This window comes from Rhinoderma darwinii, chromosome 11, assembly GCF_050947455.1.
Source record: "Rhinoderma darwinii isolate aRhiDar2 chromosome 11, aRhiDar2.hap1, whole genome shotgun sequence".
NCBI classification, from domain to species: Eukaryota; Metazoa; Chordata; class Amphibia; order Anura; family Rhinodermatidae; genus Rhinoderma; species Rhinoderma darwinii.
Genome location: NC_134697.1, coordinates 29371359 through 29443447, shown reverse-complemented (window position 1 = coordinate 29443447; position 72089 = coordinate 29371359). Strand labels below are relative to the sequence as shown.

The 72089-nt window shown below is 42.6% G+C and overlaps 1 protein-coding gene and 1 long non-coding RNA gene across 2 annotated transcripts; both read left to right on the top strand.

Annotated features, from left to right (window-relative positions):
• The first annotated feature begins 41050 nt into the window (after nucleotides 1-41050).
• LOC142663645 (uncharacterized) lies at nucleotides 41051-42453 on the top strand. Its single transcript, XR_012851125.1, has 2 exons — nucleotides 41051-41333; nucleotides 42129-42453. It is a non-coding gene; the product is annotated as an uncharacterized LOC142663645 (long non-coding RNA).
• Nucleotides 42454-62256: 19803 nt separating this feature from the next.
• On the top strand, nucleotides 62257-68729 carry LOC142662935 (homeobox protein vex1-like). The gene is given in 5 exon segments (XM_075841229.1): nucleotides 62257-62321; nucleotides 62990-63075; nucleotides 63078-63362; nucleotides 65426-65685; nucleotides 68383-68729. Coding segments are annotated over 5 exon segments (1026 nt in total). The 3' UTR covers nucleotides 68713-68729.
• The last annotated feature ends 3360 nt before the right edge of the window (nucleotides 68730-72089 follow it).

Sequence of the window (72089 nt, the reverse complement as noted above, 5' to 3'; positions counted from 1 at the left end):
AACACCTGACACAACCTTTTTTCTTGATTTTACCAGAAACCACCAGTTACCATCCATAAATAAACAGATTACAACAGATTAGCAAATTCTCAGCATTAAGGTGTATGGTTGGCCTTGTTCCATTTTTGAGAGCCCACATAACATAAGACCTGACTGATCCTTTACCTTAGTTTCTGGGGAGGGTGCAGGGAAATGATTTTTCCTCTTCCCAGCACCCTGAATGTGACTCACAATGCTTCATGTGATTGCCAGGATCCTAGGTGAAACTTCCTGGTGTCGACAGGAAATCCTGCGACATCAAACAGGCTTCTTCCCCAACTAAGGACTGATCTATAGAACGCCGTACATACATAAATATATGTATATCAATGTAAAAATAAAAAACTTTATGACTGCAGGGATGTGGAAGCAAAACCAAAGAAATTCCTCTTTCTGCACTTCTTAGATTATTTAGGCCGCTGACCTGACGCTAGATACAGCCGCTCTGTATACAGGATACAAAGCAGCTGTAGCTCAAAAAGAAAAAATATTTTTTATAAAAAGTATTTAAAAAGTTGCACAAAACACACTGACTGTGCTTTAAAAGTGAACAGTAAAAGATGTCTGTGCAGTAAACCCTGCAGAGACTATTTGTGGCAGGAGAAGTCGTCATGGCGGTCTGGACCCAATGGAGAAGAAATAGCAAAGCGAACAACTTAGTAAAGACGTCACCTCTAAATCTCTGAATGTACTTGTGATCTACTCTGACGCTGACTGTGTTGGATCAGCCCTGTATTCACTTATATAGTTTGCCGTGTGATCAGGGGCGTAACTAGGAAAGACTGGGCCCCATAGCAAACTTTTGACTGGGGCCCCCCCTCCCCTGGGTGTCACACAACCCCCCCTTGTAGATAGTGCCTTTTTTACAGCCCCCCCTGTAGATAACGCCATACAGCCCCCCTGTAGATAGCGCCACACACAGCCCCCCTGTAGATAGCGCCATACAGCCCCCCCTGTAGATAACGCCATACAGCCCCCTTTGTAGATATCTACAGAGGGGGCTGTATGGCGTTATCTACATGGGGGACTGTATGGCGCTATCTACAGGGGGGACTGTATGGCGTTATCTACAGGGGGCTGTATGGCGTTATCTACAGAGGGGCTGTATGGTGTTATCTACAGAGGGGTCTGTATGGTGTTATCTACAGAGGGGTCTGTATGGTGTTATCTACAGGGGGGCTGTATGGCGTTATCTACAGAGGGGTCTGTATGGCGTTATCTACAGAGGGGTCTGTATGGTGTTATCTACAGAGGGGTCTGTATGGCGTTATCTACAGGGGGGCTGTATGGTGTTATCTACAGAGGGGTCTGTATGGTGTTATCTACAGGGGGCTGTATGGCGTTATCTACAGAGGGGTCTGTATGGCGTTATCTACAGAGGGGTCTGTATGGCGTTATCTACAGGGGGGCTGTATGGCGTTATCTACAGGGGGGATGTATGGCGTTATCTACAGGGGGGGCTGTATGGCGTTATCTACAGGGGGGACTGTATGGTGTTATCTACAGAGGGGGCTGTATGGCGTTATCTACAGAGGGGTCTGTATGGCGTTCTCTACAGGGGGGCTGTATGGCGTTATCTACAGGGGGCTGTATGGTGTTATCTACAGAGGGGTCTGTATGGCGTTATCTACAGGGGGGATGTATGGCGTTATCTACAGGGGGGGCTGTATGGCGTTATCTACAGGGGGGACTGTATGGTGTTATCTACAGAGGGGTCTGTATGGCGTTATCTACAGAGGGGGCTGTATGGCGCTATCTATAGGGGGCTGTATGGCGTTATCTACAGAGGGGTCTGTATGGCGTTCTCTACAGGGGGGCTGTATGGCGTTATCTACAGGGGTCTGTATGGCGTTATCTACAGAGGGGTCTGTATGGCGTTATCTACAGGGGGGCTGTATGGCGTTATCTGCAGAGGGGTCTGTATGGCATTATCTACAGGGGGGGCTGTATGGCGTTATCTACAGGGGGGACTGTATGGCGCTATCTACAGAGGGGGTTGTATGGTGCTAACGCCATACAGCCCCCACTGTAGAGAACACCATACAGCCTCCCCTGTAGGGAACGCCATACAGCCCCCACTGTAGAGAACGCCATACAGCCTCCCCTGTAGGGAACGCCATACAGCCCCCCCTGTAGGGAACGCCATACAGACCCCCTGTAGATAACGCCATACAGTCCCCCCTGTAGATAACGCCATACAGCCCCCTCTGTAGATAGCGCCATACAGCCCCCCCTGTAGATAGCGCCATACAGCCCCCCTGTAGATAGCGCCATACAGACCCCTCTGTAGATAGCGCCATACAGCCCCCCTGTAGATAGCGCCACACACAGCCCCCCTGTAGATATCTACAGAGGGGGCTGTATGGCGTTATCTACAGAGCGGGCTGTATGGCGCTAACTACAGAGGGGTCTGTATGGCGTTATCTACAGGGGGGCTGTATGGCGTTCCCTACAGGGGGGGCTGTATGGCGTTATCTACAGGGGGACTGTATAGCGTTATCTACAGGGGGGGCTGTATGGCGTTATCTACAGGGGGGACTGTATGGCGTTATCTACAGGGGGGACTGTATGGCCCCTGGCTGCTAACCACCTGCAATGGGAGGTCCTGGTGCCCCATCCCCATATTATAACTTGCGGTCCCTGTAGAGAGCACATCCCTTTGCATTCCCTCACTACCCATTAAAAGATGGACAAGAAAAACTGGGAAAGGGCCCTTTCTTAAGCGGCCGCATAACAAATGCACAGGGTGCCCCTATGGTATGTATGTCCTTGCTCAGTGATATGGAAATCTTTAGACTAATGCTGAGCATACACCTAAGATAGTGATCATCCATGGTATAATTTGTATGAATGTTCTCACCAGCTACAGAATAGACAAAATTGACCAATCAGGGAGTCATTGAAAAAAACAAACTGACTCCCAGAGGCTTGCGCACAATGACAAATGGTTGCCCAAATTTGTCCGATCATGCCATACATAAGCAGTTTCGTCCGGCCAAAGCGCCTTTTATCTTATGTGTATTACCAGCTTAAGGCAAAGGGTCATAGTCTCCAGCTCAATAGTGATCAATAAGGGTCTATGCTCACATACCCCACCACTTAGGCTAATTTCTGACTTATCCTAATATCTAAAGCCAGCCATCACTTTACAGGCTATGTATACCTTTTGAAATCATTTTTTATATATATATATAATCTCAAAATGTTTTGGGTGATTTTAAGCAACTTTGAAATAGTTTTTTATTTTATTTTTTAAACTTGCTTTTGTTTTATTGCTATTAGCTGGATACTGCGTGATCAGCTCTTAGCCGAGCCGTCGGTTCAGCTGAACTGACAGAATCCGCTTTATACAGGATACATGGACGCTGTATGTATGAATTCTTTTTTAATAAAAAAACAATTTGAAAGTTGCGTTAAATCAACTAAAACAGTATTTTAGTTTAAAAAAAAATTGAGTTCAAAAGTGTTCGTAGCCTTTAAGTTTAATCTCTGGAATAATATTTCTTTCGTTTGAAGCTATGTAGTTACATTACAATTGCAGTCAACATTTCTAATAGAATAAAACATTTCAACAGTCTGAAGGAAAATGTTACTTGAGATAGAGAAGACTTTCTGTTACATAGAACATAATCTTTCTCCCAAGAAAGTCACAAGAGACACGTATTTTAGAAATGTTCTCATGTTCTCAATAATAACTAGCAGACGTCAGCAGAGGCCTTGACAAGTGGCATTGACTCAGGAAACTCCAAACCTGAGTGTAAGCCAAAAACATTTCCAGAAATGCACTACAGGATCTTCAACACAGAACTAGTCACCAGTCACTACAGAGAAGTTCCACTGTCCTCTGCCCGGGACAGGAGAACTATGGCTTCTAGGACCGCAATGTGAGGGAATAGAAGTGACAACTCCTCCGGGCAACGCTTGTCACTTTATCCACGTTCCTGGAATAGTCTAACCAGGCAGAGACACAGGGTGGACACGTGCTGCAGTTAAAAAAAAAAACGTCTGGTTTTCATTCATAAGTTCCCATATGTATCTTAGGCTTCATTCACACAAACGTAGCCCACCTCGGACGTGAAAAACTGCCGTTTTCCAGGTCCGAGGTGGACCCGTGCGGGACACATTGTCCCAGATCCCCCACAGACTACAGTCTATTACCTTATATTACCTTACATTATCCTATTTTTCAACAGACTGTTCACACACTGTTGACACAACGGTCACGTGAACGGCCCCATTGAAATACATGGGTCTGTGTGACGGCCGTTGTTTTAACGGCGGTCACACGGACGAGATTCACGTTCGTGTGAATGAGCCCTAAGCCCCATAAGGACCAAGCTTTTAGAAAGAAACTTTAAGGGTTATCGTTAACCCCCTAAAGGAACCCGACTTCCTGAAGAAACGTTATTTTTTTGTTTCCCCGCTTTAAATTTTGTTGTAAATTACGCCATTCACCATGAACTCTAAATAATAACTTTATCGTACTGGCCGTTACGATTATAGGTGTTAATAAATAGTGTTTTTGGTTTTCTGACATTTTTTTCTGACCCTAAACGTTATTTATGTTTTGGTTTTTTTTTATTTGGGGACTTTTGGTTTAAACTGTTTTTTTTTTTTTTAGCAATAATTCATTAGTGTCCTTCTGTATTCAAACATAAGATTGCCTGTGAAAAAAATATAGCAAAAAACTAAGACGACGTACCTAAGATATGCCCAAACAGGCATTCCTACTGGACAGCCCCTGGTTGTCCATATAGAATAGTCAGACTCGGCGATTATGATGACATAGCGATAACAAAGGTAGTCCTCTATCTTTTGTAGTTTGTGGCGCACGAATCACGCAAAATGGCGGGCGTCGGTGAGCGTTGGACACCATTTTGCAGATCTGAAAAAAAGTCACCTAATCTTTGCGGGCTACTCCAATGCCTTGCAGGCAGCCTTCCTAAATGCCCTGCGGTTATCCCTCACTCTACCCATATTTGTTGCTGTCACTTTTACATTACGCGCTGGATTGGCGTTAAAGGAGCTTGAAAGGGCTTGGATTTAAGTTGGATACAGTCCTAGCAGACATCAAAATTTCAGACACAAATTTTCAGGACAATCGGGTCACTTTTGTTTTGCGACAATTTATTTGGACTGAATCGAACGGCCGATTTGACCGATAGAACCCGAAACGAATTTTTGGAGATTCTCTTGTCTCCTAATCAAAATGTCTGAGTAATATGAAATTATCCCTTGGTCTGGTATAGCCAGGTCAGTAGTATACTACTAAGGCAGTCACTAGTCCTTAAAACCCAACTATGTGACATCTCCTGAAAGTGCAAGATATCAAACTGTTACTGTACTACCGCTGTCCTAAAGATGTATTATAGTTTCAGCAAATAAAGCGTATACCATTGTATAATAAAACGTTTTCCAATATACTTTCTGCATCAATTAAACACAGTTTTCAAGATCTCTGCTTGTAGGCATTGAATGGGAACACCCTGGTCATGTGATGGACAGACAGGTGCAGGGTTTCATTACAAGAGAGATCTTATAACTGTACTGTAACGAGCCCTGCACCTGTGTGTCCATCACATGTTTAGGACGCAGAGATATTAAAAGCCATAAGGAATTGGTACAGAATTGTATATTTTGAGTGGAGTCATCGTGTAACAGTCATACTTTCACTTTAACTATATTCATAAACCTACTACATATAGGAATATGTTTAAACTTTGACATTTACATATACCCATAATCCTCCTGGTCTTCTGTCTGTATTCATTATAATTACTCAGGTGTAAATTTTATTCCTTACGAGAAAGTTTGTAAACATATAATCAATAAAATTGATAAAACGTGAGCGGCATGCCAACCCTCTCGCCCTGGGGCGTGCCTCTCACGTTTTTATCAATTTTATTGATTATATGTTTACAAGCTTTCTCATAAGGAATAAAATTTGGCGTGACGAGAACAGAGAACCGTGTCGAGGAGTGTTGCACTATTACTTTTTACATTGGAGACACAGGAACTTTCGTTTGTTGAAGGACATCGGAAAACCGGTTGTATCTACGTTGAACTGCAAGTGCCAGCAGAACCATCTACACACACTGGATCGTGGATTATCTATCGTATAGGGACTGGGAGAGAGTATTCATACTGACTACCGGTTGGACTGCCTTTCACAGTGCTGTGTGAGAGGTAAAAACTTTCTGTTTGTTTTGTATATTACCTGTGGTGTATACAGATTTTCACCCAATAATTGTACCTGCTCCAGCCTGAAAGATATATATCTATTGGATGTGACAGAGCCAGGGATCATTTCTATATTGTACTAAAATAATAAATTGGTTGTCATATCCTGGGACATATTACAAGTTTGTATACAAATGAGTAAGTAGACCTTATGATACATAGGGGTGTTATGTGCCGCGGAGATGCTTCACTTAAAGGGAAGGTGTCATTAATTTATTTTATTTTTTTATCATATTGCTTTTAGTATAATATTAAAATAAATTTTATTTATTTGTGTCCGAGTGTTGTACTTTTTAATTTTTTCTTACTTTTACTTCTCTATGGGGGCTGCCATTTTTTTTTCATCTCTGTATGTGTCGATTAACGACACATACAGAGATGGAATACAGCACATCTAACAGCCCCATAGAGAATGCGAACGGGAGCCGTTCCATTCACAGCAACGTACGCCGTCTGTGTGGGAACGGCGCATGCGCCGCTCCCACACAGATCAAAACGAAGCTCGTTCGCAGAGCGAAATCCGGCGCCATTTTCATGTGGAACGGAAGCCGTGGCCGGACAGTAAGATGACGACTTCCGGCCGCGGCTTCCAGCCGTATGTTCAAGGAAGCGAAGGCGCAAGGAATAGGAGCGAAGGCGGCAGCGGCGGCAGGAGCAGGTAAGTTATGTTCGTGTATGTGAGGTGTGTCTTATGTTCGTGTATGTTCGTGTGATACTGTCTGATTAGCACTGTATCTAATCCTCCTACACTGAGCAGTCGCTCAGAAAATGGCGGCACACAGTGTAGGAAGATTGAAGATTCAAACCCCTCCTTCTCCTGGAATTAGCCAGAATAAGGGGGGGGGGGGATTGTGTGAGGACACTAGAGTGTGTCTACCCCAAATTTGCAGCATAAAGCAATGAGGTTGCTTTACCACATTGACCATGCTGCAATTTTGTGAACTGCTCCCTCTAGTGCCCAGCACATGGAAATTTTATAAATTAGAATCTAATTTATAATATTTCCTGACTTGTGAAAAAATGAAAAAAAATAAAACAATGTGTAATCACTCAAATAATAATTGTTTAACTAAAAAAAATAATAATAATTCTAGCGACACATTCCCTTTAACCCCTTCCCTCTTTAGCCACTTTTGACCTTCCTGACCGAGCCTCATTTTTCAAATCTGACATGTGTCACTTTATGTGGTAATAACTCCGGAATGCTCTCACCTATCCAAGCGATTCTGAGATTGTTTTCTCGTGACACATTGGACTTTATGTTACTGGCAAAATTTGCTCGATATGTTCAGCATTTAATTGTGAAAAACACCAAAATTTAGCGAAAAATTGCAAAAATTAGCATTTTTCTCAATTTAAATGTATCTGCTTGTAAGACAGGCAGTTATACCACCCAAAATTGTTTCTAATTAACATCACCCATATGTCTACTTTAGATTGGCATCGTTTTTTGAACATCCTTTTATTTTTCTATGACCTCACAAGGCTTAGAACTTTAGCAGCAATTTCTCACATTTTCAAGAAAATTTCAAAAGGCCATTTTTACAGGGGCCAGTTCAGTTGTGAAGTGGCTTTGAGGGCCTTATATATTAGAAACCCCCAAAAAGTCACCCCATTTTAAAAACTTCACTCCTCAAAGTATTCAAAACAGCATTTAGAAAATGTCTTAACCCTTTACACATGTCACAGGAATTAAAGCAATGTAGAGGTGAATTTTACAAATTTCATATTTTTTTGCAGAAATAAATTTTTAGTACAATTTTTTTTATAACACAGAAGGTTTTACCAGAGAAATGCAACTCAATATTTGTTGCCCAGTTTCTGCAGTTTTAGGAAATATCCCACATGTGGCCGTAGCGTACTACTGGACTGAAGCACCGGCCTCAGAAGCAAAGGAGCACCTGGTGGATTTTGGGGCCTTATTTTTGTTAGAATAAATTTTAGGCACCATGTCAGGTTTGAAGGGCTCTTGCGGTGCCAAAACAGTCAAAATCCCCCAAAAGTGACCCCATCTGGGAAACTACACACCTCAAGGAAATTATCTACGGGTACAGTGAGCATTTTGACCGCACAGCTTTTTTACAGAAATTATTAGAAGTAGGCCGTGAAAATTAAAATCAACATTTCTTCAAAGAAAATGTAGGTTTAGCGATTTTTTTTCTCATTTTCACAAAGACTAAAGGAGAAAAAGCACCGCAAAATTTGTAAAGCAATTTCTCCCGAGTAAAACAATACCCCACATGTGGTAATAACCGGTTGTTTGGAGACACGGCAGGGCTGAGAAGGGAAAGAGCGCTATTTGGCTTTTGGAGCTCAAGTTTAGCAGGAATGGTTTGTGGAGGCCATGTCACATTTACAAAGCCCCTGAGGTGACAAAACAGTGGAAACCCCCCACAAGTGACCCCATTTCGGAAACTACGCCCATTGAGGAAATTATCTAGGGGTATAGTGAGCGTTTTGACCCAACAGGTTTTTTGCATAAATTATTGGAAATAGGCCCTGAAAATTACAATCTAAATTTTTTCAAGGAAAATGTAGGTTTAGCTAATTTTTTCTCATTTCCACAAGGACTGAAGGAGAAAAAGCACCGTAAAATTTGTAAACCAATCTCTCCCGAGTAAAACAATGCCCCACATGTGGTAATAAACGGTTGTTTGGAGACACGGCAGGGCTGAGAAGGGAAAGAGCGCTATTTGGCTTTTGGAGCTCAAGTTTAGCAGGAATGGTTTGCGGAGGCCAGGTCACATTTACGAAGTCCCTGAGGAGACAAAACAGTGGAAACCCCCCACAAGTGACCCCATTTTGGAGACTACACCCATTGAGGAAATTATCTAGGGGTATAGTGAGCTCTTTGACCCCACAGGTTTTTTCCAGAAATTATTGGAAGTAGGCCCTGAAAATAAAAATCAACATTTTTTCAAAGAAAATGTAGGTTTAGCTTATTTTTACTCATTTCCACAAGGACTGAAGGAGAAAAAGCACCACAAAATTTGTAAAGCAATTTCTCCCGAGTAAAACAATGCCCCACATGTGGTAATAAACGGCTGTTTGGAGACACGGCTTGGCTTAGAAGGGAAAGAGCGCTATTTGGCTTTTGGAGATCACATTGAGCAGGAATGGTTTGCGGCGGCCATGTCACATTTGCAAAGCCCCTGAGGGGAAAAAACAATGAAAACGCCCAAAAAGTGACACCATTTAGGAAACTACACCTCTTGAGGAATTCATCTAGGGGCGTAGTGAGCATTTTGACCCCACAGATGTTTCATAGAATTTATTAGAATTGGGCAGTGAAAATAAAAACAATCCTTTTTCTTCAATAAGACGTAGCTTTAGTGCAAATTTTTTCATTTTCGCAACAAATAAAGGAAAAAAAGAACCCAACATTTGTAAAGCAATTTCTACCGAGTACGGCAATACCCCATATGTGGTCATAAACTGCTGTTTGGGCACACGGCAGGGCTCAGAAGGGAAGGACCGCCATTTGGAGTGCAGATGTTTCTGGATTGGTTTCTGGGCGCCTGTGGGCCCAAAACAGTGGAAACCCCCCAGAAGTGACCCGATTTTGGAAACTACACCCCTCAATGCTTTTACCTACGGGTGTAGTGAGCATGTTAACCCTGCAGGTGTTTTGTAGAAATTAGTGTGAACTCGATGTTGCAGAGTGAAAATGGGATTTTTTCCACAGATATGTGGACAATATGTGGTGCCCGGCTTGTGCCACCATAACGAGACAGCTCTCTAATTATTATGCTGGGTTTCCTGGTTTTAGAAACACCCTACATGTGGCCCTAATCTCTTGCCTGGACAGTCGACCAGGCTCAGGAGTGAAAGGGTACCATGTAAAATTGAGGCCTAATTTGGCGATTTACAAAGTATTGGTTCACAACTGCAGAGGCTCAGATGTGAAATAATAAAAATAAACCCCTGGGAAGTGACCCCACTATGGAAACTGCACCCCTCAAGGCATTTATTAAGGGGTGTAGTGAGCATTTTCACCCCACAGATCTTTTCCATAAATGAATGCGCTGTGGATGGTGCAAATTAAAAATTTATATTTTTCCCCAGCATATGCCACTGGAGACACACACCCCAAAAATTGCTAAAAGGGTTCTCCCGGGTATGACGATGCCATATATGTGGAAGGAAACTGCTGTTTGGGCACGCTGTAGGGTTCAGATGGGAGGAAATGCCATTTGGCTTTTGGAGCGTGGATTTTGCTTGGTAGTAGTTTTGTTTGGAGTCTTACTGGTGTTTCCGTTTATAATGTGGGGGCATATGTAAGCCGGGCGGAGTATATAAGGGGCATAGTCAGGTGGTATAATAACGGGGTAAAAAAAAACAATAAAATAATCCATAGACGTGTGTTACGCTGTGAAGCAATCCTTTCTGCACAGGCCGGTGTCGCACTGATAAATGGTGTCATTTCTTATCCCCCTTTTGGTCCACACTCCGCGCCTTTGTAGTTTGGGGAATTTTGCTAGGAAGTGTTGTCCTGGTATAATACGGGCACCGTCGCTTCCAGCGGATATGTTTGGGCCCTCCCTTTCCTGGTTCCCTAATTTTAGGTCCTTGAAAAATCGCCTCTTCAAACAGAAGAAATGTTCCCCTCGGGCACAACTGCATATTTTTTTATTTCCTGAATTATTGGAGCCATAACTAATTTTATTTTTCATAGACGTAGTGGTATGAGGGCTGGTTTGTTGCGGGACGAGCTGTAGTTATTATTGGTACCATTTTGGGGTACATGCGACTTTTTGATCACCTTTTATCCTATTTTTTGGGATGCCAGGTAAACAAAAAAACGCAATTCTGGCACAGCTTTTTTCGTTTTTTTTTTATACAGCGTTCACCATGCGTTATAAATTACATGTTAACTTTATTCTGCGGGTCAGTACGATTCCGGCGATACCTAATTTATAGCACTTTTTTATGTTTTACAACTTTTTTGCACAATAAAATTACTTTTGTAAAAAGAATGTATTTTTTCTGTCGCCAAGTTGTGAGAACCATAACTTTTTAATTTTTTTGTCGACGGAGGTGTATGAGGGCTTGTTTTTTGCGGGACGAGCTATAGTTTTTATAGGTACCATTTTTGGATACGTGCGACTTTTTGATCACTTTTTATTCTAATATTTGTAGGGCAAAGTGACCAAAAAACAAACTCTGGTAACGTTTTTTACGGTTTTTTTTACGCTGTTCACCGCGTGCAATAAATAATATAATATTTTGATACCTCCGGTCGTTACGGTCGTGGCGATACCAAATATATATGGTTTATTATTATTTTTCAATAATAAAGGACTTGATAAGAGTAAAAGGGGGATTGTGTTTTATTTCATTACTTGAAACTTTTACTGTTTTCAAACTTTTATTTTGTGCACTTTTTTTTACACTTTTTTATACTTTTTTTACACTTTTTCTCAAGTCCCACTAGGGGACTTGAAGTTCGAACGGTCAGATTTTTTTTTTTCTAATACATTGCACTACCTATGTAGTGCAATGTATTAGATCTGTCAGTCATTCACTGACAGCAAGCCGATTAGGCTTCGCCTCCCGGCGGGGCCTAAATCGGCTTCCGTAATGGCAGAGCAGGAGACCATTGTGTCTCCTGTTGCCATAACAGCAGTCGCCAGTCCCGATTGCCTGTCAGGGCTGGCGATCTGCTAGTAACCGCTACGATGCAGCGATCGCTTTCGATTGCTGCATCGAAGGGGTTAATGGCAGGGATCGGAGCTAGCTCCGGTTCCTGCCGTTACAGGTGGATGTCAGCTGTACAGTACAGCTGACTTCCACCGCTGATGACGCCGGATCAGCTCCTGACCCGGCGCCATCTTGCCGACAGCTACGGAAGCCGATCAGGCTCCGCCGCCGGGCGGATCTTGACCGGCTTCGGTGCTATGCAGACCGGGAGGCCAGTATTAGGCCTCCGGTTGCCATTGCAGCCACCGGAACCCCGGCAATTTCATTACTGGGGTTCCGATGAGCTGCAAACACCTTAAGTGCAGCGATCGCGTTTGAGCGCTGCACTTAAGGGGTTAATGGCGGGGATCGAAGCTAATTTCGGTCCCCGCCGTTACAGCCGGATGTCAGCTGTAAGATACAGCTGAGATCCGGTGATGATGGGACCGGCTCAACTTCTGAGCCGGTGCCAAACGTTTGACGTACATGTACGGCAAGATGCGGGAAGTCAGTACTTTCCATGACGTACATGTACGGCAAATGTCGGGAAGGGGTTAATCTCAGAAATAGCCAAAATGTATAGATAGGCACAACAAAAAAATTAAAGACAAAAACCTATTAGAGTTGAAAAAAAATATATTCTTTGTATAAATATAATAATATAAAAAAATCACTATAAAAAAAGTGCAAAAGTGTAAAAAAGTAGTCACCCCATATAGAGAAGTCCTTTCAATCAAATAGGCCGGTAAGATGTCATGTTTTCTGGACTTGAGATCTGGAGGACTTCAGTAGAGACCTACACGCCATGTGAGACGTTTCAAGCTTGAGAAAGGGGGAGGTCCCCCGAAACGTCGCACCTGGTGTAGGTAGTCAAACGCCGACTTGCCCTCCACGTAGGTCTCTGCTGAAGTCCTCCAGATCTCAAGACCGGAAAACATTACATGTTACCGGCCTATTTAATTGAAAGGACTTCTCCATATGGGGTGACTACTTTTTTTTACACTTTTGCACTATTTTTATAGTGATTTTATATACTATTATATTTATACAAAGAATATATATTTTTTTTCAACTCTAACAGGTTGTTGTCTTTCATTTTTTGTTGTGCCTATCTCTACATTTTTACATATTCCAAGTTTACCATAGGACTCTATATCTTTCTCTTAGCTGTTGCTGTGTGTTTAGCGTGACATGGGAATGCAAGAGATGAGGCCTAATATGTAATAATAAGTCATTGTCCGTCAGAGCACATAATGGCAGCGGTGAACGTTCACAGCAAAAATAACATTCTGATTAGATAATCGCAACCATGTATCAGAGGGCCAAGGAAGCGTACAGACAGGCGCTCACTCCCACACCATTGTAATATGAGGGTTTCTCTGCTGTAAACACATTCACAAGCAAAATCTGTTTATACGTTCCTTAAAGCATAGGATTATCCTTGAACGCCATTAGAGGTGAGCAAATTTGTTTCGCCATCTAACAAATGTCCTATTGCAGAGTACTACATCCCCCATATAAGACATGGATGCTGAAATATGGATCCTAAATTCACCATTTCAGCCTTCGTTGAAGATATGGCTCCATAATAGGAAATCTGCGAAATGCAGACAAAGCGAAATTTCCCACATTTGCTCACCTCTAAACACCATATTACAATTTACACAGTACATTATCGTTCTATAGCATCCGCCGGTACATGAATGATTCTGCAGGCTTCCTAGATCCAAGGTCCCATCATTTCCATCATGTGCAGTGAGTTTCTGTACAGAACTCGCTCTGGTGATTTGTATTTAGGGCAGTATGTTCTGTATGCCATGCACTGATTTAGGAGTTAAAAGGATTGTCTCATAAAAAACATCCCAGTCATAGTCACAACGGAGGAGCTCTATGTAGGGGTTACATTTAAAGGGGTTGTCTCAAGATGGACATTTATGACCTATGGTTATAAATGTCTTACCGCTGGGTCCCACCAATCACTAGAACGGGGGTCCCGAGTCCCTTGTTCCTCCTCACAGTATGAACGCAGTGAGAAAGAGTTAATAGAGCGGCGGTCAAACATGTGCAGTGCCCCTTCATTCAATGCTATGGGATTAAAGGAGACAGCCGAATACAGTGCTTGACTGTTTCCATCTGCCCCATAGACATTGAATGGAGCAGTGAGCGCATGCTCAACCGCCACTGCATTCAAGCTCCTCCTAACTGCTAGATCGGCGGGGTTGGGAGCTTGGCTGTTTCCGTCGGCCACATAGACATTGAATGGAGCAGTGGGCGCAGGCTCAACCGCCACTGCATTAAAGCTCCTCCTCACTGCTAGATCGGCGGGGCTGGGAGCTTGGCTGTTTCCGTCGGCCACATAGACATTGAATGGAGCAGTGGGCGCAGGCTCAACCGCCACTGCATTCAAGCTCCTCCTCACTGCTAGATCGGCGGGGCTGGGAGCTTGGCTGTTTCCGTCGGCCACATTGACATTGAATGGAACAGTGGGTGCATGCTCAACCGCCACAGCGTTCAAGCTCCTCCTCACTTCTAGATCGGTGAGGCTGGGAGCTCGGCTGTTTTCGTCAAACCCATAGACTTTGAATGGAGTGGCACCACGCATGCCCAGCCACCGCTCCTTTCAAACGCTGTCTTGCAGCTGGGGGGAATAGGGGACTGGGGTCGATAGAGTCACAGCAGTCGGACACTCACCAATCTAGCATTTTTCGACTAGTCAATGGATAGGTGAAAGATGCTGAAGACTGGACTACACCTTTAAAGAGGCTCTGTCACCACATTATAAGTGCCCTATCTTCTACATAAGGAGATGGGCGCTGTAATGTAGGTGACAGTAATGCTTTTTATTTTAAAAAAAACTATCTTTTTTCACAACGTTAGGAGCGATTTTGATTTATGCTAATGAGCTTTCTTAATGCCCAAGTGGGCGTACTTTTACTTTCGACCAAGTGGGCGTTGTACAGAGGAGTGCATGACGCTGACCAATCGGCATCATGCACTCCTCTCCATTCATTTACACTGCACTAGCGATATAGATATATCACTATGTGCAGCCTCATACACAAGCCCTAACATTACTACAGTGTCCTGACAATGAATACACATGAAATCCAGCCTGGACGTGATGTGTATTCAGAATCCTGACACTTCTGACTCTTTTCTGTGAGATTTACAGCAACGGATACGAAATCTCGTTTACCTCGTAATCTCGCGAGATTTCGTATCCGTTGCTGGAATCTCACAGAAAAGAGTCAGAAGTGTCAGGATTCTGAGTACACATGACGTCCAGGCTGGATTTCATGTGTATTCATTATCAGGACACTGTAGTAATGTTAGGGCTTGTGTATGAGGCTGCACATAGTGATATATCTATATCGCTAGTGCAGTGTAAATGGATGGAGAGGAGTGCATGATGCTGATTGGTCAGCGTCATACACTCCTCTGTACAACGCCCACTTGGTCGAAAGTAAAAATACGCCCACTTGGTCATTAAGAAAGCTCATTAGCATAAACCAAAATCGCTCCTAACGTTGTGAAAAAAGATTGTTTTTTTAAATAAAAAGCATTACTGTCACCTACATTACAGCGCCCATCTCCTTATATAGGAGACAGGGCACTTAAAGAGTCTCTGTCACCACATTATAAGTACATTACAATGAGCATCTTTAGTAAATGGAGACATATTCACTTTAAGGGGTTATTTTCGTCTCTTCAAATAAGGCTTATTCTTTATATAATGGAAATTTATAACAATTTCCAATATACTTAGTGTTTTAATTCCAATAGTTTTCAATATATCAGCTTGCTGTCATTCTATGGATACCCTAAAACTCGTTTCTGGTGATGTGATGGACACACAGGTGCATGGCTCGTTACAAGACACAGCTGTAATAACTGTACTGTAATGAGTTGTACTGTCAGCAGTAAGCGTATGTTCACACGTAGTCAACAAAAACGTCTGAAAATCCAGAGCTGTTTTCAAGGGAAAACAGACCCTGTTTTTCAGACGTTTTTTTACCAACTCGCATTTTTCGCGGCGGTTTCGCGCCGTTTTCACGGCGTTTTCGCGCCGTTTTCGCGGCGTTTTTTACGTCCGTTTTTGGAGCTGTTTTCATTGGAGTCTATGAGAAAACAGCTCCAAAAACGTCCAAAGAAGTGTCCTGCACTTCTTTTGACGAGGCTGTATTTTTACGCGTCGTCGTTTGACAGCTGTCAAACGACGACGCGTAAATAACAGGTCGTCTGCACAATACGTCGGCAAACCCATTCAAATGAATGGGCAGATGTTTGCCGACGTATTGGAGCCCTATTTTCAGACGTAAAACGAGGCATAATACGCCTCGTATACGTCTGAAATTTGGCCGTGTGAACATACCCTCAGTGTGAATACAATCTCATTAATTAGTTAAATAAGCAAAACGCTAGAAAAATCCAATTTCCTTCCGTGTATATATTACCACTGATATTTCCGGACTTTTTTATATTCATAGAACCGGTCATGTAATATTTTATTATTATCAATGAATTTAATATTTCACCCGATAAGACAAAAATATAGAAAAAAAATGTAAGCAGGGCACTAGGACATTCCAATCAGCCTCAGTCTACTCCTTGACCTTGGCTTTTCAATGCCTGGACACAATACAGCCATCACTCCCCCCTCCAGATGTCAACTGAGCTCCGCAAATATTTAACACTTGAAGACAATTTAGTTGAAGAAAACATGAATGTGACCTCTAGAGCTAGACAGAGATATTTAATAAATGACTAAAATCCATACTGGTCATAGGAGACTTTTATTACATAGGTAATAGTTATCATTTTCATTATAATATTATTATTATTATTATTATTATTATTATATAGCGTGTTATATTAGAATTTAAGGTAAGTCCATACGTCGCTGACATTTTTCCATCAAAATCTGCATGTTTATTTTGCCGTGGATTGGGCTATGAATTCGCTTTAGATTTCACCTAAAGGGTTACGGTGTAAAATTCACAGAATGAACATTGATGCCAATTTGAAAATTCACAATATTCTCTAATTTCGGCACAGATTATTTCCACCACATGCGGATTGGGTTTTGAAAACCCCACCCATGTAAATTGTTCTGTAATGTAAATTGCCATGGAATCCGCGCTGTAAATCCGTGGAAATCCCGCCACTTTTGAACGTGGCCTTATCCAGATAGGCATATTGTACCCATGTTGACAGTCCGTATTCTGGATATAGCACCTAGACCACCTATGGTTCTATTGAACTGAATTTATAGCACCATAGGTTCCTATAGGGCTGTAAATTCGACATAGTGGAACCATGGGGGTCAGGGTATTACACTATATATACAGTAAGGCTGTGTTCACACTTCATTCCAGCCCTAGATTTAAAACATCCCTCAACATATTATGTGCCAACTGTATGTCATACAGTTACATATATTGACTCCAATTGCAAAAAAAACATATACCGTTATTTTGCCCAAACATATAACAAATAGGACACGATATTGGCATTGGCCCATTAAAGGCTATGGCTGGAGTAATCCAGCATCCTGATCATGTTATTACCAGACCCCATTTTCTACCTCCAAACCATATCAACCTAAATTATCCTTAATTTGAATAATCTTGTAAAATTATGTTATTTGACAACTGTTAAATCGTATTTTATATTTCTTATTTTAGTTGTATAATCTGGTACCAATAGGCTAAACTGCGGATGAGTGTAAATTTTTAATATACACCCCAACCCAATCCCTGCCCATGAGCCACCATTTCCAATGCATTGTATGAGATTAAGAAAGATGTCCACCCTCTTCCAGAAACAGCGCCACTTTTGTCCATGGGCTGTGTCTGGTATTGCAGCTCAGACGGATTCAAGTGGATGGGGTCAAGCTGCAATACCAGACACAACCCATGGACAAGAGTGGCGCTGCTTCTAAAAGAAATCAATAGAACTGTGGGATGGGGGGGTTGGAGGGTGCCATGGTGTTACATATGTAATACTGACATTGTGTACGGCCAGTTGTGGATTTATTGATAACATTGTATCTGTATTTGTAGCAGTGTAATTTGTGCAGTATATTACATTGCCATTCTATGCATTATCTATATAGTATATATTGGTTTTTAGCCCTTTACTTCTATTACTCACCAAACAGAGATTATTGAGTCTCCGTTTCTCCTCTAAGTCACTTTGCGGATACATCTTTTTTACTAATTACTTTTTTTTTTGTAGTATTTTCTGTTTATTTATATTTCAGTATCTTACCATCAGGCTGTTCATTTTTTATGAGCGGCACAGACATGCATTGTTGTAAAGCGAGTTCTCCTTTTATTGGGAGTACCAGACTGGTTAGAGGTTTCAGGCTTTGTGTCTGTTTTAGTATTGTCTCCTGGTATAACATTTACTTGAAATAATCCTGTAATTGTTATAATATAATTTAATTTGTGGTTTCATGTGGATATGGTCAAAGTGATGGATGAAGATGCAGTAGGCTATATACCCGGCCAACAAAAACTAGTAATTATTACCTTAATAACCTATAGACTGGTTCAGGGGTGGCCAGTAAACATCCTATTGGGAGCTACAATAATGGCTGTAGGAGTCCCACTCAATGACGTTTTATGGACCCCAATTGAGGCAATGTTCGAGATTGTACTGCACTCATCATACTGTCTCCACACTGGGGTTGCTTAGGACCAGGTAAATATTCCAAACTGTGATGAATATACAGAGGTAAAGGCCAGACAGTAGTGCCAGGAAAGTAATAATATCTCCACAGAATTGCCCAACCATTGTGCCCATCATACAGAATTAAAGCAGTACCCATTCAGATGTGCCATGCAGAGTGCGACTATTCCTCTATAGTCCTGCACTGCCTTCTACTCCACCAGCAGAAACCATTCAGCAGACGAGGGTCTCTGTCTTTTTCTGTCATCCTCTCTGCTCAGGAGAATAAAGTAGGGACAAAGCAATCTATAATCGATCTATTCTATCAGGACAGGTGTGTGGTATTTTAGGGCAGTCACAGTGGCAGTAATCTTAGACTGTTTCACTGATTTCTGGCCACTTTGTTGGTTGGTGGAGTTGGATAACCAGTAGTTTCACCAAAGAAGACCACAAGCTACATTGTAGTCATCCTGGGACTAGAACTATGCGACTAAAGGGGGTTTTACACTGGATCATCAGGCAGATGAGCGATCAGAGTAACGACCACTCGTCCCCATCCATAGCTCCGTGTGACCGGAGCAAACGAGCGCCGATTAGCGATGTCTCGTTGATCGGTGCTCGCTGCAATGGCCGAATATCGGCAGGTGTAAAAGGGCCTTTTAAGACACAACCCCAAATGTCAGCTGGAGATACAGCAAGCAGCTTCTTCATAAAATAGTCACATCAACACAGTAGCAAGGTCTGCCACATGTGAAAGTGGGAAGCAAGGGTTGGATTTTCACCCATCCAGTACTCTGTTTCCCTGGGAGATATGCGGCACCAGGAACTTTGGGCAGACGATTATCTCACTGAGCCCAAAACAAACCGTTCTGAATTTGTTCAATATATCTGTCAGCCAAACAACATCTTATGTCTATGGCTACCACATGGCAAAGTTGTACCCTCCGACAGGTTTGAAATAATCGCTATGTTGCTTAGATTATTTGCATATACAGTATGTCTGTAATTTCTCATATTGAATAAATAATGTGTTCACATATGTGAAATTACAGCATATGATTTATACTGTCATCTAGTGGCTATAGAACTAATGCAATCATATGACCTATGGTCTAAAATACAGAAACATTCTGAATAGTATAATTAGATGTTAACTATACTCACAGGGTGGGATGATCTATAACCTACCAGTAAAGACATGTGGCTATGTTAGGTCTCCCTGCAGGAGCTGTAGATTAGATCCCATTCTGAGAAATCTGGAAGACATTGGGAAAAGCTTTCCTGATCTCCCAGGATTCGTTCAGATCCTGTCCTTGGTATCAAACATACTGCTCCTGCACAGAACCGTAAGATGGCCATGTTCACGGAGCCTTAGGGTCAGTTCACACGTAGCGTAAATACTGCAGATTTTCCGCAACGGATTTTGTTGCAGAAAATACGTAGCATAATCCAGTAGCAGAGTCGATGATTTGAACAAATCTCATCCACACGGTGCGTAAATGAGGACCGGAAAAAAATGCTCAGAAATTGACATACCGTGCGTTTTTTTTAATCCGCAGCATGTCAATTGTATTTGCATAATCGCTGCTTTTTTGTTGCGAGTTTTAAATACAAAAATTAAAAAAAGAGTTATTGATTTATTAGATTCAAGATTCAGGGTATGTGCACACGCTAGCTGGCTTTTACGGCTGAAAAGACAGACTGTTTTCAGGAGAAAACAGCTGCCTCGTTTCAGCCGTAAAAGCTCCTCCTCGTATTATGCGAGGCGTCTGTGACGCTCATAAATCTTGAGCTGCTCTTCATTGAGTTCAATGAAGAACGGCTCAAATTACGTTGCAAAGAAGTGCCCTGCATATAATGTATATATGTGTCCTGCACTTCTTTGCCGAGGCAGTCAATTTACGCGTCGTCGTTTGACAGCTGTCAAACGACGACGCGTAAATGACAGGTCGTCTGCACAATACGTCGGCAAACCCATTCAAATGAATGGGCAGATGTTTGCCGACGTATTGTAGCCCTATTTTCAGGCGTAAAACGAGGCATAATACGCCTCGTTTACGCCTGAAAATAGGTTGTGTGAACCCAGCCTTACAGCGAATGAGAGTGATTCACATTTTGGAGAATCAATAAAGAAGAAATTTTGTTTAAAGATTTTTATAAATACATGCGGAGCAGATAATCATTGAGCTCATCCTTTTACCCATCTAAACATAGGAATCTTCCTGATAATCTGACATTTTTAATCGAAACATTGTACAAGTCAATGCAAAAAAAAAATTCAATATTATAGAGTGAGATTATATATTCAGTACAGGAAAAGTCTCTTACTAAAAGTCTGGAATATACGTACAAGGCCAGTTCTTTATACCTATTCATGCTACATATTAAACCATAGGGAATAATAGACTGGTTGAGTCCTGGAGTGATGAATTGTGCGGATGTTTAATCCTCATTCATTTTTCCCTTTAAATGTTCTTTATGAATTTATTTTTCAGTTCTCTGAGCCATTACCTCTGAAGCTGTGAGGCTCCTGAGCACAAATGGTCACAAATCATCGGTTATTTGCTGACAATAGGATATGAAGACCTTACGACCGTCTGTCTCTTGTAGACAAAATGATGCTCCGCTTGACGCACAAGGCTGTTCTCTCTCAAATCAGATGCTTGTTGCCCTGGGGATGTTGACAAACAGGTCTAAGTAGCCAAGGTACAATGGACTAATGCCCGCCTCTGTACTTGCCATGAAAATACAAAGATAAAATGTAAGACAATACACTGCTCAGACATGGTTTCTGTCAAATAAAACAAGTCAATGAAAAAGGAAACACAAAGCAATAAATCATATTGGGAGACGCTTCTTTGTAGAGGGAAGGGAGTTGTGGTATTGCACCTGTATCCTGGACCCATTAGACCTCGCCTACAATGAGAGACGTCTCTACAGGAAACTACCACTTACGGTAGAGAATATGGGCATACGTAGTAAATGACACCAGCTTGCGTAAAACAAGATCAAGCTTTGATATTAGTAATGATCACCCCCAAATTATCTCTATTTCCCAAAGCAATCTGGTGGCATCCTAGAGACGGAGCTTGGTGTACAGTAGGATAACCGGCCATCAAAGTGATCCTCCAGTCCCAAGACCACATTCTAAGTATGATGGGGCATATGGAGTAATAATTTTTGATGCCCTCCAGTTATGCTCCGTTGCCTTGGATCCACAGTTTAAGAATCTCCTCTGTGCTGTCTCGAAATGGCTGCAGCGCTTCTTAGACTACGAGTCGGAGACATTCCCACTATTCTCGAATTGGCCAGAGCTGCTCACATGGGCAGTTCTGTACAATCCATGAACAGAGGGAGTATCGTAGACCCAGTCTGAGAAGTGCTGTGGCCATTTTGAGACAACACTGAGTGGACCCTAAAACGATCCACAGCATACAGGGGCAACTGAAGGGCACCAGGTAATATAACTCCATATACGCCATCATATTTATAACTTTGTCCTGAGACTGGAGGGTCGCTTTAATGGTAGACTACATTGTGTATGGCCTGAAAGTGAGAAAAATATGTAGATACTTATCCTGTAAAACTTTTTTTTGTAATATTGTTCAAAATGTGAATTTAAATGCGTAGCGAGGGTCTATAATCCCAACAAGAAGGAATCTGGCCACTTCAATGTCCAGTTTGATCATCCCTGCCTTTCTCTGTCCTGTTGATCAGTTGACTTGGTCTGATATTTTTCCAGCGTGAGACTCTGTTAGACAGATCTTCTATGTCCAACTTTTCACCTACTGCCATTCATCTTTATTCAGGAATATAAAGTAGTGACTTTTTGGGGATTTCCATCAGTGAACAATACAGAGAAAATACCAGCTAAAGTCCAAATATTCCAGTTAAATCCAGACTACCGGTTTCTCTTATCTTTAGTGGATTCATCCAGGATGATCGTGAATAGAGTGGATACCTGTAGAGTAAGATGGGCAAGGATTTCAGTATATGGGCTGAATATGGTATACCCACCAGAAGGTGAGTAGAGCTTAGTGTCCCTGCGAGCAAAAGTATGGGACATGTTGAAATCCAACGGCCCGATCCTTCTCTCCCCTGACATCTGCCGTCGGGGGAGAGTCAGGGGGGCCTTATACATATTAGATGGTCGGCTTATCCTATGAGTGCTGCTGCAAAGTGTTTTTTTTTTATATGTATTGTTTGCAGTCACAGCGTACAGGCACCTGAACATTTTTCATTTTGTTAGGATGTGCTGACCAACTGTTTTATTTTTTAGATGGTCGGTTCATTCTGCCTACATTTTGGTCCTTCAGACATTTATCTATTGTGTATGACCATCTTATCTTAGGACTTCTATCAGATGCCCTAAAGGCCCTTTTACACGGGCCAATGATCGGGCAAACTGTAAAACAATCAGTCGATGAACAAGTAAACGCGCAGTAACGATCGTTCGTCCCCCTTACATGACAGGTCATAGCTCTTTGTGAAAGAAACAAATGAGCGACGAGTCACAGAGGTCTATCCCAGAGATAAATTTACTTTAACAAATAAGATACATTTTATTATTTATTTACTACATTTATTTGCATAGGATGACTCACTATACTTATTACAAGGCATACATTTAAAGGGAACCTGTCCCCAGCATTTCACCTATTAAACCAGCAATACCTGCTGGTAGAGGGTGAAAAATCATTTCTATATAACCTATAATTGTCTTCTTAGTCGGCTCTGTAGCTTTAGTATTCAGTTTTTAGTGTTCCCGCACCGTATGCTAATGAACATAAAAGAGTCAAATCTTCATTTGAAAAGAGTCATATCTCCATTCCTCAAGTCTTCCTGAGTTTACCCCGCCTCCTTACTTTTGATTGACAGCTCCTCGCCTTCCCCCAGCACACAAAATCCTGTGCTTGTGCATTGATGTCCTCTTCTGGGGTGTGCGCACAACGGGACTCCGGATTATTACGATAAAAGGCGTGAAATGTTCGTAGACTGTTATTTACAGTCGGAGGAGGAGTTTAGGAGAGGGGATAACGCCAATGAACTTTTGATAGCAGCGGCCAGTGAGGGATAAGTAAAGCTCAATAGGTGAAATGCTGGTGACCGGTTCCCTTTAACGTACACCTATGATGGATGCCATATAGTGGCATCCGTCACACATCGACTCCCATGTAAAAAAAAAACATACACCGTAACGTATGATCCCTCAGTATGGAATAGCGCAGTATACTATGTTATTTCATCCTCCGAAAAAAAGGTATACCAACCCGACGGAGGTCAACAGGACACTCTTTTGGAATGTGGATCCCTATGGACATAGTGTAGCCCTATAAACACGTTTAGCATGTACGTAGGGAGCTTTCTCAATGTACAAGCTAAATGTAGGGCCAAAACGTGATGTGAACATGCCCTTAGCATCACGTTTTGGTTTCAACTGTGTTTTTATTGAAAATTTTTCAACAATATACATATAACTTAGAGCAGCATGAAGGGCCATGCAATTCACATAGTAAGACAGTAACTTTCAATAGACAGACAAAACATCTGGGAAAAAACACAGGGGTTTAAGGGGGTGAGGAGGGGGGGGATAGTCGGAGCTCCACCTACCACCTAATCTTGAGTTCCCTGTATCCAATACTTGTCCCACGGGTCCCACACCACTTTGAACCTGTCCAGTTCATTGTCAATAGAGGCCGTCATATGCTCCATTGTACGTATTTCCCTAATTCTAGTTACTAAGTCGATGTGGGAGGGAGGGGTTGTCTGTCTCCATTTCCATGCTATCAACGTCTTAGCGGCTGTAAGAAAGTGTCGAAAGAGTCGAGCTGGTGATTTCCCCAAAGACCTAGGGGGAACATTTAGGAGGTAATGAAGAGGGTCTAAGGGAATATCCTGCTGCAACACCGCCAATGCCAAGTTCTTAACTTCCAACCAATACTGTTGTACCAGTGAACAGCTCCAGAAAATATGGAACAGATCACCTCTCTGACCTCTACATCGCCAGCAATCCGACGGAATACCCGGATTGAAGCTATGCAGAAAGGCAGGGGTATGGTACCAAAACATAAGGATTTTATATTGGTTTTCCTTATATGCAGTGCAGATGGAGGTTTTAGCTGCTTGCGACCAAATAATCTGCCACAATGAGAGCGGGATGGATTTATTCAGTAAGGCCTCCCACTTCAACATGTATCTATGCCCAGGCGGAGGGGAACCCTCCAGGGATAGCAATAATGCATAAATGGCTGAGATAAGCCCCCTAGTGGTGGTAGCATACCGACATAACCTTTCGAAGCTTGTAGGTGCAGTAACCCGCGTGGATCTAAAAGTTTGCTGCATGTAATGTCTAACCTGAAGATAGTGAAAGAACGCAGCGGAGGGAATATTATGATGTTTTTGAAAGTATGAAAACGGGTGAAGCTCTTGCGTGTGGGGATCAACCATATCAGCCAGGTGAAATACCTCAATTCCCGTCCACAATCGGACTATTCGGGAGGTAGTGCCCCCCGGGATAGTGGGAGTGTAGAGTACCGAAGTCAAGGGCGGGCAACCCGATGCCAAATGGAAGCGGTTTTTACAGGTTTCCCACACCTCCCTTTGAAATCTCATGGGACCCAATAAAGATGCAGTCGGCATTACTAGTGGGTCACCCCATAACAGGGAGTTTGGGTGGACCGGGGCCATCCATAGCTTCTCTATTTCGGTCCATTTATTGTACGCCCTTAAAGACACCCAGCTGGGTATGCGACGGAGGTGTGCCGCCCAGTAGTACTTCACCACATCAGGGACCGATAGCCCACCCGCAGATCGACCCGATAATAAAACTGATTTCGGAATTCGATGTCTGCCGGAGTGCCATATGAACCTGAGGATAGAAGACTGCATAGCCCGCAATTCCTTCATAGGTACTGCTACCGGCAAAGTCTCAAAGTAGTACAGTAATTTAGGGAGCAAGGTCATTTTGACCGCTGCTATGCGCCCAAAAAATGACATGGGAAGAGGATCCCACCTGGCCATTAGCTGACGTAGCTCTACAAACAGAGAGGGGAAATTAGCCTTGTAAACCGACGTATAGGAGGGAGTGAGTTGAACTCCTAAATAAGTCAGGGAGGTTTCCTTCCAGTTGTAGGTGTAGTTGTGTTTGAGTAGCTGGAGCTCCTGGTGTGGAACATTAAGAGGGAGCGCTTCCGTTTTAGATGTATTAGTTTTATATCCTGACAGCCTCCCATACCTACGGAGAACTGTAGTAAGGTTAGGGAGGGAGGTATGAGGTTTAGTGATAGTCAAGAGGACGTCATCTGCAAACAGGGAAACCTTAAACTCTTTATCTTGTATCTGGACCCCCGCTATATCCCTGGATTTCCGTATTTGAGCTGCTAAAGGTTCTATGCATAGCACAAATAAAAGTGGGGATAGGGGACACCCCTGACGTGTACCATTCCAGATTTGAAACGGAGGGGAGGTGGAGTGTGGGAGTTTAATTGCCGCTGTTGGTTTGGAGTAGAGACCACGCAGTGCTGTCAAATAAGGGCCCGAAATCCCAAATGAATTTAGAGTTTCGAACATAAATGGCCATCCCAAGCGGTCAAACGCCTTCTCTGCATCTAGACTAAGAAGGATCGCCGATTCCTTTTGCTTTTGGAGGGCATCAATGAGGTCAAGGGCCCTTCGTGTGTTGTCTCCTCCTTGCCTAAGAGGCACAAAGCCCACTTGGTCTTTGTGAATCAAAGAAGGGAGCCAAACATTGAGTCTATTAGCTAGAAGACGGGTGAAAATTTTTAGATCCGAATTCAGAAGGGCTATGGGTCTGTAATTGGAGCACTCTGCGTGGTCTCTACCCGGTTTAGGGATCAGCGTGATATGAGAATGCAGGAATGTTTGAGGGATGGGAGAACCCTGTAGGAATTCATTAAATAACGAAGCCATCCGTGGAACCAAGATCTCTGCAAAGGTCTTATAATACCCATATGTAAAGCCATCTGGTCCAGGGGCCTTACCACTAGGGAGGTCCTTCAATATATCAAACAATTCCTCCGCAGAGATCGGGGCATTCAGGGATGAAAGCTCCTCATCTTTCAGTTTAGGGAGAGCACAGGAAGAGAGATATGCTTGCAGCGTTTCCCTCCGACGAGCCGGATCAGGTGGTAAGGTATTTGGCAGGTGGTATAAGGATTTATAATAGTCATGAAAAAGTGTGGCTATCGTGTCTGGGTGATGCTGGAGTATGCCCGCCTTATCCCGAACCGCCTGTGGAGTACGAACAGTCGCCTGATCCCGCAATAGTCTGGCCAGAAGCGAGTGCGCCTTATTACCTTTGTCGTAATATTTCCTTTTTGTGTATAGTAATGACTTTTCTACCCCCTTCATAGCTAAGTCCTTGAGTTGTGCTCTAGCCTCTATCAATTTCCGTAGTGTCGGGACCGCCGGTTTAATCCCCATTTCTCTCTCCAACTTAGTAATTGTCCGATGGAGAGCCACCCGCTTGGCCCGAGAGTCTCTTTTCAATCTAGATCCCATTACTATGCATTGCCCTCTCATCACCGCCTTATGCGCCTCCCAAAGAGTGGATACTGAAGGAACCGATCCCTCATTAAGTGCATAAAATTCCCGCATATGCCCGGCCAGGCTGTCCCTAAGAGAAGGGGACTTAATCAAAGTTTCGTTTAAGCGCCAATGACATACTCTCGTATTTGGTTTCCCTATCTGTAGGGACACAGAAACTGGTGCGTGATCTGACCAAGAGATGGGGTCTATATTCGCCCCCTGGAGCGCACGGAGGGCACGGACATTACCAAAAAAGTAATCTAAGCGTGTATGAGTGCTGTGCGTATGGGAGAAGAAGGTATAGGACCTATCACCTGGGTGATCCACTCGCCACAAATCATAGAGCTGGTGCTCTCTAATTAGTTGCCTAAAACGTGTAGAAAGTCCTGTAAGGGTGGGCGTCGGAGTAGCGTGTGTAAGAGAGACCCTATCCATGGACGTGGAGAACGGGACATTAAAATCTCCTCCCACCAGCCATGCCCCCCTAGGAAGCTTCTGGAGTTTAGAAAGGAGTCTACGTAGGAATGGAATCTGTGCGGTATTAGGAGAGTAAACGTTACATAAAACGATGGGCTGTCCAAGCAAAGTCCCCTCTATTATAACATATCTGCCTTTCGGATCTAGATGTGAGGTGTGAACTTGTATGGGGCAGGAAGCTGCTATCAAAATGGCCACCCCCTCCCTTTTGCGACCTGACGAGGCAGAGTACACAGCAGGATACGCCCCTCGGGCAAATTGGAAAGTTCCGGATGAATCTAAGTGTGTTTCCTGCAGAAAAGCAACTTCCGCTCCAAGCGATTTCAACTCCCTGAGAAGCAAGCGTCTCTTCACATTGGAGTTGAGACCCTTGACATTAAGTGTGACAAATTTAACCATGGTCAAAGATGTATGAAAGAGCAAAGAATGATGTGGAAAGTGCGGATGTATACAGCTCACAGTTATGTCGGGGCCAGTCCCATGTCGGTTTCAAAGCAAGCAGTGTTCTACGGCGTCCTTCTACCTTGGAGGTTCTTGGAGGATTCACTGTCGTCTCAAGTGTTATTTCGGATGAAAGTAGGAGGGGAGGGAAAGACACTGGGGTAAAGACGTACCAGGGAGACAATACACATATCTGCAGTGAGAACAAAGAGAAATGCATGAGATCAATGAATTTCAAACACACTCAGAAAATACTACCAGGGAGAATACTATACCCTGGGGCGGGTGATATTAAAGCAAAAGAAAACTGGTAATACAATATTACCCTTTGCAACTCTCTCTAAAAACAGAGGGAGAACTGCAAAACAAATTACCCCTATCAAAAAAGGAGGTCGGGTCTCAACAGTCGAGGAACCTAGTACAAAAGTACGTATAAATACGTACAGGCCGAGAAAAAACAAAAAGGGGGTGAAAGAGCCAAGTGTATCCCGGGCAATCGCGCCCTGCCACAATTTACGTTAACGAATTAAAGCGAAACAACATAAAATCAGAAATATAATCCTAAATGCATTTTTAGCCTAGGATAGTGCAACTGGCGAAGGGAGCAGCTGGTATGTGTGACCAGGCTCCTTCACATATATTACGGAGGTGCCGTGTATCTGCGCAGCGTCAATCAATTCAAATCAGGTCTTGGTGAACTTCGGGTAGACTGTCGTCTTGGAGAGGTCCTCCGCTTATTTCGGACCGACTGCCAGACTGGAGGTGGAGACGAAGGCGGCAAAGGAGTCTCCCAATTCTGCATCTTGGGCGTTGGTATACCAAGGGAGTCACAGAAATGAGGCAAATCCCCTGGGTACCTCAGGGTTGCAGAAACACCATCTCTTCGGGCTGTAAGGGAGAACGGAAACCCCCATCGATAAATAATATTGTGGTCCCGTAGGGCTGCGAGAAGTGGACGAAGCAGACGTCTTTTCTGTAACGTAATCCAGGAGAGATCCGGGAATAACTGAATCGGCACACCGGCATACTCCAGGTCTTTACGCTGACGGGCTTTAAGCATAATGTCCTCCTTAGTGCGGAAATCCTGGACACAGCAGATGATATCTCTGGGCTGAGATGTAATGGATTTTGGTTTCAGTGCTCTATGCGCTCTGTCAAGCGGTATCCGATTAGACGGGGGTGCACCCAAAAGGTCGTTAAAGATAGTCTCTAACACGATGGGAAGATCTTCAGACCCCGAGGGCTCCGGTATGCCCCTTATCCTTATATTATGACGGCGACCTCTGTTATCCAAATCCTCTAGATGCAGTTGCATATCTCTAATGGACGCCAGCTGGGAGGACACTGAAGACTGTATCACAGAAACATGGCGCCTAGTGGCATCGTGGTCATCTTCTAAAGCCTCCACCCTCGTAGCAATCTGCTGTATATGCTGCGACACCCCCGCCAATTCTGAACGAAAAGCTGCCTTCACTTCTTGTATCATACTCTTAAAGTCCTCTTTAGTGGGCAACTGTGAGAAACATTCCCTCCACATAGGGGGCACATCTGAAGGAAGTGAGGCTGAATCCTCCAGGTCAGAATCTGAGGCATATGCAGGGGCCTGGGCATAGGGGGTCAAAGATGGTGTATCCCCCAGTTCGTCTCTCCTCCCCGGCTGCTGGATCGTGGGCCGTTGGGGTTTAGGTGCAGGCCAAATCTGTAGGGCCATTTGTGCTGAGGGCTGTGACATTGGTGGTTCAAGCAGGTGTACTGGGGCCTCTGACTGAGCTGATGCTCCTCGTGGCCTGGCCTCCATTGCTCCTGGGATAGGGGACCCCCTTCCCTGCTGTTCACAGGACGAGGTGGAGGACAGCTTAGGGGAGCTGGGAGGGTAGCATCACGTTTTGGGCGAGGGTTTAGCATTCAATTACCTGTGATATCTGCTGACAAATAACTAATGTTTATAGCCGCCTTAACATTCTGTTCTATAAATGATCAAGCATTGTCTGAATTTGCAGAGAATAAATCTTACACAACTCACAATGTTAAAGATGTCTCCTTAAAATTAGGCAGAGTTTGTGCGTATTTAATGAGCTCATTACATCTTCTCCGGTGCTATGTCCTTTTCTTTTAATATTACCGTTTCAGTGCATATAATGTCAGTGGACACACTTGTCTTCTGTAACCTTTCTGGAATTACAGCATAAGCAATAAAATGCAGGCAGAACATTACTACAAACTGGAAATAAAAACTGGTTGTAATCATTATATTATCTATAAAATAGACTTCAACTCGTTCATATTCCCAGAATTCATTAAAAGACGACGTTGTGTCCACGAAACTCGAGCCAAGGCAGTGGAAAAATATAAAGGTTGGACTAATACATGATATCAGGCTTCCTTGTGCAGATTTTCTGCTCTGCGATAAACTATTAACAGGTTGTGATGACACTCAATGTCACTTAGAAAGAGACAGACATAATTAATGAAGAGAAAGTTGTACCGGCAGTACGCTCCTTTTGTTGAAAAAACATGATAATATGAACATAATAGTATAGCAAATAAATGAAAATCCACTTTGCTACTTTTTCCACTGATTTGGGCCATTCAGTTCTAACAAATTGCTTTTTCATACTGTATTTTTTGCCTGTATTAGATCCATATTGCTCAGGTCTCAATACAGCACTAATACAGAGTTAACGTCTTCAAAATGAGCTTAAAGAGGCTCTGTCACCTGATTTTGCAACCCCTATCTGCTATTGCAGCAGATAGGCGCTGCAATGTAGATTACAGTAACATTTTTATTTTTAAAAAACGAGCATTTTTGGCCAAGTTATGACCATTTTTGTAGTTATGCAAATGAGGCTTGCAAAAGTCCAAGTGGGTGTGTTGAAAAGTAAAAGTCCAAGTGGGCGTGTATTATGTGCGTACATCGGGGCGTTTTTAATACTTTTACTAGCTGGGCGCTCTGATGAGAAGTATCATCCACTTCTCTTCAGAACGCCCAGCTTCTGGCAGTGCAGACACAGCGTGTTCTCGAGAGATCACGCTGTGACGTCACTCACAGGTCCTGCATCATGTCAGACGAGCGAGGACACATCGGCACCAGAGGCTACAGTTGATTCTGCAGCAGCATCAGCGTTTGCAGGTAAGTAGCTACATCGACTTACCTGCTAACGCCGATGCTGCTGCAGAATCAACTGAAGCCTCTGGTGCCGGTGTCCTCGCTCGTCTGACACGATGCAGGACCTGTGAGTGACGTCACAGCGTGATCTCTCGAGAACACGCTGTGTCTGCACTGCCAGAAGCTGGGCGTTCTGAAGAGAAGTGGATGATACTTCTCATCAGAGCGCCCAGCTAGTAAAAGTATTAAAAACGCCCCGATGAGCGCACCTAATACACGCCCACTTGGACTTTTACTTTTAAACACGCCCACTTGGACTTTTGCAAGCCTCATTTGCATAACTACAAAAATGGTCATAACTTGGCCAAAAATGCTCGTTTTTTAAAAATAAAAACGTTACTGTAATCTACATTGCAGCGCCGATCTGCTGCAATAGCAGATAGGGGTTGCAAAATCTGGTGACAGAGCCTCTTTAAAGTAATAGGCTCCATCCCCTTTTATGTGGTCTCAATACTGTTATATTCCCCACCATAGAAATCAATGGCTCCATTGACTTCTATAGAGGTGCAGTGACATATAGTGGCGTATTTGCCATGTATTTCCGTAGCATAAAAATACGCTATGGAAAATGTCCACTATAATCCCTAGCAAAAAAAAAAACTATTGATTCACCTCAGACAGATTTCTCAATTGCTTGCATTGCGGAATATTTTTCCCATAGGATTATACTGTAAAGTTTCCACAGTGTATTTTTATGCTGCAGTAACACTAAGCAAATACGTCACTTGTGACTGCACCCTTAGAAGAATAGTCATGTATTTATTTAATTTTTTTAAATGAACATGTTTTTTGACTTTCTCTGTCCCTATGTCACCCTGCGTCCTAGACCAGCACAGTACAAGTACCTACTGTCTCAGAAGCTTCCAGCTTTGGTTTATGTATATACCATTGCTCTTCTTTATTGGCTGGAATCAAGCAGGATATAGGTAAAAAGCAAACCCTTGCAGTGCTTTTGTCCAAGCTTAAAATTCATTTAAATTGTGATGTAATCGTGGATCAAAAATTACCCATAATTCTCTGAACCGTATAAATGGTTATTGACCAAAAATCATAATAAAAGACTTGTATCTGGGGTTCGAGAGAGTTACCTTCACATTTTATGATGTTTTTAATCTTTTATTTTAAGGAAAATATTTTTATACAACAAAACCAAACAATGTAGAAATATATAATTGGACAGTACAGAGATGTTTCTAATGATCTTTTTACACTTTGACCTGTAACAAGGACAAGAGGGCATCCTCTGCATCTAGAGGGAAAAAAGGTTTCACCATCATCACTTAGGGGGATTCTTTACTGTAAGAGCAGTGAGACTCTGGAACTGCCACAGGATGTTGTGATGGTTGATTCTTTGAGCAAGTTCAAGAAGCACCTTGATGTATTTCTTGAAAAATATAATATTACAAGTTATGAGTACTAGCTTCTGGAGATGGGACGTTTATCCAGGGATTTATTCTGATTGCCATATTTGAAGTTGGGGAGGATTTTTTTTCCACTAATAAGGCAATTGGCATCAACCTCACGTGGGGTTTGCCTTCCTCTGGATCACCAGTGTAGGATTATAGGTTGGACTTGATGGACCTGTGTCTTTTTTCAACCTTATCAACTATGTAACTATGTAATATCAAATAATACTTCAACTACCCTTCTTTAAATCTCCCATAGATACACACATAATACAGGTAACACAATAATATAGGGCCAAGAATACATTTATAGAGACACCGCCTGCTGCTACTATAGCGGCTGTCCTCGTTAAAATTAGCCCAGTTGATTATGGCAAATTGTAGAGCTTTTCCACCCCATGTGCACCACAAACAAGTCAGTGGGGAATTTGCCCAAGGGTCATGCCATACTTTGTCCTTACAAGGGATAAAAAGCAAGACGAAAACCCAAACAGTGAAATATCATATTTCAGGATGGGGTTGGGTGGGTCTGCTGGTGAATACCAGTATCAGTAAGAGGGAGGATTGTAATTTGAGATATTCTATGAGCCCGATCTTCTCTATGTATGCACCTGTTCTCATAATCTTAACCTCTTAACGACAAAGGACGGATATATCCGTCCTGTGAAGGTGCTAGTTCCCGCAAAAGGATGGATATATCCGTCCTCTGATCGCGTGGCTTCTGCCAGTGTACCCACGCGATCAGCGGCAGGAACACGGCTGTTTTACACAGCCTGGCTCCTGCCGCAATCGAAGCGCGCTCCGATTCCGGCAGTTTAACCCATTACATGCCGCTGTCTGTAGCGACAGCGACATCTAATGTGTTTGACAGAGGGAGGGAGCTCCCTCTGTCACCCCATCGGCGCCCCCGTAAAGGTCTGCCTTCAGCAACTGCCTATTAGGCATTGCCACTGACAGGCAATAATGCTTTGGTATACTAAGGCTGGGTTCACACGTGGCGGAATTTCACTTAAATTCCGCTGTGGACACTCCGCAGCGTTAATCCGCAGCGGAGCCGTTTCTGCATTGACTTCCACTTTTATTTAGCAGTGTTCGTTTAGACGATGCGTAACATTCCGCTGCGGAGCATAGGCTGCGGAGCGGAATTTGGTGTCCGCAGCATGCTCTGTCTGTTGCGGAGCAGTGGCGGACTCATGGCGGAATTTCTCCATTGACTTCAATGGAGATTCTAAGTTCCGCAATGAAGTCCGCAGCTGTCATGCACATGTTATGTGTGCTGCGGATGCGTCTTGCTTTTTTGCCATGACATTTCTTCATTCTGGCTGGACCTATGTATTTCTAGGTCTACAGCCAGACTGAGGAAGTCAATGGGGCTCCCGTAATGACGGGAGCGTTGCTAGGAGACGTCTGTAAATAGTCACTGTCCAGGGTGCTGAAAGAGTTAAGCGATCGGCAGTAACTGTTTCTGCACCCTGGACAGTGACTACGATCTCAATATACAGCAACCTGTAAAAAAATATAAGTTCATACTTACCGAGAACTCCCTGCTTCTGTCTCCAGTCCGGCCTCCCAGGATGACGTTTCAGTGTAAGTGACGGCTGCAGCCAATCACAGGCCAAGCACAGGCTGCAGCGGTCACATGGACTGGCGCGTCATCCAGGGAGGTCGGGCTGGATGCCGAAAGAGGGACGCGTCACCAAGACAACGGCCGGTAAGTATGAAATTCTTTTACTTTCACTAGGGAAAGTGCTGTCCCTTCTCTCTATCCTGCACTGATAAAGAGAAGGGAAGCACTTTTCCCGCAGTCCGCAGCAGCTAGTCCGCATCAATTTACTGCACATTTTGTGCAGATCCGCAGCAGAATCTGCAACGCAGATTCTGTGCGGCATTGATGCGGACAGTTGCGGAGGAAATCCGCCACGTGTGGTCATGCCCTAAGTATACCAAAGCATTATAGCAGATCGCATGGTGAACTCCCCTGGTGGGACTTAAAAAAAAAATAATGTAAAGCAGTTAAATAAAGTTTATGAAAAGAAAAAGAAAAACATTTTAGTCAAAATAAAATAAAACTTTTTTATTTAGTAAAAATGGCAAAACAAATAACACATACACATATATGGTATCCCCGTGATCATAATGACTCAAATAATAAAATTAACACATTAATTAAACCGACGGATGAACAGCGTCCAACAAAAACTGCAAAAAAACAACAGCAAAATTCTTTCTTTTCTCCCATTCCCCCCATAAAAAATAAAGTCCTATGTACCCCAAAATAGCACTAATGAAGACTACACCCTGGCCCGCAAAAAGCAAGCCCACATAAGGCCACATTGACAGAAAAAAAACAAAAAAAAACTTACGGCTCTTGGAATGCAGCGATGCAAAAATAACTAATTTTTTTCTAAAAGGATTTTTATTGTACAAAACGTAGGAAAACCTATAAAACCTTTACATATTTGGTATCCCCGTAACCGTGCCAACCCATAGAATAAAGGTAACATCTTATTTACGCTGCATAGTAAACGGCGTAAATTTATAACGTGAATATCAATGCTGGAATAGCTGCTTATTTTCAATTCTCTTCTAAAATAAAAAAGTTAATCGATATATTATATGCATCCAAAAATGGTGCAATTGCAAAATACAACTCGTCCCGCAAAAAGCAAGCCCTTATACGGCTATGTCCACAGAATAAAAAAAAGTTACGACTCTTGGAATGCGACCGTGAGAAAACAAAAAAATAATCCTTGGTCATTAAGGGGTTAAGGAATATAAATGATAATAAAATCATCATAGTCCCCTTTCAGCAGTATCCCCTGAACTCTATGACCCTATGCACATGACTAAAGTGTCTATATGGTAAATATAAGCAGTATTGTGGCCATCTCCCTGTTTAGTACATATGACTGTGTATATGTTTTTGCAGAAGCCATTCACAATATGGTAAATATGGGTGGGGCCTGGATTTACAATGACTGTCTTTCCAGCAGGACACAAAGAGATATGTGGAATGAGAGGTTTCCAGCAACACCACACACTGATCATTTCTGATGTCCATAACAAAGGACAGGGAGAAAATGAATGCTCCGTGCTATGGTGTCCTCACAACAACCTTCTTACACCTACATATCAACCCTTGTATTACTGTCAAAAAAACGTTGCGCGGGACATTGCTATAGTCATGGTTACGTTTCCAAATGAATTAGTACCCGGTCATAGCTGCCCATAAATGTGGAGGCTGAAAGACACTCACATATTATACTTCCAGCTGTGCAGAGAGGGTGTCACTGCCAATATACACAACATGCTTAACCACTGATCTAACAAGTGTTTAAAAAAAGGGAAGAAGTTAGTCATGCCCTGAATACCGAGTTTTTATTACATAGTTACAGAAAATTGTGCTGTATTCCCAGTTGTCCCTATTCTAGCGCAAACTAGCAGCAGATCTGCATGTCCTTAGAAGGGAATTCCTATCTAATAATGTTATGGCATATCATTAGGATATACTGTACCATAACATTATTGATCGCATGGGTCCTGCTCAGCGGCAATGCTGGATGCACGCTGTACATGGAACTGCAACACATCACCATTCGAGAGAATCGGGCTTCGATGCAATTCGCAACACAGCAAGTGGACGGGAGCACTGTTGTGCAGGGAAACACTGTGAAAAACTTAAAGGGTAATTAATTTTATCGTTGTTGGCAGCATATCTCCCTGTGTGCTGCAGACATGATTAAAATGTATGGGGACGAACGATCATGGTAACGATCACTCATCCCCGTACATAACCAAGCATTGGTCTTTTTGAAAGGCGCTCGTTGATCAGCGCTCCTTTTCACGGCCCGTATCGGCTGTGTAATAGATGGTTAGAACATTAAGATGGTTAGGATCTGAACTTTGACCTAGTTATTTTCTTTCACAAGGTGTAAAGTCCCATTTACACGGGCCAATTATCGGGAAAACAATCGTTCATAGAAGGCTCGTTGCCGATAATTGCCCGGTGTAAACAGGGCATCGATCAGTAGATGAACGAGCAAACGCTCGATCATCTGCTGAACGTACCGTTTTTAAAAAGTTAAATATTATCGTTGTCGGCAGCACATCTCCCTGTGTAAACAAGTAGACGCGCTGCCGACATGATATTAATGTATGGGGACGAGTGATCGGAGTAACGAGCGCTCGTCTCCATACTAGCTCCTTGTGAAAGGAGAAACGAGCTCCGATCAACGAGTTGTCTCGATGATTGGCGCTCATTTACATGGCCCGGGACGGGCCGTGTAGGAGGACCTTAGGGGGGATTCACACGAGCGTGTATTCGGTCCGTGCGGGCCGCGTGGACCAATACAAGTCTATGGGGCAGTACAGACAGTCCGTGCTTTTTGCGCAGCGTTTGTCTGCTGCGCAAAAAGCGCGACAGGTTCAATAACTCTGCGTATTTCGCGCATCACGCACCCATTGAAGTCAATGGGTGCGTGAAAATCACGCGCACCACACGGAAGCACTTCCGTGGGACGAGCGTGATTCGCGCAACAGCAGTGAAAAGGATGAATGAAAACAGAAAAGCACCACGTGCTTTTCTGTTTCCGAACATCCAAACGGAGTGTCTTTGCGATGAGCGAAGCCGGACAAGCGTACCGAACTTCACCGGGTTCGGCCAAACTCGTTTTGGCCGAACCCGGCAAAAAAATTATCGGTACGTGACGTCAGCACATAGTCACTGTCCATGGTGCTGAAAGAGTTAAACTGTTTCAGCACCATGGACCGTGACTTCCGATCCCAATATACATGAACCTGTAGAAAAAAAAACGAAGTTCTGACTTACCGCTAACTCCCGGCTTCTTCCTCCAGTCTGACCTCCCGGGATGACAATTAAGTCCAAGTGACAGCTCCAGCCAATCACAGGCCAAGCACAGGCTGCAGCGGTCACATGGACTGGCGCGTCATCCAGGGAGGTGGGGCCCGATGTCAAGAGAGGCGCGTCACCAAGGACGCGTCACCAAGGCAACGGCCGGGAAGTTCTCGGTAAGTACGAACTTTTTCTTTTTTTTCTACAGGTTTTGCGATATTGTGTTCGGCATTCACTGTCGAGGGTGCTGAAAGAGTTAGCTCTTTCAGCACCTTGGACAGTGACGGCCGTCGACTAGCCTCATCTCTATGATGGCGGCTGCGCGAAAATCACGCAGCCGCGCATCAGACACGGATGACACACGCAGCTGTCAAATGGTTTTTGCGCGCGCAAAACGCCGCGTTGTTTGCGCGCGCAAAAACGCAACGCTCGTGTGAATCTGCCCTAACTCCGATCGCTCGTCCCCATGCATTTGCATCATGTCAGCTGCACATCTCCCTGTTTACACAGGGAGATGTGCTACTGAGTAGCGACCATTATTTTGGCCGCATAATAAGATTTGATCAGCTGATGAACAAGCGTTTGCTCGTTCATCAGCTAATAATTGTCCTGTTTACACAGGGCAATAATCGGGAATGAGCGTTCGTATGAACGCTTGTTTGCCTGATCATTGGCCCATGTAAAAGAGCCCTTATTAATAAAAATACATTAAAAAATAGTCGTTAATAAGAGCATTAAAAATGTTTATGGTAATTTGAGGTTATAAATGACCAGGCATGGTAACTATCGTCTGAATACAATGCAGCAATAATTACTCTTCCCTACCCCCTGCTGGGAGACTTCGGAGACAATACAGGGAGGGTTTAACAAGCCCCTAATCCCTCTCACATTGGTGGGTAGCCACTTGGCTTTGTGTCCACTATAATAGAAAGTTTTCAATCTTGTTTACATTCAATACAAATATGTTGTGGCAGCCTTCATTCATTATAATGTACTATTCATAATTACTCTACACATCTAATCTTATCACTTCTTAAGATTAATTTTGGCTGAACCTATCGCTTTTAGTGAGATGGGCCAAAGATCTCCTGGGGCAAGCCCAACAGTCCTCCAGCAGCAGACTTTGGGCCTGTTCACACAGAGTTTTTTTGCATGCAGAAAAATCTGCCTCAAAATTCCATTTGGAATTTTGAGGCAGATTTTGACCTGCCTGCACTCTCTTTGCCGCGTTTTTCGCTGAGTTTTTCGGCCGCAGCAATTGAGCGTCGCGGGCAAAAAATGCATCGAAAAACGCTTCCTCTGCCTCCCATTGATGTGAATGGGAGGTTAGAGACGGAAACCCCCGAAGAAATGGCATGTCTCTTCTTCCCGCGAGCGTTTTTTTCCGCTCACTGGAAAAACGCGTCCACCTCCCATTGAAATCAATGGAAGGCGATTTTGGACACTTTTTACCCCGGTTTCCGCTGGAAAAAAACTCAGTGTGAACAGGGCCTTAGCAATTGGGCTCATTCTGCCAACAGCTATCTCATGTGTGTGGCCAGCAGACAGCTAGAGGAATATTAGGTAAAATGTTTCAACAGCAGAAATGTATTTCAGCACATTAAAAAAAAAAAGCAATATATCTGATCATTTATGCTCCATCACTTGGGACCAGCAGGCATTTTCCCCAATATAAATAGAAATGATAGAGGTACTGTCGGAGTAAATCAATATCTTAGTCGCCTACTGATTGGATGTGGGTTGTTTTCTTTTTTTGTATCGCTGTCGGTGACGTTTGATTGCACAAAGTCGCACATGTTTTGTCATCTGTCAGTACTTTTGGCCACTACAATCAGTCATTCATCTGTTGGCTGGACGAGCGCCCTGCATCTTCGGCTGCGATAGGCGCTCCTTGCTAGTCTGAATACAGCTTACAAAGAAAGTCTATTTTAGCCGTCTTCAGCCTAACAAGGAGCAGCAGTCACAGCCGAAGATGCAGGGTGCCCAGCGAAGCATTCTACCCCTTCATTTCAGCGACTGTGCCGTTCTGAGCACCTGGAACCCCCACCGATCAAAACTTCTGATATGTTTCTGTGATATATCAAAATTTTGTAAAGTACAGTTACTCAGTTACTCTTTAATTGACTTAAACGGGTTGTCTGGCCGGTTTTTCATACTGATGACCTATCCACGGGATCGATCATCAGTATATGATCGGTGGGGGTCCGACACCCGGACACCGCACCGATCAGCTGCATCCTGTACCATAAGTTTTGCAGTGGTCAGCTCTGCTCCTATTCACTTGAATAGGAGCAGAGCTGCAGTGTTGCAGCACGGCCGTTATACAGTAGTCAGAGCCTTCTGCTTCTGGCACCGGCCACTGCAAAACTAAGGGTATGTGCACACACACTAATTACGTCCGTAATTGACGGACGTATTTCGGCCGCAAGTACCGGACCGAACACAGTGCAGGGAGCCGGGCTCCTAGCATCATAGTTATGTACGATGCTAGGAGTCCCTGCCTCTCTGCAGGACAACTGTCCCGTACTGTAATCATGTTTACAGTACGGGACAGTAGTTCCACGGAGAGGCAGGGACTCCTAGCATCGTACATAAGTATGATGCTAGGAGCCCGGCTCCCTGCACTGTGTTCGGTCCACTACTTGCGGCCGAAATACGTCCATCAATTACGGACGTAATTAGTGTGTGTGCACATACCCTTACGGTGCCAGAGGGAGCCAAAATAACTGATCAGTGCGGGGTCTGTGGATAGGTCATCAGTATGAAAAACCGCTCCATGCTTAGACAGCCACTTTTAAGCCAGACAACCATAAAATGGCTGCATTTTAACATTTGTATTATGGCCACAAGCCAAGAACTTACCAAACATAGATCACTCTAGAACTATATGGTGTAAAGTTCTGTTCAGTAGTACTGCGGGAGTCCGGTTTTGAATGTACCGGTCTATTCCATATGCATAATAGCTTGGTGATTAACTTTACTATACCGAGGGGGGCATATGTTTGTATTCAACCAACATCTTCATGGATCTTATATGTTCCTCACATGGGATTGCTGGGTTACTCCTAATGTTATTTGGTAGCTTGGCTGACTATGGAATAGGCCATACAGTGTATGAAATAGCAAGTAGATTGTAAGCCCCCAAATAGAGCCAATGTAAAAGCAATTATATTCTGGAGACGATGCGGTACCTAAGGGAAAAAAACCAGATAATAAATAAATACATACAGTATTACTTATGATGTTTGCACCTAAATTCAGTATATAGCTAAGGAGGTGTTCTACCGTACAAGACATTACAGGCTGCACTGTGTCTGACATTTCAGCAGTGATTCAGATTACATTTAGCCTTGGCACCCAGTAAGGAGTCTCCGAGGTGCCCTGATAAGGCCACAGAACCTTGCAAACAGACCTTGATGTCTGAGCAGAATAATGTTTGTAATGAAGGACACAGAAACAGATAAAAATGAACAAAACACACATTTGGTATTATTATTTTTTTTTCAAATCTCCAGTCTGTATCCTGGCACAATGACGTATTGGGGGTAGGAAATAGAGATAATATACATGCCAGCTTGTTTCAGTTGGAGTTGAAGCTCCTAGATGTGCCAATTGATTCATAGTGTAACTCCCTATATTGCACAGCGTCTTGCAGGTGCAGGAAGGACCTTGATGAGGAGAAAGCTGATTAAGAAGTTGATAACTGTTACAGTGTTATGTTAATATTCCTTCAAGGTCCTAACTATACCATAAATACCAGAAACGGTGAAGCTTGGTCAACTCTACTTAGACCAGGACATCTTCTCCATTGCAGGTAAGCCTACAATAATATACTATAGGATATATTCATATATTATATATTATAATATATTGATTATTCTTTTTCCTTCAGTAATTATTTTTTTTTTTTACATTTTGTTTTTTTTTGTGTGCTTTTTTTGTATTATTTGGTTTGGCTTTCCTTTTGTCAATGAATTTGCTAATTTTATTTTATTTTTTCACACAATCATAAGCTGCATACATAATATTTTTATTTTATTTTTTAACAGTGTAATATATCATTTTAAATATACTTATATTGATCTATAAATGTTTTATTTATTTATTTTGAAGTGGTTTATTTCTTTTACTACAAGTATTTTACTACTTGACTTTTACTATTTGACATTTGGAAATATAATTAGATATTTTTTGCAAAAAAAAAACATATCAGGATATTTTACTGAAAATGAAAGAAAAAATAATTGAATGATATTTGTTTCTTACGTAGCTTATTTTATATTATTTCGGCGCTTTTTGGTAACATAAAATAATATTAATCTATAAATCAATATATACATTTTTATGGAACTAATAGAATTATCTGAAAACAAACTACAGTTACTGGGAATATAGTGTGATAATAAAACAGGAAAACACTACTTGGTAACCCAATGCAATTATTTAAATAAAAATTTACTGTTTTTATACAATATTTTAATACTTGTACATAAATTTATAAAAAATGTCATATTACATCTATTGGTTTACTATGTTTAATAACATTTTGTGAATTATGACTATAGTGTCCCTCCTATGTGTTAATAACTACATATCTCTTTGTTTTCAGCGTTTGTTTCCTAGACCGACACAATATTCTCGTTGTTCCTTTTTCCTATGCATATACCTCTTTGAAAATATAGGTAAAGAGGCATAAGGCATGGGAAAATGGGGCTCTGGGGTCCTCATCACTACAGCCGCTGCTCCTCATGTTTGTTATGAGTCTCAGGAAGACAGATGATGAACAAGTATAATAATACAATGTATTAGTTATCGCTGTATGGAATAAATGTTATTTTCTAATGTTTTGACAAAGTTTACATGAACTGTTAAATTAATAGAAGTTGAATTATTCTGTTTACCTTTATTTTATTAAACATTAATCTAAATTAAAATGTCAAATATTTTTTTCTTTATACACCATTGAGATTACATTACTATATAATCATTATATATAGGCAAATATAGATTTGTGTTTCCTATTTTAATAATTATTTCTTTATGGAACGATAATAATAATAATAATAATAATAATAATAATAAAAAAAATAATAATAATAATAATAAAAAAATAATAAAAAATAATAGTGGTAATGATTTTTTTAATAATAATAGTAGTAGTAGTAGTAGTAGTAGTAACAAAAATAATAGTAATTTAGGTATAAATTTTAGCCAGTTCTACCTGTGGCCATTCTTGTATCATCTTCTCCTACTGTATTTCTTGTTAACGCCCAGCATGACATCTTTGTACCACACTGGTCTTTATAACCCCCAGGGTTTAGTTCCAATAGTGATTACCAGAGGCCTAACTTCAAGTTCCTTGTCCCCAGTGCAATATCTGTAAGAGGACCCCCCCCCCCCCCCACACACACACACATAGCATGGGCCATTTATATCATTGACGTCTTCTAATGTCACAGAGGGGGCTTTATCCCCTCCAGATACCAGGCCTGGATGCTACTGCTACCTCTCCACCCCCTATAGCTACCTCCTGGGGACTACAACCATATGTTGCTGTAGCAATATTCTATCATGTATAATGTTAATTGTTATCATTAAATTAATAGTCTCCTTACTTATCACCTGATTCAGCGGGCATAACAGCCCCCTCCATACACCTAACGGCTGTACTCATGTGTAGCATATTTGCAGCATTTTGTTTTGTCAAAATTACAGTACAATATTTTTACTATAAGTTTTACAAAAATGTAGCAAAATCGCCACAAGTGAATACAGCAAATCTGTACTATTACGTTAACCCCAAATCAATGTCCTGTTAAAACCAGACTGCATATGACGGAGAGGAACGGTGATAGGCAGGGGTGTGACTATAGGGGGCTCAAATGTAACAGTCACACCGGGGCCGGCGTATAAATAGCACAATGACAATATTATATGTCGTTTCCGTATTCAGTAGGCGGCAGCATTATGGGTTTCCATCATCTTATACAGGTTTATCTCCATTGTATTCCCTTTTTATTTCTACATAAAGAGATAATATTAAGGGAACTCATTTATCAAAACTGTAACATATATATTGATCTTGTTGTCCATAGCAACCAATCAGAGCTCAGCTTTTATTTCTTAACCTGCTCTGCTAAAAATGAAAGCTGCTTTGTGATTGGTTCTTCTGTTCAACAGTTGTAATGAATTAGATTTATCAATGTATTTATGACAATTTTCAGGCATAAATACATTGATAAATGACAGTGTTCGGGCCGAACTCCATAATTTTATATCCCCTACAACAGGGGTCAAGAGTCATGACAAGCCCGACTCATTTATGAGTATTTTCTACCACTTTTCTAATGGCGGTAAATAACGCCGGATCTGACCTGGTGTTTAAAGCCTATGTCAGATTTACCAACAGAGGGTGCACCTTCAGGAATAATCCGGCGCACGCTGTACAGGGAGATACTGGCAAACTACCCACCAGGATTAATAAATCTACCCCACTGTGTTTATTTTATGGGAAGGTATGAACAATGCAAAACCAATCTTTACAATGGGTCAGCCCAAAGAGTATAAGATCTGACAAAGACAAATAATAATAATCTTTATTTATATAGCGCCAACAAATGAAAGCTCTTGTGGACAGGAAACGTCTACACATACTTGATACCTTTTCTATAGACAGTCATTTACAATGAAGGTACAACAATAGTGATTGACTTTATTTTATTTGATATAATATTTAGTATATTTTCCTTTTTATAGACTATGCATAGATAAGTGATTATTCCTTATATCAGCCTGAAATCACTTTCATTGTTACTAATTTTATCACATACGTTCAAACTGTTGTAAATAGGGAAAAATAATCTCTATCTATGTCCATGTAACCCACTCCCAAAAAAAATATAAAAACTGACCTGCTCTATTGTACGTCTTTGTTCATCAATAATGGAAATGGATCCTAGTAAAAAGGAGAAGAGAAACATTTCTTTGCACTAGTATTCGTTGTCCCTTTTTTATGAAAAATACATACCAGAGGGCAATTCTCCCAAACATGGTGTGAAGGCAGACAAAAAAAGGTTGTAAAAGGTTTTGTTTTTTTTTTGTTTTTTTACAAACAGCACCACTCCTGACAGTGGTCTACTTTTGGTACTGCAGCTCACCCTCATTCAAATGAATTAGTGTTGATGTGCAATACTAGACACAGACAAAAAAGAAGAGTAGCGCTGTTTCTGGGGGAAAAAAAAGACAGACTCATAATCTGATATAACCTTTTCAGTGATAACTTGACAACATTAAAAAGTAAGGTTTTCAGACTTTAAAGAGGTTATCTCATGAAGACAACCCATAGAGGCGGGTTCCCTGGTCGGGGCTTCTCACAATACTCATGTTAAGAATGGCACAATGTAATATTTGATATACATTTATTGAGGTTAAACTTGGTAGTAGAGTTAAGGTTCTTTTATACGGCCAGACGTGGGCCATGTAAACGAGCGCCGATCAACGAGACAGCTCATTGATCGGCGCTCGTTTGCTCCTTTCACTAGGAACTAGTATGGGGACGAGCGCTTATTACTCGGATTGCTCGTCCCCATACATTATCATGTCGGCAGCGCGTCTCCCTGTTTACACAGGGAGATGTGCTCAATGATAAGAGTATGTTCACACGGGCTATTTTCAGCCATTTTTCGGGCATTTAACGGCTGATAAATTGGACGCAGAACGCCTACAAACATCTGCCCATTGATTTAAATGGGAAATACGGCGTTCTGTTCCGACGGGGAGTTATTTTACGCCTCATTTTCAAATAACGGCGCGTAAAAAGACTTCTTGAGACGTCTTTGGAGCCGTTTTTCATTGACACAATAGCTCCAAAAACGGCAGCAAAAAACGCTAGTTGGTTAAAAAATGCCTGAAAATCAGGAGCTGTTATCCCTTGAAAGCCGCTCCATATTTTCAGCTGTATTTTGTTAAGCGTGTGAATATACCCTAAGGGTATGTTCACACGGCAATGCCAATTACGGCTGAAATTACGGAGTTGTTTTGACAAGTGCACGCGTTTTTCTCTGCATTTTTCACGGACGTAATTGGAGCTGGTTTTCATTGGAGTCAATGAAAAACGGCTCCAATTACGTCCCATGAAGTGACATGCACTTCTTTGAGGCGGGCGTCTTTTTACGCGCCGTCTTTTGACAGCGGTGCGTAAAAAAAGGCCCGTCTACACAGAACACCGTAAGACCCATTGAATTAAATGGACAGATGTTTGCAGACGGTTTGGAGACGTTTTTTCGGCCGCAAAACGCCTGAATTACGTCTGTAAATAGGGTGTGTGAACATACCCTAATAGTTTCAGCATTTAAAACGATATAATCAGCCGATGAACGAGCATTTGATAGTCTTCTCCCCTCTATGAGCTAGAATGGTGAACCCCTCTGTAAAAGTGGCTCCAGGTCTGGCGGAGCCCAGCCTGTCCATCATTATGTGACTAACTACATTCATGATTTACTTTTTTAGATTTTGGCAGACTTTTACAAAATTATCCCCCATCCTACTCCCAACACACATAAATTATACATTGCCTATGGTGTATAAGGGAAGGGTGTTGCCCTCCACACCTGGGAGAGTGAACCTTCCACTCTGTCCCGGCTTTGTGAAAAATTGCATGACCACTACAGATTCAGGTCATGGTGTCAACGCAGCTTCCTCTTTATGGTCAGCTGTTAAATCGAAGCCAGTACTATTTTCCATTGGCTATTTCTTCTAAACAAACTCTGGTACAGGGGGGCTTTGTGTCCCATAAGAGGACATCAGTACTTTAAATGATGCATGATAGTTGTTACAGGTTTTACATCATGGAAAAATGTGGCCTATTAAAAATAAAGCAAAAAGAAGATCCAGCATCCAAATCTAGATATGGATGCTGGCTCTTTATTTGTTATATTATTAATGGCGTACTTGACCTAAGGTGGGGATCCTGAGCCATTAAATCCAAAACAGTTCGATTGGCTCTCGTTTGCTCCTTTCAAAGAGAGAAATGTACAGTAATGTATGGGGGCGAGCGCTCGTTACTATAATCGCTTGTCCCCATGAACTTTCATCATGTCGGCAGCGCTGTGCTGCCCACAATGATAATATTTTGTGCTGCATAAACGATACGATCAGCCGATGCTCGTTCATACACAGGGCAATGATCGAGAAACAGCATTCATATGAACGCTCATTTACTCGATCATGGGCCCGTGTAAAAAGGCCACACACATTATATAGCTATTGGCCGAATGTTTGGCCGACAGCTATTCCCCCCCAATTCACCCATTCAAATGCATGCTCGGCCGAGCGTGCATGTATTCTGAATGGGGAGAGGTGACTAAGCCACTACCAGAAACCTCTGTTGGCGACTTATCTCCCCTGAGAACAAAAGGATCGGGCATTAAGAAATCCAACTGCCCAATCCTTCTCTCGCCTAACATCCACCATCGGGGAGAGTCTGGAGCCCCCCATATTTATTAGATAGTCAACCAATCCCCGAGATCGGCACGTTCGACCAACATTATTTCCAATGTGTATTCATCAAAGTACCCTTGCTGCCTATCTTAAAAGCTCAACCACTCACAGCTTGATTTCTGGAGAAAGACCACTATATTTTTTAACCTTCAAAAATTCTAGATTTGCAGTTGTAGAAATGTTAAAATGTTTCTTTGCTTTTATGATCCAGATCATGGTACTTCCATGTAACAATAGAATACTCTCCTATTACTTTGTATATGGCAGTGAACATTATGATGTGAAACTTATCAGTGAGTCCAGTAAATTGGTCGGAGACAAGTAGATCATGTCATGGCATGTCTACCATTGTTGACAGACAGAGATTAGATTTCTGCAGTCCAAATAGATTGCAGAGACATCAACGTGGATCACCCAAACACATTTAAATTCTAAAGGAATCATTAAGTTAATTAACAGAATATGTTTATTAACTCACAAGTGTGATTAAGGGTTGTTTAGTTTAGTCTTTAACTTTAAGAATTCTCACCATGTCATCTGACTTGTGTCAATATTCTTGCAAGGGGTCCAAAGTGGTCTAAAATGTCAGATAAAGGCAGCTATCCGGGGACACTTTCATCCAAACAAGTTTTTATAAGACCAACATGTGTCTGGGGGGAAAAAAAGGGAGCTGGCATGTGCTTATTGTTTTGTCCATTGTCCGATGGGTATGAGCCTACCATCCAAGAATGAATGAACATTTCTGAAAATACATTTGAGCATGTTTTTCACGAGCGGATGATGAAATGAAGTCCAATATGATACTCTGTGAAGATTTTTTTTGGTCAGTAAACACACTTGAATAGGAAGCACACTATCCAAGGGGTTGTGTTATCAGAGGCATCCCTTTCAGAATGTGGAAGCTGGGGTTATTTTGCCACTTGAAACCGCGGCCAGTGAGACATTTCCCTGCAGAGGAATAGTCCATTCTTGCGATATGAGGATGGCTCGAGTACGCCAGAACAGGAGGCGTCCATTTGGAGCGACTCTCTGTTTTGGCTTCTGGGGGGGCGTCTCGACCAGGGGTCCCCCACTATGATGTCCATATGCCCTAACAGGGGTTGTCTACACAAGTGTCAGATTTGACACAGAATTCTAAGTAGATACTGTGCCGAAATTGCAGCGGATTCCGTATGTCAAATCAGATGACAATCCACATCCCATGCATATAAATGGGGCATCTGTAACCCTATTCACGTGTTACGGAAAATCAGACACAGGCATGGAAAAGTAGGGGATGCCAATGGGGCTAATCCTCATTGGGATCTGATGCACATCCGTGGCAGAAATCCAAATGTATGATTCCGATTTTTGCAGCAGATCAATATACGACAGATTTAATGCCGATTTGAGAGGAAGGCCTAATGAGCCTACACTTCTGCTCCTGCTAGAGCCTTTCTAAAACCCTGGTAGGGTTGCTACCTTTATCTGTGTTTGGCCCAATAAAGTTATTTCAGAAGCTACGCGGACGTCTTCTTTGCATTTTTTTGAATACTTGATGGACTAACATTAATTGATAGACTTTTCAACCAACCTATTGGCAGCAGCTTTTCTCCCGAGGAAACCAAGAATGTTGAGGAATATTGAAATCCGCCTTGGCCAATGCTTCTTTACTCCAATGAAATAAATGAAATATTTTCTATTCACTTCTAACTGACGGCAGCATCTTTTATTTTTACCTAAAATATCAAAATATACTTCTAAAACATGTAGAGGAAATGTATCAAAACCGGTGCAAACGAAAAGTGGAGTAGTTGCACATGGCACCAAATCAGATTCCCCCTCTCATTTTCAGGGGCCCTTTTAAAAAAATAAAGCATCGACCTGATTTGGCGCCATGGAAAATTACTGCACTTACTCTTTGCACCAGTTTTGTGACATTTTCCACCATAACTGTGTTTCCGTTTTTTCTGAATTCATCAGCAGATAAAAGATTTTTGTGTCAGTGGTGTTGTTGGCTGGACTAGGAACAACTTTATTATACTTAATTAGTATAACTCAAAACACATTCCCTGAGATCTAGCAGCTGCTTATCTCCTTCCAAACACATTGCAACCAAACCAACACAGAAAATTGCATAAAATCCCCAATTCTGCTCATCGGTTATCAGCACTTTTTGCATAAACCTTGTCAGTTACAACTATAGTTCATATAGTCATATGATGTACGCTCCTCCGTAGAAATCAATCAAACAGTAAGAACAGAGGCAAAAGCCAAGGACTAGGAAGAAGAGATATTAGCCCATTACTCACGACCTTGACGAGCAAATGTAACAACAGTGTTCAGCAGCTACAGAAACATTCCAACAATGAAGTTGTCATTTATTCATATAGAAACTTTTGATCATTTGAAGTAAGAACTTTATTGCATAAGAAAAGTTCTTATTATAATTGTGATAACTAGTTGGACCCCAAGGTTCAAGCACATTGCCGTACCCCTGATCAGTGTTCTACAGATCCGTAATACAGCGTCCATAGACAGCTACGTGCCCATATTAAACCTCTAAGTGCCTCTGATTTTAGACGAAGGTACACAAAAAATGTTTTCTTATGTTTTGCGTATGAATCTGTGAGTAGAAATGAAAAAGTTGCTTCTTGCATTGACTTATCATAAAGGTATTTTCTCCTTGAACAGTGGCTCACAAAGACAACATATGGCGGCACAGTTATCAGAATCCACGTGTCACTGTACGGGGCCATGTACAAAGCAATGCAGAGAACACAAGCTCATAGACTGCGTGCACACAAACATATTAAGTATCTGTAATACGGCTCCGATAGCCTGCTATGGCGCCATACTGTACTTGTGTATTTTATACAGAGACACATAGAGGTGGTTTCCATATAAATTCATGAGAAAAACAAATATCACATGCAGTATTAGGCAGGTATTCTCCCGTCCTGGGCTGTGTAAACGAGCACCGATCAACTAGACCACTCATTGATTGGCGCTCATTTGCTCATTTCACAAGGAGCCAGTATGGGGACGAGCGTTCGTTACTCCGATCATACATTATTATCATGTCGGCAGCGCGTCTCCCTGTTTACACCGGGAGATGTGCTGCCAACTACGATAATATTTTACTTTTTTTTAAATTATACGATCAGCAGATGATCGAGTGTTTACTCGTTCATCTGCTGATCACTGCCCTGGTTACACAGGGCAATTATCGGTAACGAGCATTCTGTGAACAATCGTTTGCCCGATAATTGGCCAGTGTAAAAGGGCCTTAAGTACCAGTGCTAGATTCACCTCTACAGAGGAACTGCATTGTAAGCAAAAAGGAGGAGCCCATGAGTCACGTTCCTTCTGTACTGAGTCACAATACCTGGCACTATAATGTGGGACCCACTTTGTTCTTTGCTATGGATCCCCTCTTTTCTATATACACCACTCATGCAACATACTGAGTGTATATAGGTCAGTACTACTGACCCATAAAGCATTCTGTGTGGCACAGTACAGGGACCATGCACAAACTTGAGTCCTTATACATATGAGCTTGAATGGAGGTGAATGGCATTTACCGTCACTGCCATAGACTTTGAATGGAGGTTCAAGAAGCTTGCTCGGCTGTCGCTCCATTTAACAACAAGCAAGTGGTCTCACTGCTGGGGGGAACAAGGGACACAAGATGTCCCCATTACGGCAATCGGTGGGCATCCCGGTTGCCTAACAGTTATCACCTGTGCAGTGGATAGTTAAAAACTGGTAAAAATGGTTCATAACCAGAATAAAAGACCTACTGCTATGGTCTCAGTGCCAGATACCACAGGACACCTTCAGAGGTCTTGTGGAGTGGATGCCTTGATGGGTCAGAGCTGTTTTTGTAGCAGAAGGAGGACCTACACAATATTAGGCAGGTGGTTTTAATGTTATGGCTGAACGGTGAACATTTTCAATGTATACTGATTAACAGCAATTAACTCCTTACTGTAGGGTTGGATTTACATGTTCCAGCAGTGGTGCGATTGATAATGGCTGTGATGTATTTTCAAAACCTCGTTGACTAGCATTCCAGCGTGGTTTCAGCCGCTTTACCATGTTCATTATCTGTATATAGATACTTTGTACATTAAACCGAGCAGCATGTCCACTGGCTGTATTACACGGGCCGACGTGGACTGTGTAAACAAGGGCCGATCAACGAGGTAGCTCGTTGATCGGCGCGCCTTTCACAAGGAGCTAGTATGGGGACGAGGGCTCGTTACTACTATTGCCCGTCCCCATACATTTCTATCATGTTGGCAGCACGTCTCCCTGTCTAGACAAGGAGATGAGCTGCTGACAACAATAATATTTTGGCCATTTAAAACTATACAATCAGCCGATGAACGAGGGTTTTCTCGTTCATCGGGTGATTGTTGCCCTGTTTACACAGGGCAATGATCGGGAACGAGGTTTCTGTGAATGCTCGTTGGCCCGATAATTGGCCCGCATAAAAGGGCCCTTACATACTTTGTAGAGATGCTCAGTATCATTATAATTTGACATCATACATATATTTAAAATGAAAAAAAAAGAGTGTATTTAGAAAGGAAGATTGGACTTATGATAAAATAATTATGCAGATTGCAAATCAGTTTACAACGTGAATTTATGTCTAGTGATTTTCCAGTCTGAACATATTTATAACATCGATTACATTGTGACATTGGGAGGACAGTCATTCTAATGACTGAAGAAGACGCTGCAATCACTATAGAGTAGGACACGTCAGATTACAGTGAACTATAATGGCAGCAACTGTTGTCAATCAAACCAATCACTTCAGGTCATTTACACACAGCGAGTATCACTGGACTTGATCGTAACTAATCTAAAAGATTCCAAAATCAGCAAAAAAATAACTTACCTGTGTTATCCACATTTCATTTTCAGTTGCATATGACAGCTTTAATATATTAAACTATAGAACTTGCCAATGTTCTATATAAAGCAATGTATATTCGTCCACCTTTTCACCCAACTTAGCCGATCATGTGAAGCTAGCCGTACACATTAGATGTATGTTGGCTGAACCCGCTGAGTTCGGCAGAACCGGCCAACCATCTAATGTGTATGGCGGCATCCCGACTTTCCACTGATGGCAGATATTGAGGGAGAGAAGGGTCGGGCATGTTGAACTTCAACATGCCCGATCCTTTTGTCCATTAGTAGATAGGACTCCTCTGGCAGAGGCTTTCTCCCTTCTTTCTATTGAAAACACATGCACGATCAGTCAGCTGAGCCAAGAGTGCATGTGTATGGGAGTGTCGGTAGGAATAGCTGTCGGCCGCTATTTGGAGTGTATGGTCAGCTTTATATAAGGTTTTCTTCTAATTTGCTGGAATACACACACATATATTTATTGATATTCACAGATGAAATGCAGGTCATGGCCGACAGCTATTGCTCCCGACTCCACCATTAATATGCATGCTCGACTTGGCCGTGCTTTCATGTTTATTTTAACAGTGAGAGTAAAAAAAACTGCTGCCAGATACCTCTGCGGCTTATCTCCACGAGAACAGAGGATCGGGCATGTTAAAATCCAACATGCCCGATCATTCTTTCCCCCAGAAACTTCCATCGGGGTAAAGTCGGGATACACTCATACACACTATTTCATCAGGAGGTTCAGACAACTTTCATCTAATGTGTATGGGCACCTTAAGAACGGGCAGAATGCCAGACTGTGCTTCTTTCCAGACTATATAACCCTTCAAGTCCCTATTAAAGTATTCATAACTACCTGTACATTAATGTGAAATGCCATGAATGTCTGATCAGAGGGAACCAACCATCCATACCCCACCATCCCCCCAGATCAAGGGTGTTCGGTCACCACTCCCGGCGAAGGGACCAGGCATATATGGCCACTTTTCATTATAGTCTATGGGAAATAGAGAACCAACAGTGGCCATGGCACTTAGCCATTTCTCCACCTGGAATATGAGACAGAGCATCTTCATTCTTGGCTATTAAGGCCCTCTTCACACTGAGTTTTTTGCCGGCAGAAATAATCTGCCTCAGAATTCCTTCAGGAATCATGAGGCTAATTTTGAACTGACTGCACTTTTTTCCATGTTTTTGACCTGTGGCCATTAAAGCTGATGCAAGGACTGCAGGCAAAAATCGCTGAGAAAAACGCTCAGCAATGAGTGCCGCAGGTTTTTTCCACCTCACATTGATTTCAATGGGAAAACCGCTGCAAAAAAGGATACGCCGTTTTATTTGCCCGAGAGCAGGCAAATACGCCTCTGCCTCTCATTGAAATCAATGGGGGCGATTTGGGAAGATTTTTTTGGCGCTGATTCCGACGCAGTTTTCCACATCAAAATTAGCACTAAAAACTCAGTGTGAACTGACTCTTAATAGTACATTTATGATATATCAAATCAATAAGCCATTAATGTCTTTCATGGGAACACCCCTTTAACCCAAACAAAAACGTATAAAGTGATAATGTAATTAGGTATTTTAGGTTAAATTAACTTTAAAGCAGAAATTTTTGGAATTTTTTACAAATAACCAAATAAATGAAGGCCTTGTCTAGATGATGATTTTTTTCCATGTGTCAGTAAGCAACCTAACCCATCACCACAACGTTGCATCCTATAAACTAGCAGTAAGGCCTGATTCACACAAACGTGTTAAACGTCCGTGGGACAGCCGTTGAAACACCGGTCGTCCCACGGACCTATGTTATTCAATGTGGCTGTTCACACAGCCATTGTTTCAACGCTTTCAACAGACCATGTGAAGGGTCCGTGGGAAAATAGGACATGTCCTATCTTTTCACGCATCCCTCCATAGACTCTCAACTATGGTGGATGCGTGATATCGCATCCCGCAGCGCTGAGCACGGATGCAACTCGGACGTGAAAAACTGCGGTTTTTCACGTCCGAGATGCGCAGCGTTCGTGTGAATCAGGCCTAAAGGTGATATTAGCTCGTTGATCGGCGCTCGTTTGCTCCTTTCACAAGGAGCTATTATGGGGACGAGGGCTCGTTACTCCGATCGCTTGTCCCCATACATTTCTATCATGTCGGCAGCACGTCTCCCCGTTTACACATGTAATAGTTTCGCCAGTTAAAATCATGCAATCAGCCAATGAACGAGCGTTTGCTCGTTCATCGGCTGATCATTGACCAGTTTACACAGGGCAATTATTGGCCGGTGTAAAAGGACCTTTAGGCCGGCCTCCCACACACGAGCGTGTTCGGTCCATGATATACGGTCCAACTTCGGCCGCATTTCCCGGACCGAACGCACTGCAGGAAGCCGGGCTCCTGGCATCATAGTTACCTATGACGCTAAGTGTCACTGCCTCTCCATGGAACTACTGTCCCGTACTGAAAGCATGATCACAGTACGGGGCAGCGTCGTACATAACTATGATGCTAGGAGCCCGGCTGCAGTGTGTTCGGTCCTGGAAATGCGGCCGAAGTTGGACCGTATATCACGGAACAAACACGCATCACGCACCCATTGAAGTCAATGGGTGCGTGAAAATCACGGACAGCACACGGACGCACATCCGTGTGCTGTGCGTGATTCACGCAATAGTTGCTAAAGAAATAATTTTGAAAAAGAAAAACACCTCCTTCAGTTTATTTTGCTGACGTGAAACACGTGACATACCGATGATATACGCGTGTAAAAAACGCACTATACACTGATGTCACACAGAACTGCAACGCAGGAAAAACGGTGCGTTCTTTACGCGCGCAAAAGGGACACGCTCGTGTGAATAAGACCTAAGTCTCACAATGTGTGCAACCCAGGGAGTCTTCAATGCAGAGCAATTATATGGTTCTTTTTGTGTGATCTGACCGTACTTCGCGATCCACAGAAGTCAATGGAAATGGACTCATAGTACAACATTTCCATTAACTTGTATGACAAAAAATAGGTCTCATTATAGTTTACAATGAAGTCGCACATTTACCATACTCGCACGTAAAGTTTCTTAGAGGACAATGTACAGTATGGCTCCCACAAGGCTAGACCGGAGGCAGAATAGACTCCGTCTCCTCCAAGGTGTGAACTTGATTTATTCAGGTCTTTGTTGCTGAAAGGAAATTGTAAATGTCTTCCTCGAAGCTGACGGTAGATGCCGTTACTTTAATGTTTCTGCATAATAGCGCGGACACCACAAATAAATTTTTGTCACCTTCTGGAAACACTTTGTTTATATAGAACACAGTCCATAATGAGTTATTATTTCGGTCAATAAAAGGAAAAACTAATTACAACTGTCTCGTTTTGCTCTAGCCCTGTCATAATGTTTTGATAATTCTGATAATTCTGATAATTCTGTTTTGATAATTCATATAAGCTTAAATTTGTATTGATTTTATTTGTAAGGGAGCATGTGCAATAAGGCCCCATGTACACATCCGGGCAGTATTTACAGTCAGTAAATACTGCGCAAATGAACCACGGAGTGTCACTGCGCTCACAGTAATAAGTATAGGAGCGCGGTCCGTAAATTCGAAAAATAGGACGTCCTATTTTTTGCATCTCATTTCTATGGCCTGGACACAAACCAGTAAATACAGTGAAGGAAATAAGTATTTGATCCCTTTCTGATTTTGTAAGTTTGCCCACTGTCAAAGTCATGAACAGTCTAGAATTTTTAGGCTAGGTTAATTTTACCAGTGAGAGATAGATTATATTAAAAAAAAATAACAAAAATCACATAGTCAAAATAATATATATTTATTTGCATTGTGCACAGAGAAATAAGTATTTGATCCCCTACCAACCATTAAGAGTTCAGCCTCCTACAGACCAGTTAAACGCTCCAAATCAACTTGGTGCCTGCATTATAGACAGCTCTTACATGGTCACCTGTATAAAAGACTCCTGTCCACAGACTCAATTAATCAGTCTGACTCTAACCTCTACAACATGGGCAAGACCAAAGAGCTTTCTAAGGATGTCAGGGACAAGATCATAGACCTGCACAAGGCTGGAATGGGCTACAAAACCATAAGTAAGACGCTGGGTGAGAAGGAGACAACTGTTGGTGCAATAGTAAGAAAATGGAAGACATACAAAATGACTGTCAATCAACATCGATCTGGGGCTCCATGCAAAATCTCACCTCGTGGGGTATCCTTGATCCTGAGGAAGGTGAGAGCTCAGCCGAAAACTACACGGGGGGAACTTGTTAATGATCTCAAGGCAACTGGGACAACAGTCACCAAGAAAACCATTGGTAACACATTACGCCGTAATGGATTAAAATCCTGCAGTGCCCGCAAGGTCCCCCTGCTCACGAAGGCACATGTACAGGCCCGTCTGAAGTTTGCAAATGAACATCTGGATGATTCTGAGAGTGATTGGGAGAAGGTGCTGTGGTCAGATGAGACTAAAATTGAGCTCTTTGGCATTAACTCTACTCGCCGTGTTTGGAAGAAGAGAAATGCTGCCTATGACCCAAAGAACACCGTCCCCACTGTCAAGCATGGAGGTGGAAACATTATGTTTTGGGGGTGTTTCTCTGCTAAGGGCACAGGACTACTTCACCACATCAATAGGAGAATGGATGGAGCCATGTACCGTCAAATCCTGAGTGACAACCTCCTTTCCTCCACCAGGACATTAAAAATGGCTCGTGGCTGGGTCTTCCAGCACGACAATGACCCGAAACATACAGCCAAGGCAACAAAGGAGTGGCTCAAAAAGAAGCACATTAAGGTCATGGAGTGGCCTAGCCGGTCTCCAGACCTTAATCCCATCGAAAACTTATGGAGGGAGCTGAATATCCGAGTTGCCAAGCGGCAGCCTCGAAATCTTAATGATTTACAGATGATCTGCAAAGAGGAGTGGGACAAAATTCCATCAAACCTGTGTGCAAACCTCATCATCAACTACAAAAAATGTCTGACTGCTGTGCTTGCCAACAAGGGTTTTGAGACCAAGTATTAAGTCTAGTTTGCCAAAGGGATCAAATACTTATTTCTCTGTGCACAATGCAAATAAATATATATAATTTTGACTATGTGATTTTCTTTTTTTTTTTATATATAATCTATCTCGCACTGGTAAAATTAATCTAGCCTAAAAATTCTAGACTGTTCATGTCTTTGACAGTGGGCAAACTTACAAAATCAGCAAGGGATCAAATACTTATTTCCTTCACTGTATATGGGAAGGTGTCCGAGGCCGATTGAGATTCATTTTTCAATATTTTATCCGCAATTACGGATGCGTAATTGCGCAGAAAAACCACGAACGTGTGCATGGGGCCTTAAAGAGGCCTGCTTTATTGTCTCAGGAAATCTGTCAAAAGCTATCAGTTCAATTAAACAAAAGCCGAACCAGTCAATGTTGGGTTGACTTAAAGGGAATATGTCGCTAGAAATTATTATTATTTTTTTTTTCAGTTAAACAATTAGTATTTAAGTGATTACACATTGTTTTAATTTTTTTAATTTTTTTCACAAGTCAGGAAATATTATAAATTAGATTCTTATTTATAACATTTCCATGTGCTGGTCACTAGAGGGAGCAGTTCCCAAAATTGCAGCATGGTCACTGTGGTAAAGCAACCTCATTGATTTATGCTGCAAATTTGGGGTGGACACACTCTCCTCTAGTGTCCTCACACAATCCCCCCTCCCTTCTTCTGGCTGGTGCCAGGAGAAGGAAGGGTTTGAATGTCTTCAAACCTCCTACACTGTGTGCCGCCATTTTTTGAGCGACTGCACAGTGCTAGGAGTATTAGATACAGGGCTCAGCAGACAGTATCACACGAACATAAATTACCTGCTCCTGCCGCCGCCTCCGCTGGTCTACGCTCCTATTCCTTGCTCCTTCCCTTCGTTGAACATATGTCCGGAAGCCGCGGCCGGAAGTCGTCATCTTACTGTCCGCCAGCGGCTTCCGGTCCACATGAAAATGGCGCCAAATTTCGCTCTACGAACGAGCTTCGTTTTGGTCTGTGTGGGAGCGGCGCATTCGTCGTTCCCACACAGATGGCGCACACAACTGCAAATGGAACGGCTCATGTTTGCATTCTCTATGAGGTTGTATGTGCCGTATTCCATCTCTGTATGTGTCGTTAATCGACACATACAGAGAGGAAAAAAAAATGGCAGCCCCCATAGGGAAGTAAAAGTCAGAAAACATAAAAAAGTAAAACATGAGAACACAATTTAATAAACATTTTTAAAATATTACATTAAAAGCAATATGATAAAAAAAATGAAAAAAATTACTGACACCTTCCCTTTAAGTGTCACTGAAAATATATTTTTTCCCGCTGGACAAAAGGTTCTTGTCAGGGTGGGCTCACATGGTGAATTTTTCTTCACCATCCAATGATTAAGCTGATAATTGGACCTTGTTGGAGGCTGCTGCTGTGAAATTATTAAGACAAATCAGCATTTGACCAAAATCTCTCTCTCGTCTGCTTTATAAACATGCAAGTCATTTTTGCAATGGCGAGAGGGGAATATATGCCGCTACCAGATCCCTCTGGCGGAAACTTTTCTCAGAGAAAGCAAAGGATGTTGAGGAATGTTGAAATCCAACATGGCCAATTTATGCTTCTTTACCACAATGGCAGACATTTTTCTATTCACTTTTAACGTATGAATGCTGCAGGGTATTTTTTTTAAGGCCTTGTTCACACAGTGCAGATTTCTGCAGATTTTTTTTTTGTATTTTTTAACCCAAAACCAGGAATAGAATCTAAACAGAAGAAATATATAAAGGGAAGGCCTTATAAGTCTGCTCTCCTGGATCCAATTCTGGGTTTGTTTTAAAAATTGCAGGCAAAATCTGCCGCAAATCTGCACTGTGTAAACAAGGCCTAAGTGTTGTAATCACAGGGAAAAAACGAAAGTCTCTTTCTCCAAGGAATGATCTAGTATTTTATTTTTATACTTTGTAGGAATATCTTCTGGGGAATTAGCATATAGACGCAGACGTGTGAGGACCAGTCTACTGAAAGACACTAACGAAAGGGCGCTTGAGGTTGTTTCTGCAGCACGTGCGTGTGATTTTTACAAATCCCATTTAGACATTTGTGATGGATTTCAGTCTTAAAAGTCTCTGCAACAAATCTGGCGCATATAAACATAACCTAAGGGTTTGTTCCCACCGGTCGCATGCGCTGTGTAAAACGCGGGGAATTCCGCCTGGAAAACCGCACCATATTGTGTTACAGTTTTTCAGGTGGAATCTCCCCTTTGGAAACCAGTGCTTGAAAAAAATAAATCTATACTTACCCTGCGTCTCTGTCCTTCGTGCAGTCCAGGCCTCCTGGGATGAGGCTGCAGCCAGTCACATGGAATCAAACTTCATCCCAGCAGGTCGACCTGGGGAGAGAACATAGGAATTTGTCGCCATGAGAACGGCCGGGGGTAAGTATAGACTTTTTTTTATTAATTTGAAGCCAAAAAAAGCTTTTCTTCCCCATCATTTGCTATTTGTTGCAGGTTTTACCTCTCCAATAAATTCAATGGGGAGTACCCACAACTGAAGCGCAACGAATCCGCAGCATAAATTGACAGGCTGCGGATTTAAAATCTGCACCGCAAGTCAATTTATAAACATATTCGCTGCAGATAATTTCAGATCTCATTCACTTTGCTGATACTCTAAATGCTGCAGATTTTCCGTACAAATTCTGCTGCAAAAATTCTCCAGCGTTTACGCTACATGGGAACCCGGCCTTAGGGTTCATGCACAAAACCTGCACGACTCTTTAGAACGGAGATATTCTCCAGAGAATATGACTGAAAACAACTCCTTATTCCTCTGTATGAGTTCTGAGGCTTATAAGGCTGGATTCACACGAGCATGTTCGGTCCGTAATGGACGGACGTATTTCGGCCGCAAGTCCCGGACCGAACACACTGCAGGGAGCCGGGCTCCTAGCATCATAGTTATGTACGACACTAGGAGTCCCTGCCTCGCTGCCAGACAACTGTCCCGTACTGTAATCATGTTTACAGTACGGGACAGTAGTTCCACGGAGAGGCAGGGACTCCTAGCATCGTACATAACTATGATGCTAGGAGCCCGGCTCCCTGCAATGCGTTCGGTCCGGGACTTGCGGCCGAAATACGTTCCGTCCATTACGGACGTAACATGCTCGTGTGAATCCAGCCTAAATGTACAATGGTAAACTCATGCACGTCAATGGCAGGCCTAATACATGGAGCTGTAAATCGACCATGCGCAAGAACCTTAAAGGGGTTTTCTGACATTTATGACATATCCACATGACATGTCAAATGTCAGATAGATGCGGGTCCCACCTCTGTGACCCGCACCTATCTTTAGAACGGGCCCCCTAACCCCCATTTTACCTCTTTCTGCTCCCGCTGCCTCCCGGACATTTCCTGACTATATGGTCGGGAGTTACGAAAAAAGCGTGGCTTGCTAAGCTACGCTGTTTTTGTAGCTCCCATAGCAGTTATGGATGCAGAATAGCATGCGAGCTACACTGTTTCGGTAACTACCATTCAGTTCTACGCGGTTTCCTCCTTCATGGTCGGAAATCAGCCGGAACACCAAGAGGTAGAACAGGGTTGAGGCGGCCCCGTTCTAGAGATAGGTGCGGGTCGCAGAGGTGGGACCCGCATCTATTTATCCTGTGGATATGTCATAAATGTCCCTGATGGGAAAACCCCTTTAAGGTCTTATTCACACAAGGGCGTCCGATTTGCCGTTTTTCATGCATAGGACTGTCTGTGCAGCGTCTGCGTGGTTTCCGTGTGGCATACATTTTTCTAATTCGTATCTCACTTCCTTGTTTCACTTTTTTTTTTCTATGCCTTTCTTTTGCAACTGATGCATGCGAACCGTGTGCTGTCCATTTCTTTTCACACACCCATAGACTTTGATGAGTGTGTTTCGTCCGCAAAAATGATCAGAATAGAACAAGCAGTGAGTTTCTCGCAAAGGAGACACCCTCCATGAAAAAACGCAGATGTGTAAATAGCCCCATTGAATTGCATTGGTCAGTGTGCGGTCCGTTGTTAAAACAGACAGCACACGGACGAGAAACGTGCTTGTGTGAATAAGGCCTTAGAGTTTATTTATATGCTGTTTTTCTTACGGGTTTTGCCCGTATTTTCATAATCGCAGTAAAACCATGTTTTTTTTTTGTAAAAAATCTGCATGGAAAATCCGCAGCATTTCTGCTACCTGTGGACATGGCCTAAGGCCAGGATCACACACAACGTTTTTGGCCCAGTTTTTTTAGTCAAACACCGAAGTGGGCGCAAAAGAAAGGAGATGCATCAGTCGTTTCTTTAAATGTTTCCTTCCTCTTGGATCCACTACTGGGTTTGGCTCAAAAAATAATGCCAAAACCGCAACGAAACCGTGTGTGTGATTCTGGCCAGTTTTTGGGAGCTAAAAAAAATACAAATGCAAGGAATGCCTGATAAAAACCATACAAATATTGGAGTAGGTCCACTCAGGGAGATCCAGTTCCCCTAGTACTGCAAGTCCCAGCATGTCTTCCATTTTTATTGTAATTCACTGGGGGTAAAGGCTGAAGACATCCTGAGCACGTTCTACATTCATCGATCCATACATCTTTTCGGCTGTGGCTGCACGTCGCCTTTTTGCCGCCGTCACAGTCTATCAGAATACAATGAGTCACACGTACACACTTTTGACACTATAAATATATCAATAAGAAAGATAAGGAGTGACAAAAAGTTGCATGACCTTTAATAATGGGAGTAGTCACACAACAATAGTCTGGGTATAGCCCCAGTTTAGGAGGGTCCTCCAAACATGACTCATTTCTGGCACCAGATCTTCTAATGGGAACTTCTAATACGAAGTCATCTTACCTATAATGTACGGTTTACTGGTAGTTCACTCTACTGACCGCACTCAATGTATGTAAATGTTGTCATTGAGTCACAATTTACAGCCATATAAGAGTGAAGTGTCTACACAGAGACAACAAATCCACTTTGAAGACAATAAATATCAGTACTTGACTTTCTTCTTCCAATCTGTTGACATAAGTAAAGTCCCAGTCATTTTGCTCTTTATCATTGAGCTGTGTATGTGGTTAGTGTGGTGCCAGTTTACCCAGACTATTCGTTATTCTGCTAAATGAGGTGTTTGCCGGGGGAGGGGGGAGATCACTTGTTGGTCTTGGTTAACCTCTTCCACCCTGGACAGGTCAGATGCTTCAATGCTCACCAAACCCATGCAATAGTCTGTCGGCATGGAAAGGGTTGAGAAGGAAGGTCTACAATTGGATTCTTATCTGAAGATCACCTGCGAGGACCAGTTCTCTTTCACAAAATGTACAATTAAGCGTTTGATCTAGTTCATAAAAACATCAAGCTATTGACTTTGAAATGCACCCAGCACACATTTGCTGTCATTCTCAATGGCTCTTGCCTCATTTCCTATGTTACTTCTTCCTTAATAAACCACATTAACATTATTCCCCACAAACACTACATGGCTCCAAAGATCAGATAAATGGGTCTATTTCCCAAGTCTTTTCCTGTTGCAGGAACTTGTATGAAAAAATGATATACCTTAGACCAGTATAGGCCCCATCATTCAGACACCAAGCTTAAAACGACCACTTGGACCCAACAGAAAGTCTCCAGCGGTATCCAATTATTTCATTATACCCAAAGTATCTACTAAAAAACTTGAAGACTCTGATTAAGTTTCTCCTAGTCCGTCTGTCTTATTATAATATCATTTCAGTGACTCCGGTATCTTATCTGGAAACAATGAATCCCAGAATGGTTTACAGCAATCATATAAGACTATCTAATCCTTGAAGGTACTGATTCAATTACTTGACGGTTCTATCATTAAGGGCCAGCCTTCTAGAAATGAACTTGGAGCCAGTAACTTCTGAATTGAGGGATTAAGAGGATGTGACAGTCGCCTGACAATGGAAATTACACTAACACCCAATAAAGCTATTGTTGTAGACATTATTACAAGTGTTGGCTCATTACACCCCACCTTGGTTCAGGGGGCTTTAAATATGCCTGCGAGACAATGAGAAGGTTAGTTGCACGTTTGAGGAGGAAGTGAAGGACATCTAAGACCCGGGTATGGAGAAGAAACCTTATTCAGTGGAATGGCTTTCAGAAAGTAGTCACAGGAACACTACTACTACTCTCAATGTGGATCTAATACGATGCAGGTTGGGCCAAGCTTTTCCCTATGGGAAGGAACATAATATCTCACTGCCATCAGGAATGGAGAAGCGTAATGCAGGAAATGACTTGAATGAGAAGGAAAATCACATTGACCACAAAGTTGCACTTTATCAAGCACCAAGCACCCAAGACACACAGGGTAAGATTATTTTATTGGCTGTAACTTCTTATTTAAGTTACTGACTAGAACTCCATGTTTTATGCAATTATTTAATACGTAGTGTCACATTTAGCCTTGCTGTACTAGAGCAGTGTTCTCCAACTTTTTCCAGAACTACAACCCCCAGCATGCTCTGATAGTCTTGGCTGGGAGTTGTAGTTTTTCAACAGCTGGAGAGTCACAGGCTAGAGACTACCAGTGATGACCATTCTGTACTTATTGCTAAGGTGCAAGTAAACACCATTGATTGGAATCTGACCTGAGAACGTGTATTATCTTTTTCTGCCCACATTTGATGCTCTCTGGCTGTTTAACATTTTGTAAAACATTGCATCACACTAAGGCCTTATTCACACGGACGTGTACGTTTTGCATGCGCAAAAAATGCTGCGTTTTGCGCTCGCAAAAGGTACGTGAGTCATCTGTATATGGTGTGCGGCTGTGTGATTTTTTTTTCGCGCAGCCGGCATTATGATGACACTGGTTTTATGTTTACAAACAGAAAACCACGAGGTGCTTTTCTGTTTTCATTCTTTTATTTTACTACTATAGCGCGGATCACATGTGGCACCCGGAAGTGCTTCCGTGTGCCGAGCGCGATTTGCACGCACCCATTAACTTCAACACAGGCAAGTATAGGACATGTCGTAAGTTTTGCGCAGCGCACATACGCTGCGTGAAATTCACTGACAGTCTGAACGGCCCCATTCACTAACATAGGTCCGTGCGGCGCACGTGAAAATCACGCACGTGGCACGGACGTATAACACATTCGTGTGAATAAGCCCTAACAATCTTAGACTTGAGGTACTTTTGCACGGCCCAACAGCTCGTTGTTCGGCGCTCATTTGCTCCTCTCACAAGAAGCTAGTATGGGGACGGGTGGTCGTTACTCTGATCGCTAATCCCCATATATTATTATCATGTCGGCAGCGCATCTCCCTGTTTACACAGGAGATGTGCTGCCGACAACGATAATATCTTGGACGTTTAAAGCTATACAATCAGCTGATGATCGAGCGTTTGCTCGTTCATCGGGTGATCGTTGCCCCGTTTACACGCGTTCTGTGAATGCTCTTTTTCTCGATAATTGGCCGATGCAAAGGGCCCTTAGACTCTGGCCAGCTGACTGTAAATTCCTTGACTGATCTTACTGTCCGATATCTTGGCTTGCTGATAAGAAATGAATGCATTATAATGACTACCCATCACAGTTCTATATACTCATCATATTGCAATGTGTGATGGTAGCTTCATGACTTAAGGAAAATCCATTGCATTACCATAACTCTGCCTGTATCACAATGCACAACGGAAAGCGTTGTATGACAAATTCAGCACTGCTACATTACATCTGTGTGTAGAAAATATATACTCACTACATTAAAATGTATTAAAGGTGTTTTCCCATCAGAAACATTTGACATATCCACAGGATATGGCATAAATGTTAGATAGATGTGGGTCCCTCCTCTGGGACCCACATTTATCTCTAGAACGGGACCCCCTAAACCCTATTGTATCGCTCTGTGTTGTGGCTGAAGTGTGTGATTTCTGACCATGGATTACGGAAGCCGCATAGCTCGCTGAGCTACGCTGTTTCCGTAAGTCCCATAGTAATGAATGGCAGTTAGGAAAGCAGTGTAGCATGCGAGCTACGCTGTTTCTGTAATTCATGGTCGGAGATCACACACGTCAGCCACAACACAGAGCGGTAGAATGGGGTTTAGAGGGCACCGTTCTAGAGATAGGTGGGACCTGCAACTATCTGACATTTATGACATATCCTGTGGATATGTCATTAATGTCTCTGATGGGAAAACCCCTTTAACTGTGTGTGTGTGTGTGTGTGTGTGTGTGTGTATATATATATATATATATATATATATATATATATATAGCAGTGGTCTAAAACCTGTGGCTCGAGCTGCTGGAAAAAACTACAACTCCCAACATGCCCGGCATTCTTTTTAGATTTCCACTCTTATTATGTAAAATCCATTGGGTTAATTATGTGTTCAATATCTGACTTTATTTTATAGGTGTTTCCATATCTAGAAAGGCATTTCAGGAGGTCTCTGCCCAAAGACCAAGTCCCATCCAAGATAATTGTCAGCTCTTTGACTCTGACAGTATGAAGAGCCCAGGGTCCACGTCTGAGGAGGAGTCTTCATCTAGACCTCGAACGAAGTTCTCTGCTGAGCAGCTCCAGGAGCTGGAGAAGAGCTTCAAGGAACATCGCTACATTGGGTCCAGTGAGAAGAAGCGGCTGTCCAAGGTGCTGAAGTTATCAGAGACTCAGGTAAGAGTTCTAGGGATGATTATCACCATTACGGCATGTTCATACGGCGCTAGAAAATACGAAACCATGTGAAAACGTGTCAAATCTGCTAGTGTTTCTTGTGTAGAGCTTTTTAATACACACACGTTTTTGACTTGTTTTGTGCACACTTTATGCGCGTTTTTTTGGCGCGCATTTAGGACTCCCATTGACTATGGGAAAATTTGGTTCGTTTTTAAATGTCAAAGAATTGACTTGACGCTTCTTTTTTACGCAACGTGTTTTTTTTTTAAAAACTTGTATGTACTGTGCGCGTTCCGATTAATTTTATTGGGAAGCTTAAAGAGGCTCTGTCACCAGATTTTGCAACCCCTATCTGCTATTGCAGCAGATCGGCGCTGCAATGTAGATAAGAGTAACGTTTTTATTTGTTAAAAACGAGCATTTTTGGCCAAGTTATGACCATTTTTGTATTTATGCAAATGAGGCTTGCAAAAGTACAAGTGGGCGTGTTTAAAGTAAAAGTCCAACTGGGCGTGTATTATGTGCGTACATCGGGGCGTTTTTACTACTTTTACTAGCTGGGCGTTCTGACGAGAAGTAACATCCTCTTCTCTTCAGAACGCCCAGCTTCTGGCAGTGCAGACACACAGCGTGTTCTCGAGAGATCACGCTGTGTCGTCACTCACTTCCTGCCCCAGGTCTTGCATCGTGTCGGACGAGCGAGGACACATCGGCACCAGAGGCTACAGTTGATTCTGCAGCAGCATCAGCGTTTGCAGGTAAGTAGCTACATCGACTTACCTGCAAACGCCGCTGCTGCTGCAGAATCAACTGTAGCCTCTGGTGCCGATGTGTCCTCGCTCGTCTGACACGATGCAGGACCTGGGGCAGGAAGTGAGTGACGTCACAGCGTGATCTCTCGAACACGCTGTGTGTCTGCACTGCCAGAAGCTGGGCGTTCTGAAGAGAAGTGGATGATACTTCTCGTCAGAACGCCCAGCTAGTAAAAGTAGTAAAAACGCCCCGATGTACGCACATAATACACGCCCAGTTGGACTTTTACTTTTAAACACGCCCAGTTGTACTTTTGCAAGCCTCATTTGCATAAATACAAAAATGGTCATAACTTGGCCAAAAATGCTCGTTTTTAACAAATAAAAACGTTACTGTAATCTACATTGCAGCGCCGATCTGCTGCAATAGCAGATAGGGGTTGCAAAATCTGGTGACAGAGCCTCTTTAATGCAGGTTTTTTTTTTTTATGCGTATTTCTGCATATAAAATACACATCAAATACACGATGTGTGAACAGGGCCTTATTTTATGCGTGTCATCATTATAGCTTGTCCAGTGGTAAACTATAAGGGTATGTTCACACGGGCTATTTTCTGGCCATAAACTCCTCGAAAAATGGCAAAAAATGCGGGGACTAACCAGCAAAAAATGTGGCGGCTGACCACCTAAAAACAGCAGTTTCAGCAGTTTTTTTGTTAAGCGTGTGAACATAGTCTAATGGTATGTTCACACACTTCACAAAATGTGGCTGAAAATACGGAGGGAAAACCGCTCCTGATTTTCAGCCGTTTTTTAAGCAACTAGCGTTTCTTGCAATGTTTTTTGCGCCCGTCTCCGGAGCTATTTTTCTATTGAGTCAATGAAAAACTGCTCCAAAAACGTCTCAAGAAGTGACATGCACTTCTTTTTACGGGGCATCTTTTTACATGCCGTTATTTGAAAATGAGGCGTAAAATAACGCCCCGTCGGAACAGAACGCCGTATTTCCCATTGAAATCAATGGGCAGATGTTTGTAGGTGTTCTGCTTCTGATTTTTCAGGACGTTTACGGCCCGAAAAACGGCTGATAATAGCCCGTGTGAATATACCTGAAGGAGTTTAGAGGTTGCAGTAAGTGTCTTAGTAGTTCCAAAGACCCCTCTCCCATATAAGATGACCGAGTACTATAAAGGGCATTTGACAGTTGGGGGCAGGGAGCAGTACAGATTTTACATCGAGCCTGCTATGTCTCCGTAGCTGGACCTCAAAGCAGCTGCAGGGCCTTCCTCTGTGGATTGCAAGCCCTTAACGTTGGTCATTTAGGGGTTAATAAATCATAACGTGTTGTCCCATTTGCTGGCTTAAAGGGGTTGTCCGAGGTTAGAAAAACATGGCTGCTTTCTTGCAGCAACAGCGCCACACCTGTCTACAGGTTGTGTTTGGTATTGCAGTCTGGCTCCATTCCCTTCAATACAGCTGAGCTGAAATTCCAAAAACAACCCAGGTGTGGTAGTGTTTCTGGATGAAAGCAGTTAAACATACACCGGAAATGACCATGTGCTATAAACCACTCCTGACCACTGTGCATTATGGAAATGATGAGGCTGAAAATGAAAATTTTTTAAGGGTGGAGTCTTCATTGGAATGCCTGGGGTTCACGTGTTGCATGTTAATCATCGTTTCCACTTGCTATCTTTAAGAAATGACAGGAATGGGACATCAAGCCGGTAAAGCTTTAGTATCTAAAGTCTCACCCTTTTCTACTCCCCCCCCCCCCCCTGCAACCACCACCAAAAAAAGGGTGATCTTGAACACCTAAGGAACGTTGTTCTTGACTTTTCTGGATTTTATGTAGCTTCATGGTCTTCACTGGTGCTAATATTTCCTTTAATGAATTTTCTGGTACCACAACATACGTCTAAATTTTAATTTTCTTTTTAGATAAAAACCTGGTTTCAGAATCGAAGGATGAAGTTTAAACGTCAAAGTCAAGATGCAAGAGTTGAAGCTTTCTTCTCCGGGCTGTACCTTCCTTATTACAATTACTCTGATTTTCAGTTACCAAGTTGCTCTGTACGACCAGATCTGACCATGCCATTCCCCCCTCCAGCACCAGTCCATCCTTATGCAGCACTACCATCAGCGATCACTAGGCCTGCACTCCATGCTACACCCATCACGCCGGCAAATCTTGGATCCTACCCATGCACTTCTGTGCTGGTACACCCAATGATTAATGAGCCAATGAGCCACAGATACACCCCATATTAACGTCATGGCTGGACTTGTAATGGACAACTAAAAAAAACAATGCACATAATTTATTGTAAGTTATTTTTTATTATTGGTGTGTTTTTTGTTTTATTGGTTTTATACGCTTTTATAAATGGTGCTTTATAACTAAATAATGTGAATACAGTTCATTGGTCGCTCTACTGTAAGGAACTGAATTTTAAGGTTTAAATTAAGTTGTAAGTTTTAAAATAAATTTATTGGAAATACAGTTCACATTTGTGTCAAATGCATTTATTTTCTGTTTGATGGGAGTGCAGAGGTAACCGTCCCACCCAGGCCATTGTGCTTGAGGAAAATCCAAAACAATAGTGGTGGGAGACAGTACGTCTTAGGCTACATTCACATGAGCGTGTCCAATTTGTGTGCGCAAAAAAAGGACCGTATTTACTGCATTTCATGTCAGTGTGGCATCCGTTATTCACATCCGTGATTATTCTCCGCAAGCACTACCCTTTCTTCCTCTGAGTTTATTTAGCAACTGGTGCGTGAAACACGGACAACACATGGATGTCGTCTGTGTGCTGCCTGTGTTTTTCACGCACCCATAGACTTCAATGGACGACAACATCCGCAAAAACTGACCAATATAGTACATGCAATGAGTTTCACGCAAGGGACACTCGCATGAAAAATCATGCGTGTCTGAATGGCCCTATTGACTTACATGGGTCCGTGTGCTGTCCGTTATTTCAACAGACAGCACATGGACGCAGAACATGCTCGTCTGAATGAGCCCTTAGTGATCTATTGGTGCACATCTCAGGGGACCCTCTGCCACAGGTCCAGAACTAGTAGTTGAAAGGTAGAGACAGCACTCAGGGGTTGTTTGCAATTAGGCCGGGTTCACACGAGCGTGTTCAGTCTGTAAAATACGGACTATATGTCGGCCGCATTTCCCAGACCGAACACACTGCAGGGAGCCGGGCTGCTAGCATCATAGTTATCTATGACGCAAGGTGTCCCTGCCTCGCTATGGGAAAACTGTCACGTACTGAAAACATGATTGATTACAGTTTTCCCGCAGCGACTCCTAGGGTCATAGATAACTATGATGCTAGCAGCCCGGCTCCCTGAAGTGTGTTCGGTCCGGGAAATGTGACCGACATATGTTCCGTATTTTACGGACTGAACATGCTCGTGTGAACCCGGCCTTACTTTTTTTTATTACTGAATATAACAGATCACCAAATTTACAAGGTGCACAGGAACTTATCAAGCAATGTTTTGAGGATCATGATACTCTTCTTCAGGCAATGCAGGACCCTCGCTGATCAGAAGTATAAAAGCGCTGATATCCGCTGTGGAGCACCACAACCCTTTTCTATGATTTATCCATGCATAGTGGCTTGTGTGAATGCTGGTTTATTTGTAGCAGGTGTTTAGGGTCGTTTTTGACGGGAGTCCAGTAAGATACAAAGGCAATCGTTCTTGTACAAACCCACATGGCAGAGGAAAATTCCAAGATCATGGATAGACATATAGGGCTTTATTATTGTTTCAATGGGACTAGGTGTTTCGGGGTACTTGGTACACCTTCTTTAGGTCAATCAAAAAATGACAGAGAAGGGGGTCCCATGTACCCCAAAATACGCAGTCCTGTTAAGATAAGAGCCTTATAAGGCCTTATTCACATGACCGTGTCCGTTTTGCGCGTGAAAAAAAGCTGCGTTTTGCACGCGCAAAAGTTCAGTGTGGCATCTGTATATGGTGCGCAGCTTCGTGATTTTCGCGCAGCCGGCATCATTGTGACACTCTGTTTTTATGTTCCGAAACAGTAAAGAAGGAGGGGCTTTTATGTTTCCCTTCACTTCTTTAACAACAGTAGCGCGAATCACGCGCGTCACCCGGAAGTGCTTCCGTGTGCCGTGCGCGATTTGCACGCACCCATTGACTTCAATGGGTGCGTGCTGTGCGAAACACGTGCAAGTATAGGACATGCCGTGAGTTTTACGCAGCGGACACACGCTGCGTGAAAATCACAACCTGTCAGAACGGCCCCATTGACTTACACAAGCTAGTGCGACGCGCGTGATTTCCATGCGCGTAGCACGGACGTAATACACGTTCGTGTGAATAAGGTCTTAAGCTATCCACAATCCTTTTTCTTTTTTATTTATTTTTCACCAGAATGAGTGACTGTGTTTTCTTCCTGTACAAAATTTCCCAATACCTCTTCAAGATCCCTAGCGAAGTGCTCATCAATCGCTAAGGGCAATCCAGCGCCATATGGGTAAACAGTGTTGTGCCTGTACAGTTGCCCAACACAACAAGGTGAGCCTCTATAACCGGTCATCGCTTTTCTCTCTGCATTGAACTTACCCACCCTATATAGCGTGGTTTTTCCATATTTCTTTTTTTTTTTTTTCAGCTCTACATAAATTGTTTTAACTGTACAGATGAACGCTCGTCTCCATATTAGCTCCTTGTGAAAGGAGCAAACGAGTGCCGATCAACGAGTTGTCTCGTTGATCAGCGATTGTTTACATGGCCTAGGTTGGGCCTTGTAAAAGTACCTTTAGTCTGCCATGTATAATTTGGGAGAGGCAGATATTTAACATAAGTGGAGGGGGTGATTCCTTTATAACATTTTACTATGTACAATGACAGAAGATGGCGCTATGTACACACATTTTAATGACTATATTAGAGTTGCTGTTTTCTTCACAATGGCTCATAAATAGAGACCCTTTATAGCGGACAATAGGCATGTAAATGATGTATTCATGTGAGCTTTCATGGTCTGCTGAGACAATGTTGCAATTTCATAAAATGTGGAGAGATAGCGGTATACTGCACTTCTGGCGCCACCTATCACTGAAAAAAAAAAAAAAAAGATTGGATCGGAAAAATCACTCCCTAACATTAGACACTTGGGTAGTATCTAACAACCCCCATAGATACTAGGGTTTTTTTTTGCAGGAACCACTGACAAAATGTAATGTCTATGTACAGCACGCCATATGCTATCTGTCTGCCTATATGTGCAAGACTCCCAGAGTAAAGGCCCTTTCACACTACGCTTCACAGAACGCTCGTTCATCGACTGATTGCATAGTTTTAAATGCCAAAACGATATCGTTGTTTGCAGCACATCTGCCTGCTATGTGGGTGATTAGCAGAATTACAAACACTTCAGTGTGAATATTGGACATAAATACAAAACTGTATCAAGTATAGAATATAGAAAAGTGACCAACATCAGTGCATCAGCGTTGGTGAGACCTTTCTGCAGGAGGAACCCATCAATGGAAAGGCAAACGGATACCATAGCTTCTGTTTGCATTACCATTGAATTTGATGGTAATGCTTCTGTTGCTTTCGTAAGGTTTCAGGTTTTTTTACGGAAACAATAG